This window comes from Falco peregrinus, chromosome 13, assembly GCF_023634155.1.
Source record: "Falco peregrinus isolate bFalPer1 chromosome 13, bFalPer1.pri, whole genome shotgun sequence".
NCBI lineage: Eukaryota > Metazoa > Chordata > Aves > Falconiformes > Falconidae > Falco > Falco peregrinus.
Window position 1 is genome coordinate 3,783,152 of NC_073733.1, and position 72,089 is coordinate 3,855,240.

General features: G+C 42.5%; 1 protein-coding gene across 1 annotated transcript; it reads right to left on the bottom strand.

Moving 5' to 3' along the window:
- Nucleotides 1-331: 331 nt before the first annotated feature.
- ZDHHC15 (zinc finger DHHC-type palmitoyltransferase 15) lies at nt 332-28,698 on the bottom strand. Its single transcript, XM_055818364.1, has 12 exons — nt 28,473-28,698; nt 25,142-25,168; nt 22,636-22,730; nt 20,957-21,077; nt 19,976-20,045; nt 19,329-19,361; nt 18,117-18,237; nt 16,700-16,832; nt 15,391-15,517; nt 13,752-13,861; nt 7,006-7,088; nt 332-5,817 (listed from the first exon to the last, which is right to left on the bottom strand). Exons 1-11 carry the CDS (start codon nt 28,588-28,590, stop codon nt 7,045-7,047), a joined length of 999 nt encoding a protein of 332 aa, XP_055674339.1. The 5' UTR covers nt 28,591-28,698; the 3' UTR covers nt 332-5,817; nt 7,006-7,044.
- Between the last annotated feature and the right edge of the window lie 43,391 nt (nt 28,699-72,089).

Below are 72,089 nucleotides of genomic sequence, written 5' to 3' on the forward strand. Positions count from 1 at the left end.
AAATAAAATACGTGGCACAACTGCTTAAAACGACACCTACTCACCTCCACAGTATCCAAAAACCCGGCACAGACAGCTGAAACTGGCAATATTTTAACTACATATTGAGGAGGAAGAGGAAAGACTCTCTCAAAGGGAGATGGAAGAAGGACAAGAAGAACAAAGCTGCCTACTGGTGGGTGTGACCTCAATGTTAATTACCAGAAAAGAAAATAAAGCATTAAAGCAGGAAGAGCACGTGGTACCACCACAACCTTGCAAAGCTGGCGCTGCCAAGCTGTTTGACAGACCATTACTTCTAATGAAAAAAGCCACTCTACCATGCAAATGCTTGAACGGATGGTTTCAGAATGAGTTTATTTTTGCAAATGTTCTGTAACAAAGCAGAAGCTGATAGAATTGGAAAAGTATCAATAAAATCAAGGTATTTTCAAGTACTACGGATCAATTTCAAAGAGTTGTACCACAGGAGTCACTGAAGTGAAAACATGACTCGAGTTAATTCTGGCTTAATAAACAAGGTCAATGGTACCTCCTTAACCTGCTAATTCAACACTTCTGTGAACCAGCCAGCTATGCAAACAGAGTATCTGTTCCGCTGGCCTAACGACTGCGTGGGAGGCAGCGGGTCCCTGAATCCACCTTAGCACATCAGTCTTAATATCTGACTTCGGGGAAGAAAAGGTAAAGGGGTGGGTTTGTGGGTTTTTTTTTTTCCCTGAAGTTCTACATTCATTTTATGTTACAGACTTTATGCATCAGGTTCAGTAACTAACACCAAGTTGTGCTTCCAGTCCACACCAGCAGACAGAACTAAAACCCTACAGCTAGTACAGCTCTTGCTGAATCACATTTCTGGTTTGTTCCAGGAAGGAAACATTCATTGCTATAATGCTATTGGGAAGCTTCCTGGTTCTTGTCAATGACAAACACTACACACACCAGGTGCAGCCTGCTAAAACCCCACAGGACGGCTCCCTGTTAAAGGAATTCCATCTTACTCCACCCCAAAACCATACTGTACCAAGTCAGCGAGAGGCAAAACAAAATTGCAGTGCAGTGAGGCTTACAGAAGTCCCGACTCCTTGGGCAGGACTCACTGGCCAAGGAGAGGGCTTGCCACAATACTATCCACAGAAACATCAATATGATGTTTTCTCTATAAATGTAAATGGGAGATAAGGGGGAGAGGTGAGGGGGGGGCTGTTAGTGTGGTCGGTTATTTCAGAGCATTAATTTTGGAGTACAGGGATGGGACAGAGTGGCAGTGAAATCCAGCGAGAAGCGTTCTTTCTCACACGACAACGCGTACTTGGAAAAGCTGCTTATAGCAGAGACCGTCCTCACTCACAAAAGACGTGAAATGCATTTGTAAAATCCTGAAATACAAATAAATGGGCCAAAGGCAAGGTACAACGCGCTGCACCTGGGTCGAACTCTTGCTCTGCTGTGCCCTGACAGACGCTAACAAAACCACGGCTGTGTCCCACGCTTCCAGACTCCTGGTGAGCCTCTTGACACCTGCAACGCTGGCTCCCGCTCAAGCCCTAATTACTGCTACCTGATGACTGTCGGTAGAATTACAGACAGCATCTGGTGGTCCTACTGCAGCTCCCACGGTCCCATGGGAATAACGCCAGCGGTGACGGGCACCTCGGTGAGCAGTGGGAGGCGCGGGCCATGCTCCAGAGCAGCCCCGTGGCCACGCACAGAGCTCTCCTGGCAGCCGCCAGATCCACCTCCCTCCGCTACGTTAAGCTAAGCCAACAAAACCGTTCCTCTCTAAACACCAGGTGCTTCTACACCTCAAGCTCTACCAGCAGTACAAGATCCACGAAGGACAAGAGCCATTTCTGATGCCGAGCCCCAAAGCGCTTCGCTTCGCTTCTGCTTTATCCTGTAGCATGGATCTGATGCCAAGCCAGACAGAACAGCCCCCGGCAGGGGTCAAGACAGCTGCCTTGCTGCTTCCACGCTGCACCGGGTGGCAGCACTTACAGCCACATTGCTGAAACCAGCATCACAGCTGAGAGTCAAACCTCGGGAGGTTACTGAATTTTTGGGGTGCCACTGCACTGACAGCACCTAACTAGGCAGAGACTGACAGTAAATGTCACGAGGTAGCAAACCTAGTGGGAATGACAACACTGCTCCTGGGCACACGGGGGGCTCAGGGTGTATCTGAAACGCTTGTATGGCCGCACAGGCAGTACGACAAACAAACCGGTCAGCACCCGGAGCTACGGTATTGCCAGTACCGGTGAGACTTGTCAGAGTGAGTCCCAGGGCCGGAATGCTGGGATGGAGGGTGCAGGCTGTTGAGGAGGGGTGGGCAGGGCAGGCGAGCTGGAGGTGCCACGCTGCACCCAAGGGAGAGGTTTCATCGCGCAGCCCTTACAGGTAGTGATGGTGTGGTGGGGAGCCTTGGTGAGGGTTAGCGGGGTGGAAAACAAAGGAGATGTTGTAGTGGGTGTACCCCTTAAAGAGCTATTTGCATGTAACACACTCAGCTGAATGCTTCATCTCCTTTGTTACCTGCAGCAGTGAGTACAGACAGCCTGAGGAATTTCTGTTTTCCAGTGCATTTACCTAGCATGTTGAACAGAACTTTACACATCTTGCATTTATCATATGCTTTGTATGAGACCTTCTTTCAGAAGCTAAGGGGAAAAGAAAGTCAATTTAAAAAGTAAATAGCAGCCAGGCTTTAAAACCGCAGGTAGCAGGGCGTGCAGGCAAAATTGCTGCTTTTACACTGCCCAGATCTCTAGTTAACAGCCTTTTTAAAGGCCAAAAATACTAATTGGAAAAACTGTGTGCTCCTTAGTAGGCCATCTGCACTTACGTTTGCGGCATCAGCTGCAATAATGCACCGAGCACAAAGATCTCAGCATCAGTATTTTGAGAAACACTGTTTCCCCGCAGGGATCTGACTGCTCATTTCCATGCTGCCTTGAAGAACCCAGACGCGTAATGTCTTCAGCAAGCGCCCCACGGACACCGTGTTCCTGGACACCCACCTCTCGCTGCAGCTTTCTGCGCTCGGCTTTAATCACGGGATGCAGAGGAACCTGCCCAGCTATTCTGTGGCACGGGAACGCGGCACCAACAACACGAACGCCAGGCGCAGCATACGGATATCTCCTTTAAGTACGCAAAAGAGAACAAATGAAGCTTGTTCCGTCACTCAGACGGACGTTTTCTCCACATTTGGTCCTGCCTCATTTTGACACAACTTCTGTATTTGTTTCAAGTTTCATCCTGAAGCTTTTAAAAACCTGATGCGTGAATATTGACCTGAAGCGGTTCTGAAGCCATCAAACTATTTACTGTTCTGACCTGGACAAGTGTTAGTTATAACCGAGTGAGGCTGAGCTGCTCGTAAGGAAAGGGAAAGACCAGCCATAACTCCTTACAGGAAAGGTTACTGAGTAAGAGTAAGTTCCTTGGAAACCTTCACAGCCGTTTCTGAATCGGAGCTGGATAGCTGCGTGTGATATCACAAAGACATCTGGTTTAGCCATCATTAGAAGACAGAAATTGATTTTATATACTCCCTAAGGAACAGCGCTGCAGCTCGACGGCAGGCAGGGATGCTGCCTGCAGACCTTGTAGGCAGCGCTGCTGCTGCTGCTGGTCAGAGAAATACAGAAAGAATGACGTGGCTGCAACCAGAACCAAACCCAGAACAGATACAAGAACCTGCTCAGGAAATTCCTGTAAATCCACATGGTTTCAGCGAGAGCTCTGATCCTGCTGTCTTAACAATATGCTTTAGTTGACAGAATGAAAGTCACCAGATCATCTTCCTGGTTTTATATATGAGGAATTTAGAGTTTTAAAAGGCACAAGCAGCACTTCTGATGGTGCTGAATTCCTAGACGTGCCCTACTGTGTTCAGCTGCCACCTTCCTCTCGAGATCCCCCTCCAGAACATATTTTGCCAGAAATACGGTGATTAATTCTACTGCCATCTTCCATCAAACGCCCTTTAAGGTCCACCACAGGATCTACATTAGAAATGCAGGGTTAGACTGACAGGAAAAATAGTTTCAGCACTCAACAGCCCTTTGATGACCGAACCACCCAACAGACGTGGCTGAAAAGACTGCAGTAGGAACATGCAAAGCGTGCAGCCCGCTCCGAGGAGGAGAGAGACTGACCTACAGTAAGGCTGGCAGAGCCCACCCTGACTCCTAACAACTAAACTTCGGTGATAAGACATTCTGCAGAAGTTGCTGCCTGCTCTACACCGAACTACAGAGGCTGATGTATAAAATACCTGCCTGCAGGGCACAGTCTATACCTGGTAAATGTCTGCTCCTATGGACAGAAAATCTGTGCAAGACTCTCTTCTGTCTCATGAACACATTTCCACTGGTAGCAGCAGCAGAATAAACAGAGGAAAAAAGGATTTAGTATGTAGGCAAGGCCTTTGTCACCAAACAGATACTTATCAGGTAATTTCTCATGACATGCACAACTGCTTCTGTAGTCACTGTCAACACAAATGGGCTGATAAACACAAAAACAGGATAGAAAATGTTAACAAATGATCTTAAAGGCAGTATACTAATACTTTAAGCATGCACCAAATTCAAACATGAGTGATGGAGTTGCCAGGTCTGAATCATGCAGATAAAAAACCTCAGGTCTAGAAAAATGCATATAATCCTGCCAGCAAATTCTCAGTTCTGTTCCACAGAATAAAAAGTGATACATTCCTTTGACTGCAAATGGAGCAAAATGAAGAAAAAAATCTGATCCCCTCTCACTGCTGAAAAAACGTTAAACTACCAGTCAAGACATTTACTTGGGAAGAAGTCTGGTAACAGTCAGTACATCAACTGTCTCTGGAATTATGGGACTAAACCCACCTTTGTGGAGCGTAAACTCCGAACACTATTGTTGGCGCTAAACGTTCAGTGCACATTTCCAACTCGTGTTTCAAATTTACACCTTCCTTTCTGACTCCATAAACACACAAATTTCCATCAGACACTAATCCAGGAATGCGTTGGTATTTTAGTCCTAGGAATAAATGCAAAATGTACTGTCTAAAGTTCCCTTTTGCATTTTAGGTGCCTGCAAGTAGGATTAGGCTTAAAGGGCACTATAACTCAAACTCTAAGACAATTACACGCTCCTAAAAAGAAATATAACAACAACAACAAAATAATCTATGGCCACAATATTCTTGAATCTTGATACTGGCAATGTGAATATTTTATTTTCATACACAGCTGCACATGTATATATGCATGTTCAGCACTTTGTCTTTCAACACACTTACATCCAACTATCAATTTAGTGCCAAATTTAAGTGGGTCTGTCTCTCATTGAGTTGAACCGACTCACAATAGAACTTCAAACATATTAGAAAATCTCACTTGTCAGAGAAGGTTGGAGAATCAGTCTCAAAGGAAATACCATCCCCAAGAATATTATGGCTTAGAAGAATTTCAAGAACTCCAATCCCTGATGTCTGCAAAATGAAAAGGCCTTTGGAAATGCACTCGCATCAATATTTTTTACCTACTTTGAATAAAAAATATATATTATTTATAAAATAAAGAGAGCAGGCCAAAGAACATCGGCCAAAATCACTCTATAAAACTGTTCTCTTCACTCCGTGACTTAAACTTATAAAGCCTTGGAACATCTGGATAGCAGGATTTCTGGAGAAGCGCTCTAGAATGCAGATTCCAATCAGACAATACTTCATGACGGTTTCTAATCTTGAAGATCCACTTGTTTTCTACCCCTCGAAACTGAAGCCCATACCAAGAGAAGGGATGTTGACTCCTGAGAGGGAAGCTGAAATTTAAAAAGAAACACATGCAGCTATAAACACTGATGTGATGAGCAACAGATGGCTGTCCAATCTTGGCTTTGAGCGTTGTTTTAAAGCCATGTAGAACAACAGGGAAAATGTTGGTTTTTTACTGCTTCAGTAGAACGGCAGTTTGTGGTCCTCAATGGCTACTGCCAGAAAAAATACTTTGGGTTTTTCCTACTCAGTGGAAGAAAATGGAATCGCATCTACAACACGCAAGAAGCCCATTTACAAAAATCCTGAGTTGCCCTATGCGTGTGCAGAACTAGGATTGCAGCACTTTGCCATACACTTATTCAACGCCCACAGAAAACAGAGGGGCAAATTCTGACTGCTCCACCTCCTGCAAGTGAGAGCGCAGAGGTCCATCCTTCAATCTCAGTCCATTACACTGCACCGTGAAAATGTTTCATGGAGACGAAGAGGGGACAGCCTGCAGCTCGCTGCAGTGGTACCTGTGCAGGGTATCTCCGCATCGCTGTGGAAGTCAGAACAAATTACAGACCAGTGAACATTCCGGTAGCAGCACCTTCCCCGGACTGTATCATCTGTTGTTGCACCCAAGTTTCTCCAGGGTGGAAAAAGAAATAATTAAGATACTAGCAGCTGATGTGGGCATTATGGGTTACTTCCATTTATTCCCAACTGCAACTTGGCTGTTCCCAACTTCAGTTTCTTGTATCTGCACCTTCCCACACGTTTTGTGAATCACTGAACAGACCTCCAACCTTCTAGTTGTACATGCTAGTGGCAAGAGTCGTTCCTGCCACATTTACCAGAGGAGCTGCAGGCTTTGTTCCCTCCCCTACCAACAGTGCTTTCAGCTCTTGGCTTAACTGTGCCAGCATCCAGCCAGGGCTGCGGGCTGGCCACCGCTTTCTTTTAGGTTCTCCTAAACACAAGATGGATAACTATTGGTGAAACACTACCACGTGCAGATGCATCAACACAAGGCTCCGGTGAGAGGGTCCCTGCCCCTCGGTGGGCTGAGGTCTAGATGGTGTGCCACCCCCACCGCTGCACCGCCCCAAAGCCAGCGTGGAGGTCTGCACGCCACAGCCTTCTGCACGCTGGGTGCGCCGCTGCTGCACCCCAAAGCTGCCCAGCATCACCTGCCGATTGCCCTGCAGAGCGGCTGTTTCGAAGGGAATGAAGAAATAAATACTGACCTTTCTGAACCAGCTTTACACTGCTGCATTTTCAAACCGCTATGTCTCCTGTTCTATGGCAAGGGATGAAGCTTCACCAGAATCTATACAATGAAAAACAAAGTAGTTAGAGGTGAGTAAATCTGTTTTTCCTCACTGAGAATGTATTTTTCACTAAGTATGGGAGTGTGTTTTTAAGAATCATTCCAAATAAAAATAGACAAGTTACCTCTCTGAGAGATGACTGAACAGCAGTTTTTAAACTGAGATTACTCTATTATTGGCTTTATCTATTTCATAACCATGTCACAAGCTTTCAATCCACAAAGACAAATACAGATCTTTCAGTTTTAATGGAACATTTCAGGCCTTTCTGGTTAGAAAATGATACTGGTTTACTTCTGTTGCGTAAGACAGAATCTGAAAACTCTAAGCTTAGAGCACTTCATTTGCTGATGCCTTACAAAAAAGAAAACTGGTGGTGAGAAAACAAGGAAGAGTAAAACATCATTTGTGCCTACGACGCAGCCCTGTAAAACCCTTCTGTCAGATGGCATTGAGGGTACCAAAGCTTAATGAACCAGGAAATCGTGTTCTCTGAATACTGTTGGGTTAATAGAGCTGTGGTAGAAATACAAGGTAATATATTTCATGTACGCTTGGTAAGTTTATTCCTAAACATTTTCACTTGCAAAATAAAACCATCATTTTTGTATGAAGACACGCAGTTTCAGCTCAAATCTTGGAAAGCTGTGGAGGGTAAGACTTAAGCCATATATAAGCAGCACAGAAATTTCTACTTTAAACCTTGCAGAGAGGTAGAGGCAGTTTGGCTGCTTTCATCTGATGCGGAGGAAGCTCAAGGTCAATCTGACACAGCTACATCCACATGGAGCCTGCTGAAATGGCAAGTGGCCTGAAAGCAGCTCATAACTCACAATCAATGGACGCAGCACCCTGGCTGGTCGTAGGCAACAACATTCTGCTCTTCTGTAGAACTGTATTATTACGGTAACCAATACCGAAGAAACTCAGAGCAATTTATATGCATAAACCTATCTTCATAACCTGCCTGAGAGACAGTGTCCTGGTTTCAGCTGGGATAGAGTTAATATTCTTCTTAGTAGTTAGTACAGTGCTGTATTTTGGCTATGATGTGAGAACAGTGTTGGTACCACACTGATGTTTTCAGTTGTTGCTGGGTGATATTTATACTAAATCAAGGACTTTTTGGTTTCTTGGGCCCTGCCAGCAAGAGCGCTGGAGTGACACAGGGAATTGGGAGGGGACACAGCCAGGACAGGTGACCCAAGCTAGCCAAAGAGGTATTCCATACCGTATGGCGTCATGCTGAGTATATAAACCGGGGGAAGAAGGAGGAAGGGGGGACACTTGGCATGATGGCGTTTGTCTTCCCGAGTAGCCGTTACGCGTGATGGAGCCTGGCTGCCCTGGGGATGGCTGAGCCCCCGCCTGCCCGTGGGAAGTGGGGAACGAACACCTTGCTTTGCTTTGCTTTGCTTGTGTGCGCGGCTTTTGCTTTACCTATTAAATTGTTTTTACCTCAACCCTTGAGTTTTACATTCCTTTCTGATCCTCCTCCCCATCCCTCTGGGTGAGGGGCAGTGAGCAAGCGGCTGCGTGGGGCTGGGTTGCCGGCCGGGGTTAAACCACGACAGCCAGGAAGGTTATCGTGCTGTATTTCTCCCCACCTGAAAACATGGTTAAGCGAAACACACTGTCCTATTAAAAACATTTTAAAATCTGCAGCAGTTATAGGATAAGATCAAGTTCCCAAATTCATACTTCTGGAGTTGTCCCCATGCCTGCTAAAAACAGGATTTAAAAACTGTGTTGCTCAGTAGACATCTTATATCGATCTTGTGCCATTCAGTTTTAAGATCGAGAGCTCATTCTAAGACATGACGGTCAAAATGCAAGAACAGCATCAAGCAGTGTCAAGTATCAAATTGCCACAGAACTCTAATTTTCTGCAAATGAATTTTCTCTGTGAAGGTGAAGAAAGAAAAACAAAAAGCAAACACTTCCCCCTTACCACTCAATGATACAGACATAATAAATAAATAAATTTGCCTAGGGCTCTTATTTGCTTATTATGTATAAAAAGAATCACTGCAATTTCCATTATCAGGTTATTTTCGTATTTATTAGCATAGAAATCTATTTTATCATGCAAAATCTAATGCCAAAGGGAACTGATAAAAGGATGCACGAGACCTGCTGGCTCTGGGACGTTAGTCTCACTGAACTCTCACTACCAATTTTTTATGGAATAACTTTTTTCTTCTAATTGATTTAGCAGCAGCAGATCTGATCCACATACAAAACCATATTGCTTTTACTAAATATATTCACTAATTAATTTAGTTGAACTGATGCAGATTCCTGCACAGGTCCCCCTCCATTGTTTCAAAACTGATTATAAGGCAGCCACTGATGCAGGGTTTAGCACTGCTTTAATTTAATTTTTTCCTGTCAGACACATTTATATCATGCCTAAAATCCAGGGATGCAAACCTAGTCCTTTGTCTCAGTTTACTGGATTGGCCAATACACCGCTGTACTGTCTGAGGAGTCTCTGCTCACTTCCAACATCTAAGCAGCTTTGAAAACGTCTCGACGGATAGCAATTCAGTCTCTACAGCCACAACAGACCACTGCTCTACTCAGAGGACTGCTATGCCAAATTAGCTGGTATGTCAGGACATGAAGCTCCTTTAATTAGACTCCTACGGATTTGAATTTAAATTCAAATCACATGCCTTCAGACACCTGAAGCTTCATCACTCCAACAGAAATATCAGCTTCCACTTATTACTCAGGATATACTCGTTTCTGCTGGAAAGATGTTACTCAGTACAGATGACAGATTTCTGTAGGTGAGAACAATTTGGGAAAGATTTGATTAATACTGAAGCTTTTTGTACAAGTTTAAATGACACACATGATTAAATTGTTCCATCAATGTAAGAGATGAGATGTTGCTATAAAGGTACAGAAATGGCTGTCCCGTCCTAGGCTCCACCAGACAAAGAGTGCAAGCAGTCACAGTACTGACACATCCACGACCAACGTGTCAAATACATTCCAGATGAGTTCTTTGAAAAAAACGATAACCTCATAAGCTGCCAGCATGTGACTCGGGGTAGTGCTCTGGCTAGACAGATTAAACAGATGCCTGTGAATAAGGGATGAGCATTAATAAATCTGAAAAAAAAAATCAAATTATCATGGATCTGGAAGCAAGTGTTTTCAGTATCTGGCTAAGAAATTAAACAAAAGGTTTGCCATAATATTTTTCTCCCCGTATTAAACAACAAAAAACCTTTACAGAGCCAGGATTAAGAAGGAAGAAAATCCAACCACAAATGGCACATTTAAACATCTGTATCACAGAAAAAAAGGACAACCCTGTGGGCTAAGATGATTGAGAAGAGAGCCTGTACGCTCCTGGGACCTAGACAAAGCTACCTCATCTCCTTGCTTTCAGCTGGGCTTGTCCTCTCCTCGTGAGCGCCCCAGTGCCCTTTAATGCTCATCTCCCCAGGTGTTCACACACAAACCGATTTTGCTGTTGTGGGGACTTAAAAATGCTCAGCTTTATGCAGACACAGCATCAGCAGGGCAGAAGCAAACCACTGCAATAATGCAGTTAAGCACAGTAACATTGCACAAAGAGACACTTCATCAAGCTCCTCCTTTTTCGTTATTTCTGTGGTATTTCTCTCTCCTGCAAGAGCCCCGGGTGAGGGACTCAGCTGAGGAGACCACCCCTGGCGACTCCTGCTCCATAAGAGAAGCACACAGGCAGTTCCAGGTGAAGCTCCAGGAGGTGACAGACTCCACTCACACCCAAGAGAGCAGCTGTTACTCTGATCTTGGTATGGCTGGCAGTGCCATCACCCGAGGCTGCAGGATTGAAAAACGTCAACTTCCACGTTTCCTTGACTCCACTGCCTCATGTCCAGGAAACAGGAGAAAGGACAAACCCGGCACCTTTTCTTATACAGCTCCCTCTCCCTCAGCATCTTTTATATTAATCAAAATGATGCACAGACATCTGTTACGTCTGATAGCGGAACGGTACAGTTAAGAGCTTAGAGAAAAATGCTCCACAAGTATCACAAAACTACTGACTCAGAAGCATTCCACGTGTTATATGGTTGGACTCAAGGATCTTAAAGGTATTTACCAGTCTAAATGGTCCTATCATTCTATGATTACCGAATCAATGGGGACCCTACCTGGCGGTCATGGAGAGCCACAGAACTCACAGCAACCCTGCCTGTTGTGGAGCTTTTTGATGAAAGCTCTGTGCATCACTGTGCATGAAACAGCAGCAGCAGCAGCAGCAGGGCTGAAAGCTGCAGCACAGGCTGTGCCTTACTCGGTCCTGCAGCATCAGCCACAGAAGCCCGCAGGGAAGGGCGCCAGCTTCGCCTGCCAGCCACACACACTGCCCCCCAGGCTCCCTGCGGGATTCCATCTGGCAAAATCCACACCTTCAGACTGGAAGCCGAGAGGAGGATTTCCTCCAAGGTTTGCCCTAGCAGCTGAATTCCAGCTCCACACCACTGACTTGCAGGCATAAAAGTGACACAGTCTCCTTATCTAGGGCATTCTTTTACTTGTAGTTCCCACCTTTACCTCGTAGCCGCTGCCACAGAATTAAAACTTGCCCAGCTGCGGAGCAAGGCCCGGGGCTGGCAGGTAGCCGTCTACTCACCGTGCGTGCTCAGCCTGTTTGGTCACTTGTGCCTATAACTTTGTGTAGGCTCAGTTTGGCTTTTACACGTCAGTACGGGGTTCTCACCCTACCAGTATTACAGTTCTGCAGCTTCTTGGAACGAGACTGCAAATATTTTCCCACTGAGAAAGACTAGCAGAGCAGAATGGAATCGAACTGAAGCTTTCGGTTGGAAGAGACCTACAAGAATCATCTAGTTCAACTGCCTGTAAATGTCACTGCTTTTATAAGCACTATACATTGTGGGACTTCATATAAGCTCCGGATGCAGATTCTGGGGTCTGAGCTGGCCAAAAATCACCTGCCAAATGCTTTTATACTTAAGAATTATTTTTTTTATTCAGAGGATTTATACTTTGCAAAAGTTGGAAGAAGTTCTGACTCATTCCTAAGGGAGTTATTTTAAGCATCAAAAACAATACACAGAGATGCCATATTTTGTTATTTTTTAAGGCCTATTTGTGTTACCTCGTAATTGCCAAAATGTATGGAACAAACAAAGAAGAACAGGTAGTTTTCTAACACAAATACAAACTAATTAAAGCAGTTAATCTGGAGAAAAGCTGAAATGAGCCTCTTCAGTCCTACTGACAAAATCCTGGAGTGTATTTTCCCAGCAGTATGTGAAGTGTGCCTTGGAAAACCCACAGACTGTTTATTTTACAGTGGAATAACTTGAACAAACAGCTGCAGGTAAGACCTAAGCAGAGACAGAACAGCAAATACTGTGCTGTTAGGATTAAAGAGCTCATTGCACAATATGATGCACAGGTACCACAATGTTCACATGAGAAGTTTCTGTTACCCCCTTTAACCAAGACTATAGCCTTCCTCGCACGTTCCCAAACATACATTGAGCACATATGACTAAAATGTATACCCTGAAAGGGAGCATTATCAGCAAAGTTTCCGAAAACCATTCTGAAGTGATAAAGAGCACAACTATGGAAATCACATCTCTGAACAGTAAGGCAGTTCTCCGAGTATAATTACGTGATCCACTAACTATAGTAACCTGAGAATTAATTAACATTTTCACCATTCCTTAAAGGGAGAAGACAGGTTATCACATTTCTTTTAAAAGGAACCTGTGGATGGCATCTTTGCTCCATGGGAAAAAAGTATGAGCCCTTGCTTAATTACAAGCTTTCTGAACCCTCAGACAGGGTAATAGGGGTCTCTGACATGAACCCTGATATTCAGACACATACTGTATTCTTCAAAGACCAAAGCTTGGAGGTAAATATGCCAGGAAAAAAATAATCAAGTTGAAATAGAGAAATGTAACCATAAAGAATCATTAAACTGATTTTGGATGCATCTAACAAAAATCATCAAGAATGGATATACATATAAAGTCTTTCTTCTAATAGGACATCCGTAGCACAAAAGGTATGTTTACATTTCAGCAACTGATCAAATCTATTGTACAAACACCCCAGTTCACCTAGAATTCCTCTCAGCACATGTATTTCTTCTACGGAGATTAGTGCATAGCTAGGCAAGCATCAAAGCCACACGGAACTTCTTTACTCTTGTAATAAAGCTGAACAAAGAAAGTATAAAGCAGCGTCCTAAATGTATCACTGCATTCAGGTGTTTACGTGCATGTTTTCAAAACTCTCAGAGGATAAATGCACTTAAAAACCCCAACTTTGTATTTTCATTTTTACAGGCACAACTTTATGTCTCCAATAACTGTGCTGTGTGCAGCAACATTTATAAATACACTCAGTTTGTGGAAATTTTAGTTTCTCTCTGCAACTTGTAACAACCTCTCAGTTCATTTACTTGCAAGTGGAAAGCTACTAAGAAAAAAAAAAAAAGGATGACTGCAAAGTAGGTCTTATTTTTAGATTTTTAGTCTGTGTTCATTAGTCAAGTCAGAGCTGCCCAGTGACTTAAGCCAACACAATTTTTTTATGTGATTAACTCTTATAATTCATCCATTAGTCACTGTAGGTCAAGACACAACTCATTTCCTTCAGTGTTACCTTACCATGAGGCTCTTCATCTATCCCATCATCTTCCCACTGCTCTTCGTTTGCTAGGAGAGGATTCTGAGCTTCACACAAAGCTCTCATGGGGAAAAAATGCCCATCGCCCTGGCTGCACGGAAAAAGGCAGAGAAAGACACTTCAAAAAGCAGCAAGTGACTGTGAAGGCCAACAAGTTCTATAGAGTTTATCTGCAAAGTTTTCTGTTGCCTGTACTTCCCATGTTTATTTAAAATTATTTAAGTTTTGAAAAGTAGCTTTTCAAAAAAAAGCAGCTCAGAAAGCAAGTTTTACTAGCAAGTCATTTTGGTCCTCAATTCCTTCTTCCTCTATAACGAATGAAAGTTCAAACCTCTAGCCTGGAATTAAGCCATTTTTAGCAGAACTTAAATGTGCCTAACTTGATCGAGCCATTTAGACACAGAAAAAAACCCAGAAAAAAATTAACTCATGGACAACTAGAAGTGAGAGGGGAACTAACGAAAACATTTATGTAGAAGGAGCAATTTCTACCATTGTTATAATACCACAGGTATAAATTTTAACATTTACACCATAGATTCTTCAGGGCAGAAGTTACACTTCTCCGAATGATATCCAGTAGAAAATGGCCCCAAATCTTAGATGTTACTAAAAGCCAAATAAAAGACTCGCTTTCCTGTGACCTAAACCTGTACACAAAATGGAAAAAGAAAACAGATACAATAAATACACTGCAAAAGTTGCAAAAGCTTTGCTTTACTGCTCCCCAAATAGAAATGTGTATCTGGATTTCAAACAAGGGTTTGAGAGTATGTTCAAATTCATGTAAACGAATGAAGTTAAAATCTAGATGTGCTAGCTTGGTCTGGGCCATGCCATATTTCCCAACATCCAGCAGCACAGACAGAGGAACCATAAACTAGCTGAAGTGCCTTTTTTTCTCTGAGGATTTATCTTTATGCAAGGGAAACAAGCGGAGCGTCCTCCCTGCAACGACAACGCACAGGGGTAACGCGCCTCTGACCAGCGCCCCAGTGCTGCCTTGCTGTAACGGCCTTTCTGTGCCAGTCTCTTCCCTTTCACTGCACTGGGGAGTGGAAAAAGCTTTCTGCGCTCGTCTGTTCCCTCTAACTATACTTAAGATTGAAAAACAGATGGCAGTGGGGATCCAGCTGGGCCTCAGACTTGTACATTGCTGCTTGCAAGCGTTGTGCACTGTGCTGCCAAGAAGTTATTTTAAATTGTACCCAGTTACTAAAGGAATTAAATTCCAGCGTACCTTACTATTGGTCTAAGTGCCAAAACAACACCTTCCCCTACATTAAGAAACCTAAAGTCTGTTTCAGGCAGAGGAGTCCAACAGATGAAGAAAAGAGCATCTCTGAAGTTCACACCCATCCACGTACGTGCCCCAGGAGTGCAGGCTGAGTTCATACACCCTGTGCAGCCCATGCACCCCCCACAAACCTTTCCCTTCCAGACTTCTGGTGAGCAGCATTAACGCAGAAGATGTCTGCTGTGCATTTACAACGATGCACAGTAATACCCAGCCAAGCCACACAATAATAGGTGTAACACATAAGGCTACAGGAGACATTTAGAAGTCAGTCTCTCCAGTTAATTGTGTAAGCTTTCAGCACTGACTTGATTATTACTTACCTAGAGGCGATAGGTAGTAACCAGAGCTTTTTTTCTTCTCCAAACACTTGCTGAAGATTCTTTACAAAGCCAAGATTGAATCCATTTTTATCTGGGCCATTTTGAAACACTGGAGCTGAGAAAGCCTCTACACACAGATGCAATTTCAGTGAAAAAAATTAAAATCAATGCCAAACACTCTGAAACAGGATTATGCATGTTGTAGCCATCTAAAGATAACATGATTTCACAGATTATGAGCTAGCATTACAAAGATATAAAGTTTGAAAAGAATAGCTTTTTTATTTTGCAAGCCTGTAAAGGCTTAAACCGAAGGTAGGAATTTGGTTTTGCAACTGAATCATACAAAACAGTCAAACTGAAGTACAAACTGTTTAATCTAGAGAGTAGCATCAAAAGACCTTTGTATGAGACTTGTTGAAATTCAACAGGTAGAAATTTCTAAGTAAAAAATCTGCAGAATTAAGTAGGTTGGTCTTCAATGCGTATTTCAGAAGTGGCATTGGAGATTTCAATTGCCTCATCCAATTAATGATATAATAAACAGGAATTAGAAGCAAACATATGCAAATACACCCTCTGTTATGGTGAGACATAAAATGAAAAAGAGAGGGGAGGAGAACCTAGAGTGCACTAGAAACAATTTTATCTACCTTCTAAGCTGCTACAGAGATCTGATGTTCAGGATAGATCAGCTTCAGCACCCCAGGGAATAGGTTTTAAAGTTAATAACTGTATAAAATCTGAATATTTGCTCAAACTCATGACAGTATGTCTTCTGTTAGAAAACTTTATTCAAAAAGCTTTAAAAACTGAACAACATGTATCTGAGGAAAAACAAAAAAATCACTTGACAAGATCAGGCAGTTTCAGATTTTCATTTCACTGGTTTCACAGTCGTAACTTCTTTGCCTTGTCAATGAAGATGGGCACTGTTTTCCCAAGCTTACTAAGCTGGTTTAGGATGCACTCCAGCATATGAGCATAAAGAACCATTATTCCTGAAAAGCTGCACTCATTTCACAGCAAATGTAGCTATACATATGCATAACATTTTTATAATTGGACTTTTACACTTCAAGGCTCTTGTTTCCCTAACAAAGCTTTTGTCACACCAGCTAATAAACGTAGCTTATTTGAAGTGACAAATATCTGCAGCACTGTGCCAAAATCTTAAATCTTCCTCCCCTCATGAGGCAGTGGGAAAGCACAGATGTAGAACACAAATGCCTGATTTATTTATTTATTTTCTTGCTATGGCACTTTTAGTGTGTGGCACTCACTTAAAGACGACATATAAGGGCCTTACCTAAAGTAGAACGGTTTCTGCTAACGAGCCAACAATGGTAGCCAAACAGAAACATAAGGCTTACGAAGAACATGACCGCCACAAAGAGAAGGAAAAGGACGTGAAATTTGGAACGTCCGTTAGTCAGCTCACCCTGGAAGGAAAAGCACCACAGAACAAGTGACAGGAGCAAATAAAAGCTGGAAATTCTTTGTTCCTAGAGAGAAGAAAGATATCCTCTAAAAATCCTATCTGGAGTTCTCAAACTGGTATACACAAGAGTCACAGCTCACTATAAAGTGCAAGAAGAGACAAAGAAATGATCGGGTACATTTCCCCTCCAGGAACCCCAGCAGAAAGAGGGGGGTCTCACGACTAGCTTTCTGTGCGTAACAGAGCCAGTACAGTCCCAGCTTCCCACAAGAAACATGCCCACGGGGAAATAAGCAGACGCGCTCTTGAAGCCGTGTTTACGTTCTGCCGAGTTTCCTGTGCATACATTAAACCCTGCACCTCCTGCAGTATAAGTCACGCCCAGAAAACCCAGCCTGCATAGCTACAGCAACCAGGTAGCGTTAGAACTGAGCCAGGTGGTTTGGGAAAGTCTAAAAGCCAAGCGGGACCTTACAAGCAGAAGCAGCCCTTGCTCCTTGCTACAGTAGAAGAGTCAAGTGCCAGAGGTCCTCGTACGCGTACATCTACAGAGAGGCTGTGGGGGCCTCAGAGTAAAATACCACATCTCGGCCTTTGCTCATCCCATATAAGCAGCCACAGAGCTCAAGTCTCTGCACCTTTCTTAGCACAAGCGACAATTCCCACGCGTGCCCCACGAGCATCTCGGGAGGCATTTTAGTGATTAGCCATTAAACCGACAGATCTTTAATAAATTAATGCACAGCAAAGTTAAGTTACTTAAACACAGTCAGAGTCAAGCAGCAGAGGGGACATAAACAAATTAGTGACAAAAGGCCAGCCTCTTACTGGGACTGTCAGTTGGCATTGCTTGCATATGAGTGGTAACCGATAACGGAGTAAGAAGCATCCTTTATTTCAGTCTGCTTTTAAATTGAGAAAGGAGTCATATGTGGACTAAAAGATACTTTTTTTCATGTTCAGTAAATACGTACAGACAGTGCCAGGATGTTATACTTTGATACCGGAGATTCTGAGATACATACATGCAAACACAAGAACAGGAAAAGGATATAACTTCTTTGCCAGAAGCTAACTCTGCAATTTGAAATTCCTGAAGTAGGTTTGCTTCTCTCTTTGTGCATTTCAGACATATAATCGGAGTTATACTCAAAACAGGGCACAGGAAAATACCTTACAGAAGAAATGCAGACCCTCCACTGACCAAAAGCAAAAAAGTAACAAGAGTGACTAAACCCCACGAGACTCACAGGATATGCAGAAGTAACCAGATTTCACAACTTACTGTCCAATACTTAATGAAATACTTGAAGACTGTTGCAGCAATATACAAGCAATACAACAAAGAATAGGCTAAGAACAGTAGAAAGAATTTGTAGTTAGAAAATCCAATGCAGTTATTCACCCTAGAGAACAAAAGCAAAGTTGAAATCAGGATGTGTAAAGCACACGGTTGCAACACAATGAGTACTACAATCTTTGGTTTTATTCAGCCCCTTGATTACACAACACAGTTTCATCAATCAAGAGCTCCCCGTAGTGGCCCCAGTGCAATACAACTACAGCCTCTGCTTTTCTCTGGCAGACTCCTTGCTATGCCGGGTAAAAGGACAGTTCATAGTCTGGGAATCTGTTTTGAAGTTGGTACCACTGGTAAATTTGTCACGGAGACAGGCTCTAACGACTCATGGCTGTTTCTTGTTTGCAAAGGTAATCAGATCTGGGATTTCTGTGTTACTTAATTCATTTGCAAAACTCAGGAGCCAGATTCGCCACTACTTGTTTGCTTACATACAAACCAAATAAACCCAAATTGGATTATAATTCTCCATGCACAGAAAAATTCTAAAAATGAACAAGGGAGTGCTGGAGAAAATAGCAGGCGTTTGTCTCAGAACTCAGGTTTGAAAAATCCTCTAATAGTTTAGGTTTACTAGGGAGGTTCAGGTGGGGAAATGTTGTGCTGCTTCTGATTTCTGAAATCTTCCTTTTTTAAAAAAAGGAGGAGTTTAAGAAACTTAGTGGCAGCATTTCTCAAAAAGTGTAAAGCTTAATTCATCCATGCACCGATTCTAAACTAAGTGTCTCTACCATGCACAGGTGGCAGGCATCATTTCAGAAACAATCTACGTGCAAATATTACCACGGAAAGCATCCACCAACTACATGCTGAAATATTATATACCCAAAATTAAAGGCTAAGCTGAAGTCCCTTTAAAATTTGAGTAATAGTCGAAGAGTGAATTAGCAGTTGGGTTACAGATTATGTTTATGTAACAGCTTTTTACACATAGTTTATGGAACAAACACAAATGATTTGTCTTTCAAAATGTAAAACATTTCAGGCAATTTCAAAGTGTAATTGTTTTATGTATTTCCCAACATAAGGAGATGCATGGTCTAAAATGAAAGAGGCATACAGACACTATTCTGTGAAGGAAATGTATTTTAACGGCCTTTCTTTTCAGAAAACTACAAACCAGTATCTAGGACGTACCACGGACAGTGATGATCCATTTTTAGCACGCATCTGCAAAAGGACAAAAAAGGAAAACTGAAGATTTTTATTTGGTACTTGACTGCCAACTGCAGATCAGCATCAAAAGCCTCTGTTTTTTGTGAGCTCTCCACATGACACAAGCTCAAGATGATACTGTCTCTTTTAATTTCTTAAGGTAAGTATCAATTTAAGACAGAACATTTATTACTGCTCAAGATCAACCAATGTCCTTGGTACTCTGCAAGATAAAGAGACATAGAAATGTTTTCTGCCCTAGAAGGCTTAAAACTTTTGGAAAATACCACAGGTAAAGGCCTGGAATATTAAGGGGGGAAAAAAACCCAAAGAAGTCAAAATCATCATTTATTTTACCCTGCCTAGGTTAACCAGTTAATTTTCACTAGGTGGCATGCTTTCTAGGAACTGATACACTTCCAAGTGTGGGAACTGGAAACGCTTCAGGGCCCCAAAGAGCAGAAATGTGACTGCTGGTGCTGCCCCATGGGAGCACGCGCCGGTGCCTGCAGCAGGAGCAGAGGTACTTGGGTACCTTCCTGTGTAAAAAGACACGGGAAGGGCCAGCCCCTTCACATCACTTCATGGTGACTCTACTCACTTCAGTGAAGAACTGTCCAGTAACTTACATGGCACAGACGGAACAATGGTGACAGCGATCGGGTTTTATTAGCAGGCATCTATCACAGAATCGAATACCTGAAATGAAAGACACATTAATACCAAAAATTGAAAGGTGTTCTTTTTTCACACGTTAGTTAAGATTCCACTCACTTCCCAACTATTCACGCTCTTTCCTCTATCACTTCAAAAGAGGAGTGCATTTGCAGCTGATTTTTGCTGCCAGGTCACAATCAGATAAGCAAGGCTCATAATTCTTCTGGAGACTCGCAGGTGCGGGGAACAATCCTCACTGCAAAGCACACAACCAGCTTAAAAGCGATAAACCACAAGTGTACACTTCCCTCTGGCCTCCACATTTACTCAGACTTTACAAGCATTCCATGTTGGTAATTGCCTGGACAGCAGGTCTCTCCTTCAGAATGCTCTGGCTTGTCTGACAGACATGAACAGGGCAGAGCCTCCAGTATTAACACCGATTTCTTTCAAGCTTTGAAAGAGGCACCGTATGCATTTAATCACCAAACAAGGTCCAGAAATCTTTTCACAGAATTATGCCCTGCATCTCTAAGCTAGATCCATTCTAAGTAGAAACAACTATGGATTTTGTCATTCTATTACTATTAGACAATAGTCATTTGCATATAATATATATAATTTTATATTATGTGCAATTTATTTGCAATTAAGATAAAATATAAAATAAAAAAGCAGACAACATAAGTAGGCTTTTGAACTGCAGATATTGCTTCTCAAAGGCAGCACCTGGCACTCCACTGGAGATGAGCAGAAGTGTTCAAGGTTTTTTGTTTTCCCAAGCATAAAACCCGAGAGAAAAGGCATTGGCATTACTTGTACAAGAGTTACTCCGTGCACGCAGTGGCGTTAGGAACGCCCTGTTGATCGGCAGTATCGTCTGGATTGCCAGCATATGCTACTTTAGCGTGCTTGGTTAGCTTTAGAGGAACAAAGCTCTCTGCTTAGCTGACCTCCATTCCCTGTTCTTGTGTACACCGGCAACTTCCTGGCGATTTCGGCGAGAATTTGCCTCTGTACCTCTGGCCTTTCTTCATTTTCGTAGCGTTCTTGGTCAGCATAGGACATATGGTACTAGAAGCAGAGAGGAGCAGTTACCCATGGGCAGCAGAGTCTATATTTCAAACACAGACCAGTTTGGAAACGTTATTACCTCCCACTCCTTCTCATGAGATTTATCTAATGTGAAAACATGTTTGTTAAGAAGACAAAGAGAGGTAGCAAGTGCTGAACAGCCAGAATACAATGCAATACATCAGTAAGAAACACAAAAGTGAAATTAAGGATCACAAATCAACGTACTATAATTGCTACTAGTGCTGCCTTAGATTACTATTTTTCACGAATAACACTACTAACCATGATAAGGGCACTTCAAGCAATTCCCTCGTGTGTAAGAACCTGTCCCAGCCACAGTTTTATATTTCTAAAACTGGGATTAGTTATTATTTTTAAAGTTACAGTCTTGTAATTAGGATCCTATTATGGACATGTATATTTGGAGTGCCAGACAAACATCAACTTCATTCTATTGCTCCAAATATAGTGTTCTATTAGTATTGCATAGAGAGGTAAAACCAAATGAAAAAAAAAAATAAAAATCTGAGCAACACAAGAAAGTAAGTATTTGGCAGAAAAAGAATTGAAACAAGTATCTGCCTCTGACTGTCCTGTGCTCAAACCACTAAGTCACACTCCTGTCCTAAAATGTCACCTATGTTAAAAAAACAATACCAAACCCTTAACTCCAGTATTATTCATGAAACAATCTACCGCTGTCACAGTGAACCCCTGTTTCTCTTCACCACAGTATATTGCTGTATTTATCTTTCATGATGCTGCTGAGCAGGGCAGTACAAGGACTGGAGCTATGTGTGTATCTAGGACCAAATTAAAAGCCATATGGTATGCACATAGCCACAGCCCGCACTGCCGCAGGCAGGCGACATCAGAATCTCACCACATTTAAAAGGAAAATTATTCTTCTACCCCTCACTGACACCAGAGAGAGTCTGACAAACAAAGCAGACTTCCCCACCACAAAGAGGCTTACTGCAGCCGGCAAAGGGCTCCCAGCAGAGCAGGCAGTGCCGGGCTTTGGTGGGACACTGAACATTCACATACGCACCACAACAATCTGGCTCAAGGGACCAAGAAACCCCACCATCATCTCAGATGCACCCATTTCCACCTCCAACCTCTTCCATGGGAAGTGAAAAACAAATCTGAAGGTCCTTACTCAGCAGACTCCAGGAAGGCGAGGTTAAGGAAGGTCCTCAGGATTTGGCCTGCAACTTGTTAAGTGCTTAGAGATCAACGACACTATAAATCTGTAAGTTAATAGTCATCAGTCCTATTATGCTCAACATGACAAGTCCTATTGGCTCCTGGAACACCTGAAAAGGCACCTTTAAAAGCTAACACCATCTCTGATTTAAATCATGCTCTTTGGGGAGTTAAAGGATTGTCAGAATGGTAAATTACTCAGGTTTTATGGACAACTCTAGGTCAGTTTCCACCTCTTTAAGAAATCCAACCATTTGCCCAGATCAACTAGACTGAAGGTTTTTTGAGTTCTCTTTAGTATTCCTGTTTGCATTCTGCAATGAATGAAAAGCGCTTGGACTCTTACCTTTTTGCCTGGCTGCACCGGGAGAGTGAAAATAGACTTCCAATATGTCCACACAAAGAGCACAAAGAGAATATGGAATATTATAAGATAGGCCACTAAAAAACAAAACAAAACAAAAAACAGAAGCAGAACAATGACTTCTTAAGCAAAAGTTTCATCCATGATGGGCATAATTCCAATCTTGCACAACAATGACAAAAGAAAAAAGAAAAAAAGGGAAAAAGGAAGATTTACAGTGCCAACTGGTACTGCAATTCAGTTAAACCTTCTGGTTAACAGGCCAGTAAAATTTCAGAGATCCGTTGCTGCAGTTAGGGGTTACCTATCTCACAAGCCTCCCCTTCTTACACGATCCAATTTGGTGGGTGAAGAAGGACACAGCTGTAAGAGTTCACCCACAGGACGGGTGACAACCCTCTGTCACTGGGAATGACAGGATTCCTAGGCACAGGTAAAGCAGAACTGGCTGGTGCTGAGCAGCATAAAGTCAATACTGCAATACTCCAGCATCACCACATTTTGGGTTCAGTTGCTAGTAAATGCACTTAAAATCTCAATACCATATTATCAGTGTACCATCCACTTGTGCAACGCATTCTTCACCACTTGCATTGAGATTTGAGAGAGAGAATATGCTCTAGCATAGCTTTATATCACCAGAAAAAAATCAAATCTCTTATTAAACATCTTTTAGATTTGCCACAGTTGATACAGTAAAACAAATCAGGAAAACATCCCTCAAACTGAACAAAACCGGCCTTGTGATTACTGAGAAAGAATTGTAATCCACTAGACACAACATTATCACATGAAATCCAGCATGCATCAAAGTAATCTTATTTCAATATGCAAACTTTATTTCCAAGCCTTTGGGCATAAGCAGGCATACTGTGGTTCAGAGAGCCAAAGGACAGCTATCCTTCAGCTACACAAAGTATTCGATTGTTATTTCTTTAATACTTGACTGACTTAAGACATTATCAAACGGTTACAAAAGAGTTTTATTTAAACACACCATTTAATCATAAGAACCACCTCATTTCCCCCCTTTCCAGAATTCAAAGCTTAAATGAAACTAAGATTAAAGTAACTACTGCTAGTGGAAAGAGAAGTCTAAAGCCCAAACAATTCCTAACTTCTTAGACAAGGCTGACTGTGTGAAAATGTAATTGGTAAAAAGGCCAAACACAGCTTTGAGAGTTTCTAATGAGATGACAAATGATCTGACACACCTCACAAGAACGTGATGGATTGTGCGAATGATCCATGAATCAATGATAATTCATTATTATGATCTTACGTTTGTTTGACACGTTATCCTTATACTACATGCAGATGGAGCTCAGTCATTTTTAAATTAATAAGTAAGGAGATAAATCTTGCAACAGGTTCAATGTTACGGATAAAGCAATACAGCAGCATGTTAGAGGAAGCTGACCTGGAGATACACTAACAGATTAGGCAACTAGTAACTTTCTTCTGCTGAGTAATCATTAACATCATGCTTTCTGTAGTTTCTCTGTAAAGTTTCAAACACTAGGACAGGTCTTTGGAGGAAACAATTTACTTGATGTAGCAACCTGGAGGATCTTTAAAGTATCAGCTGGCATTTTTCTTCCGGAAACAACTTGCCAGCTGAAAACCACTACACCTACTTCTATCCTTCATAACCCTGGAAGAAGAAATGGAGGTAAGAGGCCACCCATATTAGCCTGCCTCCAAAGCACCGCCAGGAAAGACGAAGAGGAATACTAAAATGGCCACTAACTCCTTATTCTTAGAACATGTCTGTGGCCTCCAGCAATGCATCAGCTTCATCCAGTGATCCTGCTGCTATGCCCCACTCGTTCAGCGGCCTCAAAGTACTGTGCCCGGGAGCTCAGAACAATGCCCATCAGCCTGTACTACCCAACGGATCCAGGAAGTGTTCAAGCCAAATAATAACGAGACAAAAACTTTTGCTCTACCTCATCTGTGGTAGTAACTGAAAGTTACTGTGTTGCAACTCAATATATGGTTAGCAGTCAACAGCAGAACTGAGCAAAAAGTCTTTTGCAAAAGCCTCCCCATAAAAAAACATTTAAAATAGCTTCCACTGAGAGATCAAATAAAACAGTGGGGAAAAAAAATAGGTGAGCCACAGAACAGACCTACTCTTTTGTGTTTAGCTTGTACAATCAGCTCTGAAAACGAAGAACAGAAAGGGAGAAAAGGTGCGTGGGTGGTATGTCGTTTTTTCTGAAAGTGTAAAAGGGATCAAAGCCTTTTCATGTTCTTCTACTTACACTGTGACTAAACGGGCATTTCCCAATACATCCAAAAGTTACAGCACGTATAACAACACATGCTGTATACCTCCTGAATGGGAAATTAGAGGAAGAAAACACTGAAAGAGTATGCAAGGTTAAAAAAACTGATGGAAAGCATTTTTGATATTTCAACTAGAACATTTGCAAATCTTTTTACACAAGGACTGAATATCAAATGGTAAATTGAATGCACATACCTTTTTCCACAGGGTTACTCAGAGTCACTGAAAAAGAAAAAAAATAAATGTCTACAGAGCAAATAGGGCTCCCCAAAAAGGTTGTGACAAATAATATTTCTATTTGAAATACAGTCATTTTAGGGAAAAAAGTTCAAATTCAACAGACAAAAAGAGAGCCTACAATTTAACATCAAATCTAAAACATCCATAACAATTCCCAGCTTACTCACGCAAATGACACCCACAACAAGATGTTCAGTAACTGCTACTTATGCTGTATTTTCCCTTGTTATAAAATATATTTTGCATATTTGTACATTCGAAATATGCCCAAAATCCACTGGTGACAGTGACGTGACAAGATCACCAGGGCTCCTCTAGCAACTGTGCAAACAGCATCTCTATGCACGTACTTAGAAGCACGTACTTGTAGCCTGCTTTGCACTAGTCTCTAGGTGGTCTTGATCCTCCACAGTAAGCAATGCCCTATGCATTTCTGCATCAGCATAAATAAAAAATTACAAATTGTCTCAGCTTTGGCCTAGTCAGCAAGATGGAATACACTGCAATGACTCAATTATTTTTACACTTTCTACTAGCAGAGCTTTTACAACCCCTCCTTACTTTACCATAGGAGCAGTCCCTACTAACAGAACCACTTAGAAGAACCTGCAAAAGGTACATTGCTTAACACCATCTTCTACAGATTATTTTAAAATACATTCATTATTTTAAAAGCCGTCATCCAAGTTTAACAGAAAATGATAAAGACATCTTTTGTTAACTGAAAACAGAGCAGTTCTGTGATATCTTGGCAGAACACTGCTTGGAGGACAAAGGTGTTCATGGGGTGGGAGCCCCTTATATCGAGTTCATAGTCTTCAACCTAATGGTTGCAACTGAAACGTGTTGCTCCTTGGAAGAACAGAGGAATGAAAGGAAACTAGTGGCCACAGATCATCTCCCAGAGGCACAGTAACCTTACAACAGTACGATCATATTGTTGGAAGACTCTCAAAAGATTTGAGAGATTACACGTACCAGTGGTCACCCCTTAAGTGACTCTGTTAAGGCTGTACAGAAGAAGCAGCAATTGAAGGATTGGAGCCTTTTACTTCTAGCCTACAGCCAGCGCCTGAAAAGAGACTCTGCTCTTCCAGGATTCATTTTATCATCTTACTTGAATAACAAACTTGGAAAACGACAATCAGAGTAGAAACCGAGAGGTTCTGCTTTTACTAATGAAAGTAGCATTTCTTAAAAAACCACGCTAACAAAAAAATTTGATCTGCAAGCTCTGTGACACACAACAACGTAGATGAAAAAAGAGACCAAGTATTTGCTGTGTCTCTACACACTCAATTTCAGACGAACAAGACTGTTAGGAAACCTTTAGGTTTCCCTTTGGTTTGCTGTGAATCAAACTATGAAAAGTACATCAGCTTTTCACAAATACTCCTTGGTTTCCTCCTGAAGTACGCTAGACTTGCAGCATAGCCCTTCTAAGGATTTTACTTGAGAAAAGAGCACACTCCTAAAGAAAGATTATATAAAAGGTTTTATCGAATAACACTGGGCCATTGCTCCCACTGCAGCAGCAACCACCAACCAGACGTGAAACCAAGGCCTCCTCTGGAGTATGACTTGTTGGCCATACCAGTCACTGAACATTTAAAACCCAGTATCATGAGATAGCTCTAGGACATCAGTCCCACGCTACTTTTAATCATCAGCAGTCTGCACAACTAAAGATAAAAATCAAGAATCCAAACAAAGCATCTACTATTTACGTTGGAACAGCCAAAATGGCAATACACAATGGAAACATGAGAAAAAAAAAGCAAAGCCAACACATAAAGCCTTGCTACATTAGAAATCTGGGCAAGACAGAATGTCCCGAGAGCTGGTTTTCAAGTAACTGCATATGCCAACACTTCATATTCAAATCCTAAAATAATTAATCTAGTCGTTTCAACTTCTGTACGGATAAACGCCTCCACACACAAATAAAACGCATGTGAGAAAAAAATAAGGCAAAAAAATAGAAGGGTGTGGGCAAAGGAGTGATTTTAAGCTGTGATTTTAGGCAGTAAGGCAAGCTCCTGCCAGCTTAACCAGCATTTGCAGAGCAACACAGGCCCCATCCAACCCTCACTGAAATCAGCAGTCTCTTCTGAGACCTGCACGGAGACTTGGAATTAATCAGTGTTAAATGTTACTGACTTTGCACAGCACTGCAAACAAAGCGTATTTCAAAAGATTAACAGCATTTCACGAAAACAATTTTTTGTCATGCGGTGTAACTGACAGTTACACGCACATTGGAGATACCGTTCCGTGTGAATTCTAGAAAGCAGCAGCCCATGATCTCAGAGACAGAATAAAATGTTATTAATTATTTGGGGTTTTTGCCTAGCTGCCAGTTAAAACAGATCAAAGAAGCTGTGTTTCATTTTAGTCCCTATCGAGAAAAAGCAATACATCCTACTGCACTGGCACCCCTAACAAAAAATGTGATTTAAGTGTGCCGTGCAGATCCAAGAGGCAGCGCTTTCCACAGAAATGCCTCAGACCACCATCCTGAAGACCCCATCTGCCTGTGCCCGGCCGGCCCTGCCCGGGGGGGGGACACCACACCTGCCCCCCACATACCCGCCCTGGGTGGGCACTGCCCCCCCCCCCACCTGCCCTGGGTGGGCACTGCTCCCCCCCCCCCCCCCCCGCGGGGCGCAGGGGCTGTGCACACCGGCTACAGCGGGACATGACAGACACAAGTTCGCAACTACTGTACGGTTCAATCGCTACATTAAACTACACAATTACCAGTCAATACCAAAAATTTTCTGTCTCAACTTTAGAGCTTTCCACGCTACTATAACAAGTTACCTGACTCATGAATGCGATTTAACGTAACCTGTTTTTTCCCGCCTTCTTTTCAGACTATAAAGAAATGGGTGTCTGGGGCACACGCTGATTTTATGTGTCCGCTTACAGGAGAAGCCACCCCTGGACGCTCCCGCGGGGCAGCAAAGGGCCTTCGCTGCGGGGCGCATCCCCCGCCCCGGGCAGGGCGGCTGGGCCGGGACACGGCACCGGGGCAGCGCCTGAGGGAGCCCGCGGCGCCCGCCGGGCACCCAGCGTGTGGGGGCGGAAGGCGGCCGGGGTGGGGGGGTGGCCCTGCCGCTAGTGTGCAGGGGAGGAGGAGGAGGAGGAGGGGGGCGAGGGCAGGAGGCGCCCGCCGCGGAGGTCGCGGGGTTCCAGGCCCCGGGGCCGCGGGCTCTGGCGGGCGGCGCTGAGGGCCCGGGCCCCGCTCCCCCGGCCCCACGCGCCGCCCGGCCGGGGCGCTCACCCAGGCACAGCTCGCAGACGTAGGCGTAGTAGGACCAGAGGACGACGAGGGCGATGATGAGGACGGGCAGCCAGGCGAAGGCCCGCTGGCAGCACCGCAGCCCCCGCGACAAAGCCATCCCTCACCGCATCGCGGCCGCGGCGGGCACCGCCTGCGCGGGGCTGAGAGGCGGGTTCGGCGCTCGGCTAAGCGGCCTGCTGGGCGGCGGCGGGGCTGGGCGCGGCTCGGAGCGCGGCTGAGCGGCCTGGCGGGCGGCGGCGCGGCTCGGCGCTCGGCGGCGGGGCTGGGCGCGTCTCGGAGCGCGGCTGAGCGGCCTGGCGGGCGGCGGGACTGGGCGCGGCGCGGCGGCGCCCCCTGGCGGGCCGGGCCCCCCGCAGCGCGGCGGGGGTGGTCCCCGCCCTCCCGCTTCGGCCCGGGCACAGCGGCCGGGCCCCGCCGCACCGGGCGGGCCTCGCACAGCCCCCTCGGCCCGGCGCAGGCGCTGCCCCAGGGCGGCGTGCCCGCCTGCTGCAGGGCGCTCCGCAGCCCCCGTCCGGTGGGCGCAGGCCGGCATCCCGCGGTGCTGCCCACACCCGATCCAGGCCCCCCCCCGCCCGCGGCAGCGCCCCGGGCACCTCACCCGTCTGAGGGCCCCGTGTGCCCTGCCCCGCGTCCCCGCCGGCTGGGGAAGCCTTATACGAAAAGTGTTTTTCTGGGAGATCTCGCACCGTTCCGTTAAGCCGGCCTCGTTCGCCTCGTAGGCCCAGCCTGTCCCTGTGCTGGCAGCACCCGGGTTCGCCCCAAGGCCGCGGCCCCGGTGGGTGTATTCGGGGGGGCCGGGTTTGGGAGCCCCGGTGCAGCGGAGCGACACCACCCCCACCCCTCCCCCCCCCCCCTCCGCTGATAACGGGGTACCTAATGTCAAACATGAAGGGGGGAACGGCCACCCCGCTCCCTCGGGCCTGCTCACAACCCCCTGTGAATTCCCGTAGGAACCTCCCTCATTTCCAATTCAGTAACGTGTTTTGAGTTAAGGCTTCAGTTAATTAAATCCACTAGATTGCCTCTGTTAAGGCAATTAGTTTTCTCATCAAGAGAACAATTTATCTAGCAGATTATTCGCTATATTTAACAGAACGTACTTCTGATGAAACCCTGGTGTAACTCACTGCACTTCCAAGTCACCTCTTGGTCCATCAGTTTTTTCCCCTCAGAATTTGTTCTAGAACTTTCCCTGTCGGTGCCAGCCTGCAGGCAGTACTGCCCCTAGCCGCCCGTCTCTTCATGAGTGCGGGTACCACACTGGCCCTTCTCCTGCCCAAGCCCCTGAATTCAAGCATCACCTACAAATCCTTAGGCCGCACCTGTAACTCCATCTTTAGTTCTTCCAATATTATAAAATGGAGATGATCTACAACCTCTGATTGTCTCAAAAAAAATTGTAGACTAATGAAGCAGCGGCTCGCTCAGCCTCTTCCCTACCCTGCTCAGTGTCTATGCAGTCATTGTTCTCCTTCAGGCTACTAAACTCTTTCTTTAATACAAAACCTGACATTTCTGGCACTAGTTTTAATTTTCTCTGTGTGGTCCAGCTTAACCAAGCTTTTGGATAGGCCCTGCTGTAGCAGAAGTGCTTTGCAGATACCACAACATGTGTTGGCTTGAGCTGCCTGTAACCCTAAACACAAAATCTCAGATGTCTGACTTCGACTGTGAGATCCACAGTCTGTCTTTTATATACAGGTATATATGGAATGAGAAATGCCCCGTGCTGGGGCGTTCAGGGAGGGGATTCAGGACATCTACACTCGATGTTTTGAGGATTTGGAAGTGGAAGATGGAAATGCCTGCTTGCTTTCTCCTTCCCCACACTGTGTAGAGCCGAGAAGCCGACATTTTTGCCAGCAATATGTTTTACAAACAGTAAGATTTAAATTATTCTTGCAAGCTAAATCACTACTTGAAACAACTCAGAGGATCTCCTCTCCTCAAATCTCAAGAGTGCTAATGGTATAGATGGGAGGCACAGCACAGCCATGACACATCTTTCCTGCATGCGTGTATATAAAGCAGGATCTGACATGCAGCAATGGAACACTAAAACTGAGCAGACATTTTCAGATACTACCTCTGTAAATAATTCTAAGACTATTTTTTTTGTTCAACTGCCAGTTTTCCTTTGTGTTCTGAGATCCACATGGATTATCTTCAAAATTCTTTTGTTTCATGGGTTTCCAGGGGAGACTTAGTCATATAAACATGAGCTCATCTGAGGTAAGAGATTCCTAAATACAGCTCTTTAAAACAAAAATAATCGTGCGACCTTGAAATCTTGTGATTCTTATAAGGTATTTTTTGCACTTGTGGTTCAAATGGTAGCTCCCCATTTGAAATTGCCAGGTGGAGTTAGGTATAACTGGTATAAGGTACCTTGTATCCTTTTCAGAAAATAACACTACAGCTGTTACTCAAAATCAGTGTTGAATCTCAAGTTGAGCTTCAGCCAGTTTTACAAAGTAAAGAGATTCGTCTCTGGATGCATAGCCTTGCTGGGCTCCATAGCGGCGACAGCACTTGTGCTACACACAGGTGTTGCAACTACAACACTTAAAGAGAGTGGTTTAGGAAGACATGGGATGATCCTAAGCAGTATCTGTATCTTTTTAAGTTTCATTCTGACCATGAGCAGTTTCCTGCTAATTCACATCACACACAACTCTTCAAACAAAGCAGCAACCTTCTGAAATCAGAAAGCTGTGATTTCATCTACACCTGTAACTAGACTGTTTAATAAAACTGTTGGCAAAGACTACATACAGCACTAAGGCAGGCAGATAAGAAAATCAAGTACTAGCAGCTTTAGGGTAATTTAAATAAGACTTATCATCATAATCATTGGCTTTTTCTCAAAACACAACTTTTTGGGTGCTCCAAGAAAGGAAGGTGGTGGTGACTCACCAGTGCCATAGAGACCCAGGGCATCAGGAAGCCCATCTTTACAAAGAGCTGTAGTCTGCAGACTGGAGCAAGACTGACACCAGCTAAGATGGCACTAGCTTTGGTCCAAAAAATAGCTAAAATACATCAGGAAACAATATAAACTCAGGAAACAAGTGCCAGCTTTTACGACGATTTACCTATTGCAGAAATCCCCAAAGAACCACATGTACCAATTTCACTGAAATGCTGTCTCTCATTTGAGAAAAAGTTCTTAAAAAATGACACGTGGTAGAAAATGGCTTAATTGTGTCTTCCTGTTAAAGGACACAACTGGAAAATGCAGTTTGTATTTCCAGTGCTGGACATGAAACTGTGCACACACCACAGTATGCATTTTGAAATTATATTCTAATTAAGAAAATCAAAGTTGCACAAGTTACTTTCCCTACTGTTCATTTCCAAATCTTGCTTAAGCTTGTAATATATGCAAGCCCTGAAGGTATGTGGGAAGACGGCTACAAAGCAGCCGTAAACAGCAGTGAGCCAAACCTTCTGAAGATCTAACTTTTCAAACTACTTTTAACCTACTGTGTGTAAAATAAAGGTGGAACCTTTTTTTTTTTTTTTTTTTTTTTTAATTGTCAGACATATTTATGTCTGGGTAGGTTACACATGGTTTTACTTATCAGTGACAGATATCCAAGAAGATGTGATAATCCATGACCTAAACAGAGAACCCAAAGCAACGCCGGCCGCCAGCTGAGCGCCCTGCCTTCCGACCTCCCTGCTGATGTGAAAAAGGCTTGTGGGCCTGAAGGCTGGCCCGTTTTGTCACTTATTCTAGGAAAACACAGCAGCCCTCCCCACCTTGATCATATCTTGGCCTATCACATACCATACTTGTAGGTAAGTAGATAAATCTTACAACACATGCTAAATCTAATCATATCAGATTTGGGCTTGGTATCAAAAATGCTGCGCCCAGCTCATGCAGAGGAGTTAGCCCAAGCTTCTTCAGAAAAATGGAAATTAAGCAGTTGATTGCAGGTGAGAAAAAAAAAAAAAAAAAAAGAAAAAAAAGAGAGAGCTGGTCCAGACACTGGTCATGCACAGCTTTGTAACTACTGACTACTGATTAACATCTTGGCCATCTTCCAGATTTTTCTGTGTCGTTCCTGCAGCATGAACCGCAGCTGACACAGCTTTCAATGGCAGTGGCAGTTTTTGCTGTAGCCGGAGCGGTTCGGTAGCCTTCATGGTTAGTTTCCAACAGGCTGGAATTCAGCAATTTTGTTTCACTGCTGTCATGTTAGCTAGTTCAAAGGACTAACAAGCCAAAGAATCAGGATTAGGGAATACTTTTGAAAAGAAAAAGATGCAACTGATCATCTTCAGACTTCGCAAGAGATCCTGTTATTTTTACTGGTGATTTCTCAGAGTCATAGTTTATAAAAGCTTTCCCTCCTCTTCCCTGTTTTTCCAGCTAAGTTCTGGGAGATGGTGAAAGCATAATGAGGATTGACCAGTACTAACCTACAAGCGAGCTGTATTTTTGTTATATTCAGTAAGAACTCTTCACTACATGTGATAAGCTGTCACATTTGCACATTAGCACCTTCCCAGAAACCCTAAGAAAACCTATTTTTCATTACTTTCAGCAGGACTTTGCAGCTCTGTACTGGGACTCCTGCGTTTTACATGAGTTGTGGTCCGATCATACGTTTATCCACATAATCTGCATACAACATCATGATACTATCTTGCAGTGGATAAAGTAAATTAAGGAAACTGCTAGAACATACTCACCTGATGCAAAAAAAAAATAAAAAAAAATCACCTGATGCAAAAAAAAAACCCCAAGAAAAAAAACCCCAAACTCTAACCAAGTGAGTAGAGCTGTGTTTGTACGTAGCAGATTTAAGATCTCTCTCTACAACTCTGGGACAAAAGTTAGATTTAAACAATTATCCTACCTAATATTGAAACTGGAGTGGATTGACTTCCCCCCCCCCCCCCAATAGGTTTCCCAGCTTTCTTTGTCCTATAGGGTAGTACCTGCCTTGCCTTTAACTGCAACCTGCATGCACGGTGTTATCGCCCACAGTCATCACCTGCTTCCTGCTCACTCACATTTCTTGGTCGTCCCATCCCCCAATTTCAAATGTTATCATAACTTCATGTGGAAATACGGGCAGGGTATATGGAGTATGTAGCAAGGTCTGTCAGCACAGATTGCAAGCAAAGCTGTTTAGAATATTACGAAACTTTTAATTGCCACCAAGTGAAAAAGTGGCCATTTGCAGCAGAATTTGTCTCGTTATTGCAAATGCAGCAGTTTGTAAGGGTAAAGGACCATATGGTGAGCAAGTGCTTGCGCCATTAGAGGGTGCTGGAGCCCGCACAATGCTGGTCTGCATCCCAGCCCACCCAGCTCAGGAGCTGCTCAGTCCCCGTAGGGACAGGAGGCAAGTCTCAGTGCTGGTAGGTACCATAATCTTGTTTTGTCACATGTAGACCCCTGCCCAAATACTGTTCGAAATATTTCCCCACAACCGTTGTCTCCATATACTCCAGAGAGACTGGAAGTCTGATCCAATGCACTTACAGTGCAGACCTGGGTAAAAAGTCACACCAAGTACCATAAACGTGACATTTTCTATTTTCTGAGTTCTTCATTTGGCACCCTAAATAACATCCTTCTAATTAGACAATCGATATATATCTTCCCATGTCTTTTAAAGGGAAAACATGAAAACAAACTTCATTCTGTACACCTACAGCAAACCTGTCTTCCCCATCCCTGCTCCTCTGCTGCAACTATCAGGTGAATCCTGAACGTTTGTCACAGCCATTTGCTGTTTGCTGCTGGACTGACCAGGTTAGCTGGCAGTAACTCAGTGTGCTAACCGGACGGGTTGGCCTTTTCCTTTTGCCTCGGCCAAGCGGCGGGGGGCAATCCCACCTGCAGCACATGCTGCTGCTCCTTTGGCGCTGCGCAAACCTCTGTCTTCAAAACGCGTGTGCGCGGGACGGTTGCAGCACAGCAGATTTCACGAGGGGAAGACAAATAAAAGAAAATGCTGCTTTTTGGTGGTTTGAATCAGCTAAGGGTCAGCGCAGCTCTCTAAAACAGCACAGAAGCAGTTCCCAAGGCAGAAGGCTTCACCAGCCAGAGCCCTGCTGCAGACAGCGAACATGCCCAGCAGGTCCAGCATCCCATGCTGGACCAGCCCACGCGACCCTGGCTGGTGGCCCTGCACACCTCAGCCCAGGTCTGTCCTCTGACGTGCAGACAGATGTGGGAACAACAGACAGAGCAGATCTCTGAACGGGAGTATGGCCTTTTTGATCCCCAGTTCTTGTGTGGATCCAGTTCTTAACGCTTATGTAGGTAGTGTAGCAGGATACACAGATTCTGGTTCCTAAAATAGCTGTGTTCTGTGATTACTTTTATAAAAAACTATGTCTTTTTCAATCGCTGTCCAGTATCTTCCTTCCCTCCCACTACTGAACTTTGAAACCAGATAAACACACTTCTAGACAATTCATTATTTCCTTATCTTTTAAAACAACACATTGTGGAGCTTTGATTCCTCTGACCATGGTGAAGCTTCAGCAAAACTCAGTTTTCTTTTAATTTAAGTCCATACCATCTTTCAAGAATGAAATGTACACCATTATGTGATTCTTTAAAGTTTTGTTTTAAACCATAAAAATAACCATGTAGTCTTAGAGATGCACACAAGAGAATGACAGTTTTGTAATCTGTAAAACCCGATTTTGCAAATTCATTTTTTGCCATCAATTTACTTGATTTTCTTTGTACCTGGTGGACGTGATTTCAAAGCTGAACAGCAGTGCTGAGTGTAGGCAGGCAGCATATGCCATGTGTAATTTTTTAATTTCCTGGTAGCAGCAGTTCTTACAGGCACAATAGCAGGTTTGTTTATTTTTTGTTCTTCATCAGACCTTTTATTAACATTCTGTTAGATCTCTTGACTGCACCTGGTTTGTTAGTGACTTGAGTATGATGGCATCTTTGCCCTGGGCTCTTGGAGACGGTGCATATGGATGGGGAAGGCAACAGATAATATGGATGCAAATTTCAAATTACTGGTTTCATCCCTGAGGCACTTAAAGAGGACACATCTCAAAGAAATAGGAAGAACGGCATGACTGTGCTTTTAGTTCCTGCTGAAGGTATGGTCTTGAAAACACTCTTCACGGTCCTTGCATTATTTTCCTTTGCAAAATAACGGAAGGTAAGTTTATGTCAGTCAGGAGCACCTGCACTCTCACGATGAAAGCTTAGTCCAGGGGCAGCTCATCAAAAGCACTGTGTTTACCAGCCAGTGCTTGAAGAAGAGCCTGTCACTTGCACAGGATCAAGGTACCAGAAATCCAACATTTTGAAAGGCCTTTCTGATGAGGACCCATTAACGATCACTGGCACAGAATGCACACTGATTTGGACTAATCACTGCAAGGAGTGGTCTTTAATGAACTGAGAGGGAAGCATTTTCAACTTTCAAGTCAACGTTCTCTTGCCTACAGAACCACTCACATGGAAAAAGCAACTGTCTTTTTCTATTCATGTAATTTTGTCTATCTTACTGGAGGATTCCCCCCCCCCCCCCCCCCTTTTTTTTTCTTTTAAATGGTTTCATAGAGATGAAACCCCTACATATCCCACGGAACAGATCTGGTGTGACCCCAGCAGTGCACTGGTGTTCAGCCTCTGAAAGTAAAACACAAACTGAACCTTCTGAGCTGGAAAGATTTTTCAGGTTTTGCACTCCTAAGAGACTCCTCTTGAGCAGTAGCGTACGTACTTCAGCTAACTGCCTCAGATCTTCCACTGCATTCAAATACATGATAAATACCAGTGCTGTAGAAGTTTCTCAAACATACTGCTACCTCCTCCACAAGCTGCCAACAGAGGCTTTGTAAGAAAAAAACCCTTAATTTTTAGGCATTTTTTTTTTTAAAAATCAGTGCCATAATTACTGACTGGATGTATTTTCTTACTCTTTTCTCCACTGAGGCATACCCATCTCCTGAAGGATGCTCCAGCCTCATTTATATCTGATGTTTCTTCCAAACTTCAGAACCTGTGTTAGTCTGAAGACAGAATTAACTAAATTGGATTGCTAGAATGAATTCCATAATACCCTGGGAAGTCTGATATTTGTAATCAGCTATGTAACTGTTGCTAGGATACTGGAATTGTTTATTCTTTGGAAAAAAAAATCTATTAAAATATTTGCCTTTCTAAATCCAAGATATACGAAAGTTTAGTTGGTCCTATGAACAATTTTTTGGTGCTCTCATATATAAGTAATATATTAATTCTTGACTCAGAAGTATGGAAAACCCCACAGGAATCTACTAATATGTCTATCGCATATATTCCTAAAAAGAAGCATGTTATAGCTGAGGAATGTTTACTTCCATGATCTTTTTCCTCTGTTAGCCGATCTGAGCTGCATATATACAGAAGGCATTGCACACACAGAGGACAATAAACATCTATTAAGTATCTTATATATAGTTTGTACGTCCGATAGTAACAAATCATCCTCTACAGCATAAAAAATATGTAACATTGAAATATAAAGGACTCAGTGATGAAGCTTGTGCCACCTTAACTAGAACAACTGGACCAAATTTCAGTTTTTACCCTCGAGTTCTTCTTCTGTTTCCTACCTGTGGCTCCATAGAATACACTGAATAGTTCCAGTCCCTCTCCAGAGCTCAACGTCAACTACTTTTCGAAGGTTTTCTCATCATTAATTGTAATTTATCCAAGTTATAATTATTTAATCCTTTAATCTCTTTTCAAAAGTCAGTCCTGAGCTCTTCCTTACTGTTTTTCTTTTCACAATGTTCAACCACCTCAGCAGTGACAGACTCCAGCAGAGCTGGGATAGATTCAGGGAATCATTTTCTAGTACTCATCTAGAGACGTGTCTTCTCAGCTCTCTTTAACAGACTCCTTCAGTTCACTGCATTGCTCTCTACATACTATTCTAATGGATAAAATTGGTAATTTTACCATGTTTTAGAGATAACATCAATTTTCTTCATTACTATTTGGCCTTCAGTTCCAGTGTACGTTTCCTTTGCTTTCATTACCTGATAGAGACTTTGGGTTAGAGAAGCTGGAGGTACAGAGAAGTCTATGATGAGATGTAATTAAAGCAATCAGAAGAGAAGACCGTGTTATCCACATGGCTTTATTCCTAAACTTATTTTCAAGTGCCAAAAATATTGATGAAAGTCTGGTTGCACTGAAAGTGATTTCCAAAATCATGATTTTAATTCTTCACCTCTGTTTCTCCATCATTCACCACCACCCCACCACCCCCCCGTTGATAATCAGGTAGTACAGAAGATTTGGTGGGTATTGCGTAATTCAATTTGTTCTCTATTCCTAGCAGAGACTATTCCTCTCTTCTAATCTGGCACATAACCTGTTTTAGCTTTAGCCGTGAGTAACAGCAAATTCTATTCACTGGGATACAACAGAGTCCATCAGAGACGGATGTTCTGTTCGTATTGTTATGAATCTCCAATAAATCCATTTCATACAAAACTAGGACACTTTAAAATACCTACAATTGTCACTTTTAGTCTTCAATGTACAAAAAAGAAGAAAAAAAAAAAAAGATGTAGTGACTGCTGCTGGTTAAACCCACCTTTGACAGTCCACGTCTGTTTTCACTTGCCCTATACAAGATTCAGCTAGTCTAGATTCTGACGGCTAAGGATGTAATGGGGGTTGTGAATTATAGCTGATGGCCCTGAGAAAAATGCAATTTATTGTCAATTGTCCATTATAATCTGTGGGAAAAACAAAATACTTTTCTTGAAATGCCGTGTGAAAAACAAGTTTTGGCCCAAAATTTTCGGAACATAATATAACCACTAGATTCGCTCTTCTCTTGTAATGCCGATGAGCCCCAAGAGTACTCATAAATATTGGCAGACTGAAGTAGGTAGTATTTTGCCAGTTTTTTCCCTGCTAAACTGTAGTTGGTGTTTTTAACATAGTGATACATAACAACGCCCTTAATTCTATTCCTTGGAACCTCGTCCTGAAATTCTGTTTCAACTCACTTAGGTCCTAGAACATATAGATCAACTAGTGATATTGCTGCCAAAAAAACATTTAATGAAATTGCTGATAGACCCCAAGAAGGGGGGGTTGGGGGGGGTGCCCTGCATTTCAAACAGCTGCATTTCAACTGTAGCAGGACGAAGAAAACTAATTTTTGTACTTCCAAGTTTTATTCACTTTTGTTCCATGTATATCAACGTAGCGTTCAAGGTATCCTATTTACAGAATTCTTATAAAACCAGGTTTTGTGTCTGTACCAAGCTGTGTTCGTACCGAGATGGATGTGGCAGAAGACAGCTGAAACACACTGTAGTCCTAAGGCTTCACACAAAGCCAGGAGCCTGTTGCTTTTCTTTTAATAATTAGTTCATAGCGAGTTCATTATTATGTTGAGATCTAAAATGTCATTTCAAGTTGACTGACATTTGCCTCTATCTGGAAGTTCTCTAGATTAACACCGTTACGTTATTTCAGCAGTTGTCTTGCAAATGAAGAAATGAAATGAAAGTGGGGGTGCAACCCTCGTGTATCACCATGGCTGTGTTACCTACAGCTCCCTGCCGGCTGTTTTCCCAGCAATGCAGTTTTATTTGTCGAGCCTGTTCCTGACATTTGTGTCACTGGAGAGTCTGGTTCTATACAGTTTCTGCAAGGATAACACTGCATTTTGGAATAATTGTAGAGAACCATACACAGAGTCAGTGGTTACACTGTTAGATTGCATCAGGGATGACAGATAGATTATTAGCACATTGTGTGTAATTAAGTTTGTATGATGCTGGTAGCTACCACGGACACAGCGCGATAGCCCAGCTGAGACCCGGGCACCAAAGGCAGCCCTGCCTGGGTCCCTAACACGTTGAATCACAAGTTGTATCCGACTTCTTGTAGTTGCTGTTTTGTTCAGGACAACAGCCCACACATGGAATATTACCCCGTTGTTCAACCTTCTAGTTTGGTTGAAGTTCTTTCTCCTAACAAAACCTTTTCATCCCAAATTGAAACCATGGCTAGCGCAGCCTTCTGAACCACTAATGAGATGAGGCTGTGGGAATCCTCAAGCCCAGTAAGTTTGAATCTTAGAAGATATTTGTGTTTATGTAGTAGAAATATGAGAAAGCATATTTTGACTAATGGTGTCACCCTAGAGAGAAACATACTTGTTATAAATATGTTCCATTGCAATTGCTGGAAATCTAACAAAATTGCCATAAACAGGACTTACATCAATGTTTCTGCTTGACCTTTCTGGGAGAATAAAAGTACCTTCTGGGAATGCAAAACAAATGAATTTTTTGGAAACAAAATGAGTAACACAGCCCTTCCTCTTTATAAAATGGAGCCCCGATATAGCTGCTGCTCAGTAACAGTTCCTCAAAACGATTCATAAAAGCACCAGATGTAAAGGTGTGCACGTGTGTTTCTTAACTCCAGGCTCTGATGCAAAACTCAGAAACACTCACGCTGTGGGCATAAGAATTTGAGATTTTAGATGAATAGCATTTTCAAAATGAAAACCATATCTTTCTAGACACGGATAAGCTATGCAATCAGTTCCCCTGACGTTCTTGTTTCTGCCAGTTGATGTGTTGTTGGAACTGTGAGCGCTGTTGCATACCGTTTCCTGGGGCTTCCCAACGCAGCTAGCTCTCTCCTACAGTTCCCCCTTCGGAGACAGATACCCTGTCTAGCACAGAAAACCTGCTAGAAATAGTGTGATAAAACCCACAGGTTTTGAGAACTTGGTTAACCTACAAAAATACTACCAGCACCACTAAATTGAGTATATTTAATAGGATCAGAAGGGTACCAAGACACTTAACACAAGTAATAGTTAGTGTTTCTGCCCATAATTAAATATTTATAGATAAATGTAAATGCAGAACTGAACTAGGATTAAGAAAATTGCATTTTTCCCCTCCAGACATTATTCCAAATGACCCGTTGATTTGGATTTATTATCACAATCTGAATTAAAGTATTTTATAATATCTTTTACAAATAGTTAAGAAGACTACTTAGTACAACTAAACCCCATTTTTTTTGTACATTCCTAGTAGCAGATGCAGTTATGTTTACACAAGGGATACTATTAGCCTACAAGTCAAGTGTAACAAAGCTCCCAGGAACATCCTCATCGCTCGCAGCCAGCGAGAGCTGAAGCAGTTTGATCCCTTACCCAGCTCCTCAAGTCGTTAAAGAAAGAAACATGAATCCCTCACTGCCACATCCGGTTCCCTCATATAGTTTCTTTTAAAGGGAGGAAAGAATTTAAAGCCAATCAGAATTTCTGATGCACGTATTACCCAACAATCACAACCACCACCACCCCCAACCCGCAAAACAAAACAAAACCCCCACCATGTTTGTCTTGCAGAGCCTGATAAAGCAAAGTGAGTGACTCCCCCCCAGACTCCCAAACCACCCTGAGCAGAACTCCTCTGGCAAGGCAGGTTCTCAAACCAGCCAGGAGCCTCCCAGCAGCGGTGCAGACCCAGTGCCTTTCTAGACTGGCTCTTCTGCTGTGGCCTCTGCCAGCTGGCTCCCCGCACCACCGCAAGGCAGAGCCTGAGCTCCTTCGCTTAACCCTCTGCTACAAGCAGGCAGAGTCGAAAGGCTGACTCTCACCGTCTCGATAGGAAAATCTCATCTTTCATAAAAAGTTACAGACTGGAGAGTGCGAGTTGCACAGCAGTATTTGTACAATCACTAGCAAACACACACTGTTCAGCTTCTCAGAAGATCCAGTAGATAGAGTTATTCCTGCTCAGCCCATCCTACAGCTCTCCTCACCTTCCTCTCTCTCCACACATCCACATGTTAAAATTAGGTGGGTCTTAACAGATCTGTAACTGGGGTATACCCAAGTGTTTCCAATTTACCCTCAGTGAACTAGAATGAAAAACATTTGAAAATGAAATTCTGGGTGAAATCTTACAGCACTGCTGCAGCATATGGAGCTAATTTCAAATAGCACTTTGATAATGTCATGATCTGTTAGAAAGTGTTCACCTTATACCGAAGATATTATAAACTCAGTTGCCTCACTCAGTATATGTTCATCTTATAATCCATAAGAAAGCTATTTAGTGGATTGTGAAATACGAACTTTGGCCAGAGCTAATTTAGAAAGATCGTTACACTATGGATGGTGCAGCTTGTTTCTTCTGTGACTTTCGTATTATTCAACTGTTCACAGCTAGTAAATTCACATCTAATAAGCTGCAAAAGTTATCAGATGAAACGCAGCCCACTGTAATCCTCACACGAAATAAATAACTGATGAAAAATCAGTTCCAGCACGTGTAATAAATATTTTTGCAAACAGCATCTGATAAAGGAATTGGCTTTATTAACAACCAACTTATCCACACAATGGAGAAAATGCAAAAATCTGTTCTATCTCTGCAGGCCACAGCATTTCTCCAGTGCTTACCAGGAAAGAAAAAGATTTAACTGGAAACGAAAGCACATATAGACCACATCTCCTGGCAGGCACAGAATGTGGCACTGGGAATGCAGGGGTAGAAATACAGTGAAGTAGAAGGGATTTGCAGGATGTGAAACACAGGCGAGAAGGCACTTGTGCTAATGAAAGCCTTGCTGTCGGGCTGCTGTGAGATGCACTGACAGCGCCGAAGAGGCCATGTTCTAAGTTCAAACTATTCATCGCTCTACATTTAGATCGAAGAAAGTAGTAAATTTGCACCCCACTTCTGGAGATAAAACAAGAGCCAGTGACTCCTACCATAAGTCCCACTAACTTCTGGTTCTCCTTAACTCGGGCAGCCAGCGGTGTCACCCGAAGGGCTGCTCCAGCAGCCAGGGCAAAGGCAGATGCAAGCCCAAATTTGTGCTCGTGTCCAGCCTTCCCTCTGGCACTGGCCAGGAGGTGGGTAGGTGTGAAGCTGGCCATGCCAGGTTCATGCTCCTCACACGATCTCCAATTTGTAGGCAGTTCTTCAGTCTCTTGACCCCATATGCCACACAGGGTGAGAGGGTCTAAAACCCCTTGGGCTCTCCCTAGAACAGGAAGTTTTCAGGCACTACAAACTGTGTTCTCAGAAGGACTGCTTCAAATCTGGAGCACTCTCACAGTGAATCTTCTTTACACTGCGCTAAAATGAAGTCTGCTGCTGAATTGGTTTTAGAAGCCTGGTTGCTGTGTAATACTTGAGACATCACCCAAGTCCTCGGTGTAACAGTAAGCCTACTGCGGTTTCCTTTCAGCAAGTTTCCAATAAACAACACCCGAGCAAACTGTAACAACCAGGAGCTTACACAATGGTTCTGGTATGATTCACCAGAAAGGATGCTCGAGAGTAGAGCTGATAAAAATCAAACTATTCAGAAGAGCAGGAAGCTCAAACAGTTGTTGGGGGCTAAAGGTGTTGCAGAAAGGCGCTACAGCAACATCCACCGTCCGTAGCAATTGCTCCAAGCATTGAGGGGTCCACCAAGCGGTTTAAGGGAAAGGCACCAGGTACACGTAGAGCCAGGGAAATGTGCTGACGCGAATGAGCACTAAACTAAATAGAAATCTCATTCCACTAAGTCCTGAGGCCTGGGAACTTCACTCCATTTTCCTCTTGCTTTCACAAACTTCTGCTATGGTTCAAGACAGATGGACTTAGAATTAAGAAAGGCTTTTCAAGATCTAACCCTCAGAAAACCAGTGTTAAGCCTTCTACTAGGCACAGCCTCGCGTACCAGAGATGGCAGGAATTTTGTGCAGTTGTAACAGGTTTGCTTCTTTCCCCTCTTTAAGCCAGTCCTTTTGCCTGCAGCAATGCTTCTCCCTGATGGGCCAGGGGTTTCTCAGGTACCACCAGGAACAGCCCCTTTCCTCTGCCTCATTCCTCCTTTACTCCAGCAGCAATTCCTCTGCCTCTGAAGTCTGTCATCTTTTCTTGCCAAAGAGAAAGGAATGACAAAAGTATTCAAAGAGAAAGAAAAACAGAGAAATCCCAAGCCTCATGTGTGCCATAAAGAAAACAATTCACATGATCTTTATTTTTGTAACCCTCGTCCTCTTCTCACCCCCATGCCTGTTGTTATCACTCAGCATGTTATTGTTATTACTTGAAATTTGTTTTTAAAAGTGCCTCTCCAGTGCTGGAGGTGCTTGAATACACATTGAAAATATACAAAACATATGTCTAACTTAGACCCTACGTTCCCTGAGGAAGGGCTGGTATCCTCTGTAGTGCACTCAGCACACTTATGGCATGAACAAATTATGAACAATAATAATAAAGAATAACTTGTGCCTATTTATCTGTTTGGTCTATGAAACTGATCTGTCAATGACCCTGAAAACTCTCAGTGACACGCACTGCGGTTGAGTTAAAACCAAGCTGCTCTTTCCATTATTTTTTTTCCGAATAGCTTGAGTCAAAATCCCAGGGTAGGTGACACGGAGCGACCCTCCTGCTTTTGATGTGAATAGGAAAGGATTTGTCTTTTTATATCAAAGCTAGCTGGGAAGAGGAGGTGGGTGGCCTTGAAAGGGAAAAGCCATGAAATTATCTCCATTGGTTTATAAGAAACAGCCATTCGATGGGACTTTGGGAGGGGGAAACCTTCTGAAAAATGTGCTCGTGTGATTCCTCTAGAGGCCAGCACATCTGAGCCAAGCACTCGTATCGAGTGAGGGGGGGGCAGGAGAAGTTCTTCCTTTAATTGAGAACACACTTGTTTGCAGAGTTCAATGTCGGGAACTCCAACATTGTTTTTAAAAGACAGAGTATTGTGTAGGTGTCGGAATTCAGAAAAGGCAAAACAAAAACGGATGGAAAAAGGCAGCTGTGATGATTTAACTCTCCGAACACCTTTAGCCGTTTCCCTTCCTGTGCCCCACCAACTGGATCTTACTCTTCTCTCTTGGCTGCTGCTGAGAGCAGCAAGCCCGTCGTCTCTGCCCCTGTCCTGCTTGCCTCTCCAGCGTGCTCTTCCTCCAGCAGCCTCCTCCTGCCTGCTCCCAGATTGCTGCATTTTGTCCTTCTTCCCTCCTGCCTCCTGCTGCCACTTCCCTGGCTGCCACCACCAAGCCAAAGCAGAGGTGCCAGCCTGATGTGCCTGTGCCCCTGGTGCTGGTCCTGCCTTGAGAGAGGAGGCAGGGACTGGCGGCAGTGGATGGGCTTGTGGCAGAGCCAACAGCCAGAAGAAGAGATAGGTTCTGGCGGGTGACATTCAGTGTCAACAGTGGCACGATACCTTAGCAGGCAGGGGCCAGCCTTCCCCCGAGAGCAATATTTGGCACCGCAAGATGCTTAAAATTTATGTAGTTCTGATGGGTTAACTTCGGAATTAGCTACACTTCACACAGTCCAACCTAAATGGTATCCTCCTGCTGCACAAAGCCTATAGCCTGGAGCCTACATCTCGGACATTCTGCCTTGGGGGTCTTCTGAACACAGAAGTAGAAGGGCATACTTCCATTGACTGTCCCATCTGCCAGTTCTAATAGAATACAAAACCAAACCAGACATCACTAAAACCCCAAAATTCCTTTACAAATCCTGATCATTTTTCATCACTAGGGGAAAGCTTCTGTATATTAGTGGGAGTCCTGTCAAAATACAGACAATCTGCAGAAAGAGATAGGAGGTAATTACCATTCTCACGTGTTTCAGAATTCAATTGCTGCTGGTCTGATGCAACGACAGTTTTGTATTCCTGCTTTGAGATTGACAAAATGATTGAGAAGACAAGGTAGTTTGCCTAACTCGAATCAGGCTCAATTTACCTGCCTTATCTGCTAGATGATGCCTTGGTCCTTCTAAATGCATTGCAAAACTGGAACAGAGCAAAAACATTGCAAGGTACAGTCTTTTTCTCAAAGGTTATAATATTCCTAGTCCTATTCAATAAATTAATTGACCTATGTCAAGGTGATGAACTAGGATTCATTTTAACAAATACTTGTTATTGAAAGCCACTTATAATGCCAGGGTAGGGCAGTTACAATGGCTAGCTATGGTTGAAGCAACTGAAATAGTGTAGCAACCACCATATAATTCTGATAAAAATATTCTCTATAAAATTTATTTTTCTAAAATATGTAATTTTGCCTGTTCAATAGTTACTTTCTCTTTACACAAAGAAAGCCATCTTCCATCATAGCTGAGCTGGCAGAAGAACAATGATATAGTACTTCTGACTTAAAAAAGATCAGGAGAGGCAAGGAGGTACCAATGTGGTAAAGGAGTGAGAATAAAAGACACAAGGAAGAAAGCCAGATTCTAAGATTCAGGCTGATGTGATGCATTCTTCTGCGTGAGTCTTTTTATCTCATCCTTTATATCTTGGCTGCCTTTACACTAACAAATGTGGCTCCTCCTTCCCATCATCATATAGTTTAAATTGATGTACTGCTTCTATTTTATCAGAGGAATTTTGCCAGGAGAGAGGAAACAGGAAGGAGAACATTCTGAATTTGAAGATAATTAGCACAGTTTTACATAATAAATTAAATGACTAAAGCTTTTGAAAGCCTTAGTTAAAAGGTGACCGACCCAGCAGAACACTAAGTGCTCAGTGGCAGACAGTTTTGCTTACAATAATACTGAGGGACAAGAATGTGTAAATCTCTCTGTGTTTTAATCACACTACTTAAATCACAACAGGTAACCGGAGTTGTATCACGAACGGATACCTCTGGCATAAACACAGTTTCTTATATAGTGCATATACTTCTTGCCAACTCAAGACAGGCGGGATATATTGCCACTGATAACTGCTTTCATTTAATTGTTGTAAGAATACTAACGTGAATCTTACAATTCACGGGAAGAATTTTTTAATTTTATCTTAAAAGTTGATGTGCAGGAAGGGGAAATACTGTGGTAGTCCAAAGAGATACGTTACAACTTGCTCTCACCTAATGTCATTGTGATATTTAGAAATAAAAAGCAGTATCACAGGTTTCTAACATAAATACTAATTGTTACAGAAATCTAAATAGTGAGGATGAAGGGTTGGATTATTTACTTAAATGTAGCTTCTGGTATTAACCTGCGGTTGGTTTGGTTTGGAATCAGATCAGTTTTTCAAACTGAAAAACCTCTACATTTCAGTCCAAAAGTCGACGTGTTTGCCCATCTCTTGCAACCAGTAATTTATTTTTTATCAGTTTAAGGGCTGGAGTGGAAGCAAGTTCAATGATTTTCTTAGATTTAATTGAAAAGCAGGGAACATCTCACAATGTTTTTGTAAGGAGCTCAGTAATATTTAGCAGAACTTCCAGTTTCAAACAATGCATTAAAATAATGGAAAAAAATAGGAAGGAATTGCATTTATGAGTAGTCTGATTGCAAATGCTATTGTTATGCTTAGGTATAACAATCAGATATAAGTATTGCTCCTATTAACATTGAATAAAAGATTATCAGTATAACCAGGCTGTGGAGGGATAGGTTGAAATTAAAAACTTAATCCAGACTTGTGGTATTTCAGTTCTGAATTTTCCATCCCCTTAGGGGTGAGGCTGAAGGATATGGAATCTGGATCTAGTTCCTAATTTTGTGGCTTGGTCTCTTTTCCAGTTCCCGCAGAAACATGTTCATCAAGATCTCCTGACATTTCTCTGCATTTTTTTATGTCTTTCAATGATAATTTGAAGCAAGCCCTGCCCTTTTCCCCATAACATTCTGCTTTTTACATGACTGCAGCATGTAAACACTAAAAAATGCAAGCATAGCAACTCTTGTGAAATAACATAGAAACAAATGTTAACAGAACAACCTTTTCCACATTTTTATAGGAGTTCCACAGATCTGGGATTGCACACGCAAACCGAAGCAGAGTTACATCTAAACCAGAGCATTCCTGTCCTGGGTGAACAGACAGACGGTGACTCTATGGACTAAGACGAAGGAAGATGAGATTTCAGTCCTGGCCCGCTAATGAATCATTTTGCAGCAGTGGGGCTGTGTGTAATACTAAGTATTATGATTATAGGAGCCAGTGCCTTGGGAATGTAGGTAAAAGCTTCATAGAAGTGGGTAGTTTGACTCTTTTAAAAGATCACCAGCGCTTTAAAAGTTGTTCCAATAAATGGAAGATACAGACTAAAAAATAGGCTGACTTCCAAAAGATGAAATCAAAGCCCTGATACCTTTTATCATTGCTTCATCATAGCTAATAAAATTTCCATAATTATCTGAGGACACTGAAGCCTTTTATCTGTGCTGAGTGACACAGCATTGTGTGTCTTGAGTTAGTAAGGTAAATACAATACATGTCTGTGACAGCATCTCAAGAAACAAAAATAAACAGAGATCCAATTACAGATGAATACTAGCATAATCCTGAAATTGTTATTTCCCCCTCCATGCTATGCACCTTCCCAACCTCCAAAATGACTATTGACCTGCTTGCTTTTTTGTGTGCTTTAATAGCTGGCTACTTTAGCCTGAGCTTCTGCAGAAAGTGGCCCCTAAAATACCTTTTTCTGTTTAATCACTGGAAATAGCCTCATCATTTAATCAAATGCCTCTGCTTTAATCAGTGATCTCCTTCCACTCTAGGCTTACAGGGAACAGAGAGCATTCTTCTGTAACAAGCCTCTGCTCCTGAAAAATGAGGGATTGTGTAGACGCTGCAGGCTGAAATTCTCCCGATGTGCCCCAAGGGATGCCAAGTGGAGCTTGGAGAAGTACAAAGGGAACCTGTTCTTGCTGCTTTGCAACTGCGGCCCTACTTAAATTGCCCTGGGGGTCTCACGTTTCATTCTCCTAAGGTTACTGTCTCAGGCTTTTCTGTGGAAAACATTAAGGACGTAGGCCTTGCTTTAAACCAGCCTCCCTGGGAATAAGGTTGGGCTCATAATCTTATGGTAACTAACAGCTCACATGTTTGGGATTGTCTGTTTTTCATGTGTGAATCAACCAGACAGATACTTAGAAAGAGCTCCTGATTTAATCCGTGGATACGCACACACAAACACACATGCACACGTACATGTGGAATGGAAAGGAGGTAAAAGCAAATAAAACCAGCACTTCATACTTCACAAATGCTTGTGACCTGAAAACTTGACATTCTTTTTAGACATTCGATTAAAATTCTCTCTACGATCTTAGAAGGCACAAGCAGTAATAGGTGTTATGCAGGAGGATTACTTGATCTACTGTTGAAATGCTGCCACTTCACAGTGGAACGGAGCATCTGTTTTGCACATTATAATAGTTTGGGACATGAAATGAAGGTTCTTATAACCACCTGAAGCTGTAAAGGAAAATGTAGGTAAAAGGAATTTTAATTAGCTGAATCACTACAGCAAAAGCCCTGGGAATGCCAATGAGCCAAGCAGGTAAGGTTCTACTGCTGAAGTCTCGACTCTTCTGACAAGCCCCAAAACGATTTCATCTTGCCTCTAAAGGACGTTCTTGCTTGCCTCGGCTTAAATTAAGAACAACTACTACTGAAGCCATAGAATCATGCCAGATTTGAGTGGGGGCAAATCACAGCAGCACTCAGCCTGGCCCTGGCAGTGGGCTGCAGCCATCAGTCACCACCTGGCCGCGGCTGAGGGTGCCATGGCTGCACCGCACATGGCCAAACCAGAAAGGTGATTCTCCCGGACAGAGTCCAACCAGACAGATGATTCCTGCCCAGGGGAGCAGCAGTAATTTCAGACTACGTCTACACCGAGAGGTGCAGAGGGATGAGAGCCCCTCTGCCCGCTGCCCAGGCCAGCTCTGGGGAAGCCACCGCAGCCTCCGGCCCCGAGCAGGCGCATGGCACGGTGCCGCGTTACCGTCATCAGGCCCGAGGTGGGCTCTTGTCTCGCCAGCTCATAGCCTGGAGTGGAGAGAAGAGCTTGTCTCTGCACATACCAGTGCAGACCCAGCTCCAGCGCTGGGGCCCCTGCTTGTCGACAGTGGTTAAGAACTGAAAAGGAAGGGTACTCTTTACCGAATTACATTAATTTACATTAATTGTAGCACTGAAGGAAGAATGACTGAATGAAGCAGGAAGCCTTTTCTATTCTGTCTGTCTCTTTTTTTTTTTTTTAAAGTGTTTAAGAAAGAGAAAAAAAAGAGAAAACTGGTTTTCAAGGGTAGGTAAAGTGCAGATGAACTCTTGTCTTCCCTTTCCTCCCTCCTCCACTTTTGACAGACCTAATCTTTCTCCCCTTGAACATAATGATCCCATAACGGATCCCGTAACTCCAATTGGAAAAGGCTGTTGTTTCCAGCATGTGAGAAGATGAAGAAAAAATTACACCGCAGCCTGCTCTGTCACAGCGCAAAGACAATAAATTGTGGATGGGGTGATCCGAGACATTTAATACCGTTTCCAACAAATTCAACTAGATCCCTGGGTTCTCATTGGCACTAGCAATGTGGAATAGCCAAATAAACAGAATATTGCCAACACGTCCTCTCACCCAACAGATGTGCGGTTCTTGTTCTTATTGCCAGCAAAGATACAATATAATACATGTGCGGAAGATGACTACAATTTAATTTACACCAGTTGTAGTATAGAAATATAAGCCACCACACAGAGCTGAAATCACGGGGACGGTGCCATCTGTATGTAATTGTTAGGGTTACGTTTTCCATTACATTTTCTTCTGGAGGAAGGGGAGGATATACAACTGGGTAGCAATCATAACAATCAGGCCTTACAAAATATCAGTCAGAAATCACACTTTCCTTCGCTAAAGGGTGATTTGCATTTCACTCTGACACAGAAGAACGGCCTATTTCTAAACAATGTCACAGAAAATTATATGGAATTAAATTTTTGTTCCAAATATTGTAAAGCAATAGGCCAAACAGATGGACAGGTATGGCATTACTTCATCTGTGGCATGCTAAGCTTGGCTAAGGGCCTACAGAGCACAAATGTTTCAGCAGTCCTTAGGGGTTAACAGGCATTACATTCAGCGAGGCCCAGAAATTAAAAGATCTAGCAATCTTTTTGTTTTAACCCTGGAAGAGGCTGCTAGGCTGGGAAAATAGTTAGCTAGGCTAATCAGCTTGTCATTTTTAAAGGAAAACTTCAGGAAATTTAATTGCAACCACTTAAAACCAACCCAAAATACGCTGAGCCTGAATTTATTTGTTCTGTTGCATAAATTTTCTTGGAAAGAAAATACTTAATAAGACCCTGAATACTCCTTATAGATCTATGAATATTACATAAAGAGTCTGCCAAGTTTTTATTCTGTTTGCATCTTCCTAAAGAATTCGCTAGTAGTTTACAACCAGAAACTGAGGATGCAGTTCCACTAATATTTTATGTAGCAGCAAAGCCACTTAAAAATGCTCCTGGGTGCCCTTCACACCATCCTCCCCTGCCCACCCTGTGTGTGCCCCCGTTCTGCGGTTCGCCTCCAGCTGACATAACTGGCTGCAGGACTGATCCTTAAGCTCAAGCAGTGACCTGAGGGGATGGAGAAACCTGGCACTAAATTGGCTGTTTGAGCGGAGATTATGCGTGTAGAATGGTACTCTGAAGCACCAAGTTCCCTGAGTCTCTGGTAAAGACTGACCTGGAACAGAGAATTTTCCTTCCAGAATCCCTGATGGCATCAGCTCCTGCAAGGCAGTCCTACACACAACTGTGTAGCAGAAGAGAAAACGAATTTTTATTTAAAATACACTTTTGCTGTGTATATTTACCTAACAGTTGTGAATTATGCCAATGGAGCCCCTAATTTTCCAGTTCCCTCTAAAGTTTGCCCATGTTTTGTAAGGACAATTCTTTTCCTGCGAGCACTTTTCCGTAAAACCTCAGATTTGCATATATTATTTGCATTTGTAGCCAGAAAAGGGGAAAAAGGGATAACTACCCAACGGCACAAACTGTGCACTACAAAATGTCTGTGCTGTTTCACATAAAAACTCTTAGACAGGCCAAAACAGGAATTAATTTCTTTGAAACTCTGACCTCTGGCAAAACCCTATAGCTCTGGAAATACAAATGCTCCAGGAGAGAAAAGTTCTGCGGAGCATTCACACCTCCAGAACAACAATATACCTGTCGGCGTACGGCCGTTTTCTGACATTTTTCAAGATAAGCATTGCAGCCAGCGTGCTCCTTTAGTTAGAAACGTCTACATTAAACCGTTTTACAAATGTCTGCCCATCCATCATTCTTCGGAACAAAATCTCTGGCAAAACTGCTGCAAACCAAGACTTTGATGGATAGGGACTGGATGCCCTTCCAGTGAAATCCAAGAACTTTACCTTAATTTTTTTAGCGGTTAAAAAGTGGCTTTTAAGCAAGTGATGCCTGTGAGACAGTACAGCAAAATAATTTTTGTTATGTTTAGCTTAAAAATTCTTACAAACCCTTCTAGACCTGAATATACATGCCAAAAAATTTCAGGCAGGCAGAACGTAAGGGTTAAGATTCTGTCCCCTCAATGTTAAAGTGTTAAATGTTTCCAGAGAGCCTGGAACTACAAGTGGGCAGTGCACGCTTCAAGCTAACTGGCAAAGAAGTGTTGCTTTAGGCTTAGAAACACTGTCTTTTCACTTCTGGGACCTGGGTTTGTTCCAGTTTAATCCAACTACAAATTGTTGTCTTGAAAAGCCTGCAGCTTCTTTTAAATGCTTCCCTCCTCCTTGTAGTATATAATTACCCAGCAGTTAACATTCTTGTTTACCAGTGGTGATTTCTGAGTGGTGTCAGTACGTGTGTGTTTATGTAAGAGATGGAGTCTTTATTAAAAGCTACAAGAACTGACCCAATGCTCTTGGGAAGGATAAGACAAATTGGTGTGGAAAACTGAAAGATCTTAATGATCCAATGGGGAGTTGAGTATTAAGACACAGAACAAAAATATCTAATTTGGTTTTGCTTCATTTCTTTGAAAGACCTACCACAGAGTTGTTTCCCCTACCTGATGTAAATAATTGCTTCTGCAATGTGCAGTCATTCAGAGGCTGTTGTGCTAGAATAGTTGCAGGATGATAAAGTACTCTGGAGGTAAGTTTATATAGAGAGAAATTAGACTTATGCTGCCAGAATAATGACTCAGCCTAATGTGCTAGTTTATAGGCTGCCCTGGTCTTCAAAATCATGGTTCAAGTCTTGGCAACAAGGACCAGGTGAACAGTGTGTTCTTCACACAGAGCACCGAGGTCCTGGGTGCTGACTGGCACGCGTGCTCGGCGAGGGGTGCTACTGCACGATGACATGGGCTCAGCGCCTTCAGCAGCAAAACCCATCTGCTGAGTCTGTGCTGCACTCAGCAGCAGCAAAGATCCTTCAGAAATAATTACAGACCCAAAGGAGAGGCAGTATTTCTAGGAGCGTTATGCTCTAGTCTGTAAGAGGACCCGAGAGTGCACGGGACCATTGCTGGATGGGACGCGGTATAGAACAAGGCTGTCTCTAACACGTAGCAAGCAAGATTACAAGGAGTGGGCCAGCAGCATGAGTTACAGCTCAAGCAGGTGAAGGAGAACGTGATGAGGGTGCTGGTGGGAATCGAGAGGAACTGACAGGCAGATGATTTGCTTCAGGAGCACAGTGGGAAGCGTGGTCATAACCTCTTGCTGTGACGCGGTGAAATGTTAGCTCAGGATGGCACAAGACCAGGCGTTGCAGCACAGAAAGCAGGTCTGTTGGTGCTTGTGCCACACTCACAAACCTGTTTCCTTAGTGTGAGTGCTGGTTCATAGATTTTCTGTTGTCTAAGACAATAAAATGTACCCTCTGCCCACACCTCAGCATCTACTGCATGTGACTTTATATCTGATGCATATTTAAACTCCTGATAATACAATGTATTTTTTTCAAATAACAAATGGGAGGCTCTTGAAACCATTTTAGGAGCACGGCAATCAATTGCTTTCTGTAACAGTTCCTATATTGTGGTTTTTTCTTTTCTGTAGAATCTCAGCACATGAGACCCCAGAGCTCTTGTCGTGACTGAGAAAAGAGGGAATAAATCCAGTAACATGTAACTGAAGACAGTACACATAGCACGTGAAATTAGTGCCCAAATTGCTCTCCAGTGTCCGCTAACGGTCCAGGTACATGGGAAAGCACTGTGATGCTTAGACCCATCTGCAGCCATTGGCATCTCTCTGGCCTCAATCTATTCCTTTTCTTTTTTTCTTTTCTTTTCTTTAATTGCCTTCTTCCTAAAGGCCTAGGAACCCCTCTCCAGTGCTGCTCTGCCCCTACTTCTCCTCGAAAAGAAAATAATGAATTGGACTCCAGTGAACCGAAGAAATACTTTCCTTGGAAACTCAGTGAGTAATTTATAATTTCTCTAAGGTATGCATTCATGTTCATGCTATTTTTCCTATTGCCCCACCCCTTTCTCCACACCTATCAGCTATGCATACGCTTTCTAGTACCAGATATTTAAACTCATCTGAGCAAACTTCCACGAGCTGTAGAAAGGCAGCAGAGGTACAGTGATTGCTCCAACTAGTCTCCTTCAGCTGGAAGATCACATGTCAAATAAGCAGGTGCTAAACCTCCACTCTGATGGCGATTAATGCCCACACCAAGAACAGATGAGCTATTTTACAATCTTAGTGCATATTATCAATAATAACATTTATTTTAAATCTACGGTATTCCAGAAAAAAACCCAAAACCCTCACATCACTTTAACGTGCATGAAAAAATAAAACCATATCAAATGAAGAGAAAATTTTAGAGCCCGCTTCAACATCCTTTGGTCACATTAGATAAGGCTTATTTGCAAGAATAATCTATGTGTTTAAGTGGTCAACTTGTAAAGCCTTTTAAAAACTTTGAATCTCTGCAAAAGTTTTTGGGGTTGCTACAGATTTTGAATTGAATTAATCTGTGCATTATGCCACACCAAAGCATGGATTTACAAGTCCATAAGAATTCCTTTGCCCCTTATTATTTCTACTTGTCTTAAAGCACTATCAAAGCTGAGTTCTAGATAATGATAAAATGTTTATCTCAATTTTGGTTTGGGATTTGAGCCATAAGAGTACTTGTTTTCAGCCACAGAGGTATAAAGAAGGTTCTGAAGAAAATACTTTGCTGAATTCATAAGCTGAGATAATGTAATGGGCTTACAAATTTTGTGCTGCAATTTAAAGCTTAGAAGAATTTAGCCATGAGGCATTCACTGAAATGTTAACAACAATAACTTAGAATAAATTATATTAACAATGAAAAAGACCTGCATTTCTACAAATTTGAATGCAGGTTTGCATAGGAAGACATTACCAAGCCAGGGAGTAGCAAACAAAAAATCTGAAACAGAAGAAAAAAGTTCTATATCTGCAGCAATATTTGGCCGGTAGAATTTGGCACTTTGGAGTCAACATGCTTTTCTAGTTAACAGTGCAAGCTATACTGTTCGTACCAGAGAAGCATGAATCTTCTGGATGCAGCTGGAGGGAGTGAGAATCTCTTGCACAGCCATGTGGGTTTTCAAGTCTGCCTTGAAAAAACCCTTTTTCCTGGAGCTTCAATCATCTCCCCTCTCCCCCCGCCCCTTATCCCAGTTGTTGTCACTGAGGACACTGAGCCATGCACAGGGTGGCAGTGCCTTTCAGACACTCCTGTTGCAAAAGCACAGGCTCCTGTTACCACAACTGATGCAGAAACACTGTTGGTAGCATAGCGCCTTTCTCACCCAGATTTCAGCAGCTCCTGCCATCTTTCAGAGGGCAGTATCAGATACATCCACGAAAACATCCCACATTCCAATTCTTAAGTACCCCAGAACCCTGTTTTTGTTTTCTAAGCTTAAGTACACTAAAGGTTGTGAAGAGCTTTTTCAACTGTGGGTGGAAGATGCAATTGAAGGTGAAATAATTATATTTTTCAACTGTGGGGTGCAGGTGACTCCAATTACAAAGCAGAAAATTCAGTTACGATTCAGTCATTATGAAACTCTATTGCAAATGCAGATGAGAGCGCTCACCAGCACCGTGGTGAAAGCACCCCAAGATACGAACTGGGGAACTGCTCCAATCATACAAAGGAAAAACCTAACAAGAATTTAATAAAATAACATAATCTCAGCAGCAAAATGACTGAGGTGTTTCATAGGTGAATGTAATGCTAAAACCACCCTTCCACAGCCTCAAGAAAAACTGTGCACTACAGCAATGATGAGAACTTGATGCAGTGTATTTTCCAAAGCTCAAAGAGCCAAGAATAATATAACATCACCAAGCAGACTTCAAAGCTCGGTTCCTCCACTCTCTCTTTGCTCCTGTGCATCCCTCTGATGCCAAAGCACACACGGATCGGAGGGCTCTGCTCAGCAGCTGCTCAGGATGTTTGACAGATTTCCCAAACTCTTACAGCACTTGTAAAAGAAGTTTCCAATAGAGGCAGCACTCTCACTGTAGCATTTTCAAGAACCAAAGATAAAAACAAAAAAGGGGCTTGTTTATTGACTGACTGACAGAATTTGCACTTATTTCCTGGAAATATGCATCACAGCAATTGTGCAGGGTATTTTCCTGTGAGACTGCAGGTATTTACAGAAGTACATGAAAGACTTATTGCTCTAGCAGGGAGGAAAGTAATTTTGGGCCCCATCTACAGATAATGACAACAAAGACTTGATAATTCAGCTCATTAATTATCTTACTTTATAAACTACCACAAGTTGCCAAAATTGAAAGCATCCCATTTTAGAGCTACTGTATCTTCAAATTCGTACTGCATCTACAAAGACTTTTTAAGAAGCAAGAACGCTTGATATCAGACTGTATAAGCAGCATATTGGCAGACTAAAGATTTACAAACAAAACTGAAACACAAAACATTCAGGAGTGTTAGCCAAAATCCTCACAACTACTGTGCTAGTCACTTAAGTAACAATTTTTTCTGAGGTTTAATGGTGCACTTCTGCTCTTGTACGGTGTGGGATATGGAGGACAGGACACAGGGTGGAAGTGACCCTGCAGAACATGCTGCAGAGCTCCGGGCTGCTGCCCTGGCAGTGGTGGTGGCCAGGATTGCAGAGTGAGATCACCAGTGGCAGCTCTGCAGACACACAAGTACACAGGTTTTAATTTGCAGCTTTTTAATGAAGCCTGAAACCTAAAGCAGATCTGAGTCAAGATCATAAATTTTCATCTGGGTTGTTGTTATTATTATTTATAATTTATTGAGTTTTAGAAGTGTGTCTGAAACTGTACGGAGAAGAAAAGTGATAGGACCCCTGACTTAGAAAATACATCGCGAGCACTACTGGAGCCAGCTGGCTGTTTTGCTAGCTCCTGTGGCTGCCTGGTGAACTCGGGCCGGATTCACAACTGGTAGCAAATCTCAAAACCAGGTGACTGCCATACAGTTTGGATGAACAAAACATGCACCCTCATCATCCCCAACACCCACCCCAAATATCCCATTTCACTGCCCACTCAAATAATTGGATGGGAAGTGGTTTCCATTAGTCTCGAGCTAATTTTTTTTCCAGTTTAATAAAAAGTAGCGTCAAAAACTCATTCTCACCCGCAAATGCCACACATAGCCAGCAGCATGATCTGGCAAGGATACTGGAGATTAGCTGTGCTCCTTACAAGGCAGCATTTCCAAATATTCCATTAAGGCCATTAAGGTCAGATCAGTCCCTATGTTCCCTGACAACAAAACTGGGTCAAGAAAGACTGAACTTGGCTATTGTCTTGCTTGTTGTTGGGTTTTTTTGCCCATTTTCATAGGGGTTTATAACTGGGCCATAATCTTGTCAGCTCTGGGTTGCACATGAAAGACTGAAGGCAGAAAGCACATTTGCTAAACAGAAGTTCACCAAATTTTTTTTTTCTTTTAATATTAAAGCCACTGATAAAAAAGTGAAATGCTAGAAATAATAGAAGCCATACGAGCTGAGGGAAAAAACAGGGTACTTGAAAGAACCCTGATGTTCTACACCCCAGAGTTTTCCTATCAGCTCTGCCACTGGCGTACTTTATCCATCAGTTTCCCTCAACTGTAAAACAGAGAAAGTGGTACTCATGCTGTGAAACTGTTCTGTATTTAATAGGTTACTGTTTGTAAAATGCTTTTAACATGTAAGCCATGTACATACACCACTGGGGCGGTTTCAGTTTTAAATAGACAATAACTAACATTAGTTTAATGTGTTACAATTTATATTGGCATTTCAGAAAGAACAAACCACTAAAGGCATCAAGCGTTGGAAAATAACTAAAAGCTTATAGCGTGAACCAGTGTTATTAGGAATAAGCATCTTCTGGCCTCTGCTACACTGTTAAAATACTTTTTTTTTTTTTTGAGAAAAGTTTTATCAAGCACAAGACAACATATTTGTGTGGCTAAAATACATACAGATCCTTCGGCTTGCTCAGAAAAATGACCATCCATGTCCTGTTTGCAGCTACTGCTTCTGAAAGACCTTTGAAGGACCTGCTCGAGTGCTAAAATATTTTCCATTCACATCCAGAGGGCAATAGAAGATCAGCTCCAGACAAGCTGCTTTTGAACTTTAGAACATGCCTTCAAAAAACGCTGCAGCTGTGATCATCCTTTCCTACGACTGGGACCACAAGACTGCAACACTAGGATGTCCTCACACAGTGACCCTGTTCTTTCCATGCTATCTGCAACCTCCTCCTCTTACCCTCCAAACCTCACAACCACCACAACCTTGCTCTCGGTGTAACAAATAACTCCAAGAGATCCCAGGGCTCTTCTAACAGTTGTCCTTTATGATTTTTCTTTTTCTTTAGGCACTTGGGAGTAGATAACTTGCAGCTTTCTGTTACTTAAACACCCCATGGGTCTTCAGCTTCTCTATTTTTTAAAACTAACTTCTTCTGCAGTGTGTTTTTGATCAGATTCCTTCAACAACTACACATTAGTGCTTTGTGTTTAGATAAATAACAATTTCACTTCAAACAGAAAATTCAATCAGATTCAAACCCTGTATACTTGAGACACAACTTGCCCTAAAATTAATTATCTACACATGTCCAGCTGGAATTTTACTTTTTTCACACAGTACGTTCAAACATAATAGACACTATAACAATTATTTACACCACAGACTGGAATGGCTTGGGTAGAACAATGAGAATCTTTTTAAAAACATGTTTTTAAAGATAAAGCCAACTAGCTTTTCGGCTTCAAATTTAGGTTTTGCAATAAAAGACATTCTACAAAACATTATACCACTGGAAATGCTTTAAAGAAATAAATTGAATTTAGAAAGTTCATAGTTATTTTTGTGAAGGGAAATGTGGTGGGGAGTTTGGATTTGAGATCGCACGACATCATAAGTCTTGGAATACTTGGAATTCTTGAAAGACAGTGGAATTTCCAGAGGACTAAAAGAAAGCTGATGGTGTGCCAGTTTTCTAAAAAGGGTAAGTTGGACAGCCTGCCCAAACGCAGCCCGGTCAGCCTCACTCATAGGCAGGAAAGTATAGTGATAATAGCAAACACAGTGATTCAACCCATGCAAATCAGTTAAAGAGCATTTATACTTAATCCAAATCAATACAGGTTTAAAAAAACCTCTTTTTGGCTGAAGTTCAGCAAGAGCTGTTTGTTGAGAAGCCAGAAAGGCACAAAAGCAACATGGTCGATATTAAAAAGATTTTAAATTATCTAAATGACAGTTGTCTGCATTTGAAAGGGGGGGGGTCAGAAATATACTTGCCTACTGATAATCACAAAGTGATTTTGAGATTACATTGAAGTATTTTATTGGTGGCTGGGAAGAAGCATAAAGTCAATATTGACCAAGGATGACTGTAAAAAACATTGTGGGAGCAGGAAGCTGGAAGAGCTCGGTCACTGATAAAGTGTGATCTGCACTATGCGGTAAGCTGGCCCACAGTACCAACTTCAGTACAGCTAAATATAATGTCGTATGTTTAGCCTGCGGCCTTGCTGCAGGGGCTTTCCATCTGCTCAGCGTGACTCCATCCTTTTCAAGGAGCACAGTGGGTAAGCAGTTAAATGAGAACTCCCAAATGCAACAGCACAACCAAATGTGCAATATCCAATATGGGAAGTGTGGTTACATCATCTCTGGGTACGGTACCGGTGCAGCCACTACCCCAGCACTGTTACAGAGTTGGTATTGACAAGTTCTGACCTGGTCTTACTCAGTCTGGTTCAGGATTAATAACTAAATACATTCTGGGTAAAGGTGTCTAGGAGCTACATTGGGTAAACTTACTAAGGAGAGGATTCTGTGCTAATTTTCTAAGTACCTAAAAGAAGAGAAGTCTAAGAAGAAAAACATTTCAGTCTAGAGACAAGAATGCTTTCAAGTCTAGTGGGTAAAAGGTACGCAAATACAAAGTAGGAGTTAGGGAGCAAATTTAAACACTCTGGTTACCAACTGTTGGAATAAGTGAAGACAGACTGTGATGAATCAGTGGAAATTGTAAGATCAGGATTCTTCTAGTTCAACAGGGATTAATCCCTGTGATCCATAACTGTTCTACATGATCACAGTAGCCTGCTTTTGACTACAATCTTTATGATCTATAAATCACTGGAATGTATCACCTTCCCAAAACTAACAAATGGGTGAAATGCACAATCTAGCTAAGTCAGAGAAGCAGGGTAAACAGAGCACAGGCATCAAGGTTGGCACAGTTATATTGTATTTATTAATACGCAGTCTGGTTTGCGCCTCCTTGTGTCTACATGGCACTGTTCTGTGCCATTCAGCACCATCTCCTATAGGAGGATCAAAGCAAACCGAGTCAGAACAGGTTTTGTTGTTAACATTTGAGCAAAATATAATTCAGTATTACCTTCAAGAGAAAATGACATTTCATGATTTAAATGTTCAGATGTTAATAATACAGAACGTTTTTATTACTAACACATGCAAAGAAAATATTGCAATGTGAAGTTTATGTGAATATCACATGCTTTTATAAACAGTGATAGAAGTTTGTATTTGTATTCATTCTTGTCTGTAGAACAAATCTTCTATGACCTTTCTGGGATGCAGACCATTTTAGAATAATTTTTTAAAAGTTCATAGTTGAACATGGACTTTATAAATTTTTATGAAAGATCAAAAGAGAAGAGGAAAACAGCCAGCATCAAACAGGCACACACATAATAACAAGGATAAAACTTTTGTGACCAATACTAACCCAAGGGCTTGGTGAGTGCCCAGAAAGGATGGAGTGAGGACCTGAACTTGGAATTTCCTGGCTGTCGTCAATTCTGTCACAACCGTAACATGTTTCAACATGTTTTCAGCTTTTACATTTTTTTCGCCTCCTCTTTAATATAGTCTAAACTAGACATAAAATGGAAAAAATGTACTATTTCCACTGAGCACTGATGCCTTTGACATCTGCTTCCAAGTGCTATTCATCACCACGCAGTGTAACAATCTGAGAGCAAGTACAATGTACCTTTTGGAAAAAGTGAGTCTCTGGGATTGCTCCTCATAACAAAGCCTGCCCTTTCCCCTAGTAATTAAAGCTCTATGTATGTCCCTAAAGGAAAAGTACAACAGCCCACCTACATGTCCTAGCAAGCAGTAGCATTTGCATTGTTTCTTTTTAGGGTCAAACAGCCCACCTCACAGATGGCAAAAGGGATGTCCCATACTCCCTTTTTTCATGCATAGTTTCCATATTTATTTTTTTTTTTATTCTACTCGCACCCCACAGTGGCATAATTTTATGCTTATGACAAATATTAAGTACAGAGCAAGGAAAGCACCAAACAGAATTTCTGCAAGGACAAAGGTCCTGATGAGCTTCTATATCATGGAGTGAGCTAAACCAGATGGCTTTGGGAAACCACTTTGTATTTCTGCAACAGGCAGCACCGAGGTTGTAAATACTGCAGAAGACAGAATGCAAATTCAACATCAACATGTTGGAAAGACGATCCAAAATCAATGCATGAGATTCAGCAAAGGTAAGTTGACAGTAATGCCTGCGGGAGGGAATAAATTAGTGCGTATTCCTGCAAAGTGTATTGGGTTGCTAGTGATTGTAAAAGTTATCATGATTCAAAGGCATGATTGCAAACAATGCACCCCAGAGTGGGGTTGGCTTCGGCAGTGTCACACGCATGACATGGCAGGTCATTATTCCACTCTGTTTTGCACTGGTGAATCTTCAGCTGGGAGACAGAGTTCAGTTTTATTCACTGTGTTCAAAGACAGATAAATATTAGAGAGAAGAGAACTCAGAGCATAGCCAAAAGATGATGCAAAAAAAAAAAACCAAACCAAAAAAAACCCAAAAGAACAGAGTGGATCTCTTTAGAAAAAAAGAAGAGAGGCCACAGATGAAAACAGTTTTGCAATATAAAAAGGACTGTCCACTATCTGTAGAAGAGACTACCAGTTTAACTTGCAAAGAAAACAGTTCTGATTGGGTGTCAGAAAAATCTTGCTGTCATATGTCTAGTGAAACACTGAAACCAAATAACAAAAAAATAACCTAAAATTTCCTGTACTAGAGGTTGTTACCACCTGGTTAGATGAGCCTGTCAGGCTCAGAAATCTCCCTTTTGGTTCTAGACTTCTACGGTTACAAGTCTGGTTTCCCTATCTGGGAACAACGTTATCGATAGATCCCTCTACAGCACTGAGCTCTTTACATGGGAAGCGCTGATGGGAATACAAAGAGAAAAAAATCTCTGGGCCAGATCTCTCCAGCAGATTCCTATCCAAATCAATGGCCTGAGTTACAATGACTTCAGAGAAAGGATGGGAACCTCACCCCTAGGTTTCAGTGACTCAATTATTTTGTAAAAAGATTTTTTGGTTTTAGGTAAAAAGGTTTTAGAACCATGTGGTGGGCTGACCCTCACTGGATGCCTGGCGCCCACCCAGCCACTCCATCACCTCCCGCCTCAGCTGGGCAGGGGGAAGAAAAATATGATGAAAGGCTCCTGGGTGGAGATAAGGGCAGGGAGAGCAGCACCAGTTACTGTCAGGGCAAAACAGATTCGACTTGGGGAACTAATTAACTTATTAGCAATCAAATCAGAGTAGGGTAATGAGAAATAAGATCAAATCTTAAATACCTTCCCCCCACCTTCTTCCCAGGCTCAACTTCACTCCCAGTTTCCCTCCCTCCTCCCCCCAGCAGTGCAGGGGCTGGGGAATGGGGCTGGGGTCCGTCCATCACACGCTGGCTCTGCCGCTGCTTCCTCCTCACACCCTGCCCTGCCCCAGCCGGGGTCCCCCCACGGCAGACAGCCCCCCACGAACTGCCCCGACCCGATTCCTTCCCAGGGGCCGCAGGTCTCCCCACACTGCCCCAGCCTGGGTCCCCCCACGGGCGCAGCCCCCCAGGCCCAGCCGGCACCAGGGGGTCCCCGTGGGGTCCCCAGCCCGGTCCCAGCCCTGCCCCCCCCCCCCCTGCCAGGAGCTGCCCCAGCGCCGCTGCCCGCGGGTCACAGCCCCCTGCGGGCACCCCCTGCCCCGGGGGGGCTCCCGGGCTGCGGGGGGCGGGGGGGGCTGCTCCCCCGGGGGCTGGGGGCACAGCCTGCCCCGCCGGGGCTGCCCACGGGCTGTGGGGGGTCTCTGCTCCGTGCCTGGAGCCCCCCTGCCCTGCCCTGCCCCGGGTGCTGCAGCGCTGCTGCTCTCGCATGGCCTCGCTCCTCTCCGCCGCTGTTGCGCAGGGGCTTCCCCCCTTCTTTAAGATGTTCCCCCAGAGGCTCCCACCGTCGCTGATGGGCTCGGCCTCGGCCAGCGGCGGGGCCATCGCAGAGCCGGCCGGCGTGGGCTCTGTCGGACATGGGGGAAGCTTCTGGCCGCTTCCCACAGAAGCCCCCCCCGTAGCACCCCCATCTACTAAAACCTTGCCACACAAACCCAACAGAGACCACCACCACTTTCTTCTCCACTAATCCCTTCTCCCCTGTGACTGTCTAACCTTCACCTTTCTTCCCTTTTTTGTGTGTCCCCCCTTCTTTCTTCCTTACTCTTCAGCTTTTGTCATCTTACTGATTTCCTATTTCCTTTTGTTTTTCCCTTCTCTTCCTGGCTTTCCTTCTTTTTTCTCCAGCTGTGCCAATCCTTAGAAGGATGGCAGTGTCACTGAGCAGAAAGAGGAGAGCATGAGACATGGATACTATGTGTTCCAGTCCATAAGAACTGAGAAACGATGATGAAGATATACAATGGAAATGGTCAATAACATGAAAGGGGTTATGACTTCTTGTAATTTATGAAATGTTATTCTAAATGAAGAAGTCATATACCTGTAATTGGAATTTAAGATGCGTGATCTTGGTGCACATGCATGCTTTTGCTGTAAATACACTCAGTTACTCAAGACTGGATGAGTTTCCACCCTTGCATTACTTGTAGGGTATGCTTTAATCGCCTCAATCATATTCAACATGTGATGCCACCTCTCCATGCCATTTCAGCACCCTACTTTGTGGGACCCTAGAGCTACAAGTTCTCAAAAGGATACTGAAGAACAGTAGAGAAAACACCTTAAAGCTCCTCTTTGCTTTCTGTCTTGTAGCAAACTGTCCCTCTGTACATCTATGTGGATAGTTACAAATCAGTTTCCTAACAATCACAGGCATTTGGACACAGAGCTGAGCCCTTAAGCTTCAAATTACTGACAGGGATGAGCTGATTACAACAGTGTGTATTCATTGTGGCTGAATGAAGTCCTTTCTCACAATTTTCTCATCTGTAAACCGTAGCTAACAGTGGATAACATCCTTTCAGGCCTTTGGGCAATACAGATCCTATGCACATTTTAAAGAATATTCACCAAGTGACACAACCATGCAGGTGTTCTTAACAGTCCTATCAGTAATACTGGTTGCCAGCATCGATCGAGAAACTTGGTAATGTTCTTTATTAGAGATTTACCTATCAGAAATAATCTGTTTGGAAACACCTGGACTGCAAAATGCAATCAAAGGCAATCAAAGGATTTGATTCACAAGTTTGCTGTTGATGTATCTGTAGAAATGAAAGAGCATGTTTGCTGCAGTTTCATTGCTATTGTTTTGTGATGTCTTCTCATGGGTAAGGAAAAAAACCACCAAACCCCAACAAAAATACCTCAAAGCCAACCAACCATACTGAAAAAACCCAACACATGAAAATAAATCAGGCGCAATGAAACTGTTCTAAAATGCTAGAAAAGTTTAAAATTTTTTGACTAATTGCTAACATTTTTAGTTGGGCAATATTCAGCTGTGATTTTACTGGGCAGCCTACATGCAAGTGATGACAGTACTGACTGCAGTAGCTGATTCTCCACATTTTCATGTATCATAAACAGCATTTTGCAATGTAAACATACATAACAGATAAGACAGAATCATTTCTCGTTCTAAATACAGATTTATGCATAAAACTCTTTGACGTGTGCTCTGCTCACACAGATAGGCATAGCCTGTCAAGTCTAATCACTTAATTATAATTTGAAGTCTATTTAACTTAACAATGGGGCACTGTTTCCCACACTGACATCTGGGTTCAGCTTTTTTCAGGGTACCACTGCAATTCCAAGCTTCAGTCTGGTCCAATTGTCCTTCCATCATTTAAAACATTAAAATTTAAAATGACTGTGTCCTCTACGTATTAGGGAATTTTCTTGACTGGCTAATTTTAAAGTGATTTTAAATTTCTTTTCTCCATACGTTTGTTAAACATGTGGCTGGAAACCAAACCTTCATTACAAGTCCATCCTCAGCACTAAGAGTTCTTAAGTCACATACTGGCATGCACAACAGGTGAAGAGCAAATATCAAGTGCGTGCCTTGGACCTTTGATATTAAACCCTGTATTTTTACCCAGAGAAACCCAGGTTACACTTGCTCACAAATGAAATAAGTTGGTGAATGGAAGCCAGAAGATTAGCGTCCAGAATCTGAAACTTTAATGAATGAAAGGGACATTGAGAAGGCCACTAATGCACTTGCCTCATACAATGCAATTCAGCAGAACGAGAACTTATCAAAAAATGTGCTATAAACCTAGTAGACAATAACCTTTTTCTTCCAACTGTTTTTACTGACAAGCATCTTTTATCCTGAATGTAGACTTGGAAAAAAAAGCACTTGATTTGACTTTTTCCTTCATTGTTCAGTTAACAAGGTTGTTAGACACACGAGTGAACCTGTTCTAACAATTCAGGTTCTCTCTGTGGCGAGAAATAGCAATAATTCAGAATTCTTACATTTTGCCTAGATAAATCTGAAATAATCTGCAGCTGGAATTGGCTACTGCAGATACTGGTTCATCATAGCTCCATCAAGAAGTGCTTCAGCAAGAAGGATGCGAGCATACCTAATACTATTCTCCCTTTAAAACCTCCTCAGTGTTTCCCTACAAACCGAACTGTCCTAACAGCATTCTAAAGGGGTAAATGACAGCAAAATTAAACTAAGGTTACAGCAGTGGTGGTTGTCATTGATTTTTCTCGCTGCACAGAACTGTCATTCAGTTCATTACATGGAGTCTCTGGCTTCGTGTGTTTGACAGCAAAACCAGAGCAGTGTGGGAATAAACGTGGATCTCCTTTGTCATATGCAGCACACTGAAAAGAATGGAGTTCCAGGAAAAGATTGTATTTTTTAAAAAAATACAAAGTATCAGAAACAAGTAATGGCAATTACCCCTGGTAATTTAGTAGATCTTAACTTCCTGATGTGTACAGCAGTAAAATGAATTTGGACAATTTCTGTGACTAGTCATAAGTCAAAAAACAAAGTCTGCGAACAGCTAGCTGCTAGGATTTCTCATTGGTCTTGTACAGGACACTCACAAGCATTATGCTGCCAAGATCTGAACACAGACCTTAGCCAAGGTCTACAGAAATTCAAAAAGTTAAGCTCAATGTCACTCTTTTGAAAGAATCTGGGCTCTGACCTGGGGTGCAAATTAACTTCAGCATACTCTTTACAAAGTGTTGACATGGAGACATTACTTAATTCTTGTACGGCAAGGGTGACTTGTATGGATCATTTAGGACTGTCAAAACAGACTATTGTGTGACTAAGGACTCGCTCCATGTCAGCTGTGCTTGCAGTACCAAATTCTTAGGGAGGAAACCACAAGCCTATTGCTCATACATTTGGGGAGCAGGTCCAGTTAAAATCCTTTAACACAGAAATAATGGTCTTTTCAAGAAGAAAATATTTAATTGAAATATTGGAGGGAAAGGGAAAGGAAAAGGAAAAAAGGAGAGGAAAAAAAGAAAAGTGAGGGTGTTTTAACAGAATTATTTTAATTACAGTCTATAGTAAACACACTGGTCAAAGAAAAGAACAACTAGCTATGCCAGTGCTCATTTAGGGGGTTATTTTCCTTTGCATTAATTTTGAAATTAAGCAGTTCATTTATCCACATTTGGTCTCCACCCAGGAATAAAGTCCCCCTATATGGGTAAATCCAAGTATATTCCATTAGTTCTGCTGCTAATGTAAAAGCTCCTGACAAACAGAGTGACCACATTCAGAACGGGATGGAGGGAACGGGCAGGTACTTAAGAGCAAATAGTAGAGTCAATATTGAAAACTTTTATACTTGTAAAGGACAGAAAAAGGTTCATTTAATTGTTTGCAGTTTGTCTATGAAAGGAAGACAGCTGTAAAGAAATGGCTTAACATACACAAATGTACTGCAGAAGACGAGGCGCTGCCACCACTGTTCCCTGTGGCTGGTGGGTGCTCAGTGCCAGAAGCTGCACAGTGCAGGTAGGAAGCTGCTCCCCCCTCCCATGGGGAGACACAACTCTCCTGCTAACAGTTTCTAGGCAAACACATATGAGCAAAGGCTCATTTTGAAGTAAAGACAGCACATTTTTGCTTGAAGAGCTTACCGGATTTCAATATAAGAAAGAAGGTGCTTGGCGAAGTGACTGGAAGTGGCAGTGCACAGAACGGACTGAGAACTGGCCTGTTTTCTTTGCTGAACATCAGCAAAAATTTTAGATCTAAAAACTCCTCCTTTCCACTAAACCCAAAAAACTAGCTTTGGCCTAGGCCATGTTTCAGTGAGTAGGGAAAATAAATAAATAAATAAATAAAAATTCTCACCATTCAAGTGAAAAGGCAAAAAGCTGCAGCCTGTCGTACACTGTTGGGGATGTGGCAGCCCTGTCTGCTTTGTCCTACCACCTCCGTGGGAGCCAGCAGCAATGACACCATGAACAACCCCATCAGAACCTCCCACGAGCTGGTCCCCATCATACGAGTACCTCATACATTTTTAAAGCAGCATCACAAATTTGAGTCTGCCACAAAATTAACTGCTGGAATGAAATGCAAATTACATGGCATAAAACATATGAAAGAAATGTTTTTGTTCTGAAGGCTAAAGTTCTAAGAAAAGTTGTATCTGGCTCTTTGCTGGATCTCATGGTCTCACGAATCTCAAATCACTCGTGAGAGAAGGTCCCTGTTCCTGTTGGAGTAACTTTCCTCCCAGACCAATGACAAAGTTGGGAACGGGACTAAATTCCTGGCTCTCAATCCCTCAGTCTAACACAGAGACAGTCTGCCTTGGATATAGTCGATTCACAAACTAAAATACAGAGCCTAGGGCAAGGAAGTCAGGGCATAGCACAGCAGCAGTGGGTTGGTCCTTCTGAACAGAAGGTAAAGAATTCAAAAAGGTTGCTTCCAGGAAGATAAGAAAAAAATAAGGCTGTGTATTTCAGCCCAGATATTATGGTGCAGTTTGGGAGAGACAGGAACCTGGCATCGTTCTTTGGAAGAAGTATCAAAACACTCTCACCACTCCAATGGAAAAGTATTTGCGCTAACGTTTACACTGGCATTTTTAATTCTAGCATGGTTATTCTTCAAGAAAAAAAATAATCTTTATTTCAAAGTTTGTAACCCGGCTATAAACATCAACTACAAATGCAACTACATGATGAAGAATCACATGCTATCTAACAATAAAACCAGTTTAATTTATTTTTAGTATGAGAAAAATACTTATTTTTCTTATTTTCCCATGCTTTTTTTCCTTTGGTGCTTTTTTTCTCCTCCCTACCTTGTCTTTCTAGACTGTTTTTGTTTCCTAAAGAAAAATTACTAAAGCATTTGCGATCCACTTTCACCTTCATAAACCTCACTGAGAACCACATCAAAACCAACATTTTCCTTCAGAAAACAACAGCAACACACTTAAGCTGTGTATCTACTTCCGACTGACAATATTCCATGCATTACAGAAAAAAGGGAAATTATAAAAACATTAATTCCAACTTTCATATATTCATAAAAGCTCCTCCTTTGACAAAGGTACGTGGCAAAAAGAAGAGAAAGAAGTGTTTTCAGTCTTGGTTCAAGTAACTACCTCATTTTAGATATAGCTGATAAACCAGATTATAATGTTAGCCAGCTCCACTATCTTTGTGATGTTAACAGCAGTTATGATCATTAATACTTTTTTCCATCAAATGCAAGATAACAGCTCAATGACAAATTGAGATTTTAACAAAAAAGGTGGAGGGGGTGAGGGGATATGAATTTAAAGTAACACCAAATGCCAGCATGTAAGTAAGTAGGTAATTCTCAGAAGAGCTCAGGTCCAAAAAGCAGTGGCAAAGGGAGACCTAACGTGAATATAGAAGACAGATATAGTTAGGCTACAAATGAAACACAGCAAAAGTGACATAATGAAGATATCTGTTTTAATGAAGGAATCTTTCAAGAAAATACTGCTGGATAAATACCTTTTAGAATACTCCTCTGTTAAACCATGTAGCAAATACTGCCCATGATCCCAAACCAACTGCATATTTTGTCAACTCAGTCAACAGCCTTTGGGATGTGTAATATTTGAACACAGTTTTCTCACAGAGGTACCCTACTTAAAGAAGAGAGCGATTCTGGGAGAAAACTTAGCCTGCTAAGAAATATGAAGGAGTAGTTACGTTAGTGAGTACTACACTCGGATATGAAATCAGTTTAGCCATCTTGAAAGCTCCTGCCCTTCGTAGCCAAGATGTCTGTGAAAAGGAAAAACGGCAGGAAAAGTTCTTGACTAAAAGAAAAAAAGAGCCATAGAAACATGAAGCTTTGGTAATTTTGCTGACTTTGATACTGGGGAGCCTGTTACACCTGCACAAATGTCAGGGAGGAGAGGTTAACGATTGAAGCATTTCTTCTGGGATTTATTGACTTTGGAGAGAAAAATCTGCCAGACTAGCTGGATGATGTGATGTTTTGGTTTTCCTCCCAGAAGATCCAGGCTGTTGATGATGCTTTGACAGTGGATTTAACTCAAACACAGCTCTGCTTTAAATCCTCCAAACAAGAAATTTCAGGGGCTTGAAATGCCACTTGGCACACATGTATTCATCATACCCTGTGCAAGTCTGCAGAGGTCAAAATTCCCCTCTAGCTATAGTCAAAGAATATACAGACATTTGCCAGAAACAATCTTATTTTGCTTATTGATTCAGATGTTTTGCTGGTTTTGTTATCCTTAAGATATCCAGCCCTATTGCATAGCTTAAATTACATTGATTAGTGACATGGGCCAATACTTCCTAATGGATAGAGCACAGATTAATCATAGTCTTCGTTTCCTGTCCTAAGACAAAGTGAACATCATTTCTCTCGTGGGAACCTCTGTGTTCTCTACTATTATATTGTCTATAAAGCATAGCTGGATGAAAATGAAAATTTTCTTCATGTTGCCTTTTAACAGAAATTTGACATTTCATTTCTGCACAGACTTAGTACATAGTCTACACAAAATGGAGCTAACACCCAGATGTGGAGCTCAAAGTACTATCTACACAATTTTTATAGGTGTTTATCCCAACTCTATTTTGCAACCTACAATGACAGAGACTCTCCTTAAGTAATCTACTCCAGTGAGTAACGATCAGCATTTTACAAAGTCTTCAAAATTTCTAAATCTGGTATTCTCTTACCTGTTGTTTCTTGTTCTGTTTGCTTGCTTAGAGCAGTACATTCACTGCCTGCCTCTTATAAACACTTATACTGGTATTGCCTCCCCTCAGTCATTGCTTCTCTAGACTAGGCATCCCACAACACTTCAGTATTTCCTCACAAGTCATTGATTTCCAGATTTCTAATTTGTGTTCTTCTCAGGACTCTAGTTGGTCCCTATTTTTTGTGATAGATCTCTCTCAAATTAGGAGACAGTGCTCTGTCAAAGACCAATGTCCAATACAGCAGTGAAATATCTCGGATGTGTATTAGACCACACTCCTGTCGATGGACCCAGTTAAACATGCTCCTTTCTTGCAATAGGCTAAGGATTATTTGATTTGCCCAAACCAGTCTTACGGCCATCCTTTCTGTCTTTGCTTCTTGCTTTGTTAGGGAACTGCAAGTTCTCCATCAGTCATGTCTTCCCTGAATTTGTTGCTCATGGAAGCTTAGCTATTCAAACAGAATTAACAAAAGTCTGGGTTTTCGAGATCTACTCTCTTAAGGTTTACTTTCTTACTCTCCTATTTATTGTAAAATCTCTTCATAATAACCTTTTTACTCTCTCCATCTTCAAATGCTCTGTCAGTTCTTCCTAACATGTCACAGTCAAATCAAAAACTACAAATCAACTTCTAAGGTTCAAGTCCACACAAGTAGTAAACATTTCGCTTGTTGCTTACAAATGGCCATATGCATCCACTCCTTGTTTTAGTGGTTAATGCCCCAATGGGCTGCATCCCTGCTGTCCCCTTCCTCCTCTTTTATCATCTTCAGCTGATGTACCTGCCTCTGGTCTAGATCTCAGAGCGAGGTGGCTCAACCATGCTATGCTAACATTGATTTCAGCACCTGCCAGGTTCAGAAGTAGCATTAAGCCAGGCAGCTGCCTGGAAGCCATTCTCCATCTCCAGCAGCCCAGAGGAGCTGCCCAGCTAGTCACCCATTTGCCAAACTGCATCTTCTTTTCACTCTTGGATATGGTATCAAAAAGAGCACTAGGACCAAAACTGGCCATTACACCTCATCCCTGCAGTCCCAATCACACATAACAGGTCTCCAGAGACCAAACCCCAAACTGGTGTCTATTTTTCATGCAGCTAATGGTAATTCTGCTAGTCTCTTGTGGCCGCAAAATGGTGTTCCACAAACCACAAGTGCATCAAAAAAGACTTTAGGACGTTTGTGAACTATGATGGCATCGACTGAGTTTCTTCGCTTTTGACAAGACCTCCGAAATCAAGAACAGGAGACCTACTGCCCAGTTTATCCATCTCAACCATGACCAAAGTTTTCCGAACAGTATTGTTCTGTCTTTAGAAGGGGGGTAGGGGAGAAAAAAGAAAAATAATTTCACTGTTCCTTTGCCTAGCTACACAGTATGAGCATTACTGTATTTCTGTCTCGTTCCTCTGAAGTGGACTTAGCAACATCCTGAGATGCAAAAAGAGAAAACCAAATACATCATGTCACCTGTACCTCTCCACTGCTGCTAGATACCGAAAAATCTTCTGTGAGAGAGACAAGAGGGGCAGAGGTTCTGTTTGGCATGGCATTAGAGAGATAAACAAAAGGCAACACATACCAAAGTGCAGCTGAACAGCTCTTAAACTCATGGTTAGCCATTTAATCTGAAAACAGCTGGGATGGAAAATCTGATATTTCTTGGCAGACGGTGTAACATTTTCTTCTCGCTGGTGAAAAGTATGATCCCGAGGGTTTATAATTAGGCAATA

What these genes read in the sequence shown, in the direction of transcription:
- ZDHHC15 (XM_055818364.1), bottom strand. Translation starts at nt 28,590, where the DNA reads ATGGCTTTGTCGCGGGGGCTGCGGTGCTGCCAGCGGGCCTTCGCCTGG. An exon ending in CGTCTGCGAGCTGTGCCTGG is followed by an intron (nt 25,169 to 28,472) that starts GTGAGCGCCCCG and finishes TTTCTTTTTCAG; the next exon opens with TGACTCTGAGTAACCCTGTG. An exon ending in CACAAGAACAGGGAATGGAG is followed by an intron (nt 20,046 to 20,956) that starts GTCAGCTAAGCA and finishes CTTTCATTTCAG; the next exon opens with GTATTCGATTCTGTGATAGA.